General features: G+C 34.0%; 4 protein-coding genes and 1 long non-coding RNA gene across 8 annotated transcripts; 3 read left to right on the plus strand and 2 right to left on the minus strand.

Annotated features, from left to right (window-relative positions):
• Nucleotides 1-281: 281 nt before the first annotated feature.
• LOC112697322 (eukaryotic translation initiation factor 4G) lies at nucleotides 282-9,728 on the minus strand. Of its 3 annotated transcripts, none has more exons than XM_025750450.3 (10): nucleotides 9,482-9,728; nucleotides 9,060-9,323; nucleotides 8,353-8,483; nucleotides 8,018-8,167; nucleotides 7,809-7,876; nucleotides 7,638-7,694; nucleotides 6,019-7,368; nucleotides 3,044-5,931; nucleotides 1,015-1,209; nucleotides 282-928 (listed from the first exon to the last, which is right to left on the minus strand). In XM_025750450.3, the coding sequence occupies exons 2-10, from the start codon at nucleotides 9,212-9,214 to the stop codon at nucleotides 598-600; spliced, it is 5,325 nt and encodes a 1,774-aa protein (XP_025606235.1). In that variant the 5' UTR covers nucleotides 9,215-9,323; nucleotides 9,482-9,728; the 3' UTR covers nucleotides 282-597. The 3 variants fall into 3 exon arrangements, with proteins under 3 accessions (XP_025606235.1, XP_072053620.1, XP_025606237.1); XM_072197519.1 differs by having other exon boundaries at nucleotides 6,049-7,368; nucleotides 9,482-9,701; XM_025750452.3 differs by having other exon boundaries at nucleotides 6,049-7,368; nucleotides 9,060-9,695.
• Nucleotides 9,729-13,707: 3,979 nt separating this feature from the next.
• LOC112698277 (uncharacterized) lies at nucleotides 13,708-16,654 on the plus strand. The gene is made up of 3 exons (XR_003151474.2): nucleotides 13,708-13,885; nucleotides 13,981-14,034; nucleotides 16,370-16,654. It is a non-coding gene; the product is annotated as an uncharacterized lncRNA (long non-coding RNA).
• Nucleotides 16,655-36,679: 20,025 nt separating this feature from the next.
• On the plus strand, nucleotides 36,680-46,035 carry LOC112697324 (eukaryotic translation initiation factor 4G). 2 transcript variants are annotated; one of them, XM_025750453.3, is made up of 10 exons: nucleotides 36,680-37,056; nucleotides 37,229-37,492; nucleotides 38,118-38,254; nucleotides 38,440-38,586; nucleotides 38,735-38,802; nucleotides 38,911-38,967; nucleotides 39,238-40,605; nucleotides 40,690-43,601; nucleotides 45,233-45,427; nucleotides 45,518-46,035. In XM_025750453.3, exons 2-10 carry the CDS (start codon nucleotides 37,329-37,331, stop codon nucleotides 45,846-45,848), a joined length of 5,379 nt encoding a protein of 1,792 aa, XP_025606238.1. In that variant the 5' UTR covers nucleotides 36,680-37,056; nucleotides 37,229-37,328; the 3' UTR covers nucleotides 45,849-46,035. The 2 variants fall into 2 exon arrangements, with proteins under 2 accessions (XP_025606238.1, XP_025606239.1); XM_025750454.3 differs by having other exon boundaries at nucleotides 36,853-37,056; nucleotides 38,458-38,586.
• Nucleotides 46,036-48,314: 2,279 nt separating this feature from the next.
• Nucleotides 48,315-51,038, plus strand: LOC112697326 (probable calcium-binding protein CML22). Its single transcript, XM_025750456.3, has 5 exons — nucleotides 48,315-48,583; nucleotides 49,877-50,089; nucleotides 50,184-50,383; nucleotides 50,458-50,632; nucleotides 50,748-51,038. The coding sequence occupies exons 1-5, from the start codon at nucleotides 48,406-48,408 to the stop codon at nucleotides 50,837-50,839; spliced, it is 858 nt and encodes a 285-aa protein (XP_025606241.1). The 5' UTR covers nucleotides 48,315-48,405; the 3' UTR covers nucleotides 50,840-51,038.
• On the minus strand, nucleotides 50,999-53,670 carry LOC112697325 (receptor like protein kinase S.2). Its single transcript, XM_025750455.3, has one exon. It carries the CDS (start codon nucleotides 53,668-53,670, stop codon nucleotides 51,211-51,213), a length of 2,460 nt encoding a protein of 819 aa, XP_025606240.1. The 3' UTR covers nucleotides 50,999-51,210.
• Nucleotides 53,671-72,089: the final 18,419 nt, after the last annotated feature.

Genomic DNA, 72,089 nt, shown 5'->3' on the forward strand with positions numbered 1-72,089 from the left:
AAGATGATACTTTACTCAAATGTTAATGGCCTTCGGGAGGTAACGACCCTTACGCATACATTCTTATAATAAACGTCATTTTGACGCAAATATTTTGTAACCAACCAACCAAGGCTCTCTTTATATTTTGTTAAACTAAATAATATAAATAAATAAATAAATAACATTATTTTTATCTATCTAAATGTATTTAAGTGTAGAAATATCTGGTGTACCAATATTGTTTTTGTTTTCCGAATTTCAATTATGCTTGACCACATGTCCCATTAGCATAAAGGTTCTTTCACAAACTAGAAAACCCTTCGTGTCTATTTATTGATACGATGCAGATCAATGTGTCAGTATATTTCAATAGACTGTTGAGAAAGCAAAACCCACATCGAAGATGACATAACAGCCCAAAATTTCTGCTGCTTCCATGAACCTGCTATATAATTCCAGTGATGTCACAAATAATGACAGAAACCACATTTGCAAAATTCTTCCCACCAACCGGTATGGAGAAAACGTTTTCAGCAAATTTGAGTATCCTATAAACACTAGGCATAAATAATTTTTCCCTCTATTTCAAAAGGATATTATGAGCATCTCTATCCTCTAAATAAAACTCTCTAACTTCCTTGATTTCAAAGGTTCAGGTGGCCTGAAAGTCTCCAACCGCAAGTTGGAGCTTGTCCGGATCTCACTTAAAACATCATCACCTTTCTCCATTTTTATGACCTCCAAGGTATTTCCAAGAACATCAGCTGCGAGTCCTGCTTCTAAGAGACTGCCAGGTTCGTCACCGCCATCATGTATTAACTGCCCAATCTCTTTCAAAGAGACTACATGCTCTGTTACAGCTTTGGCAAAAATGCGGCCAAGAAACTCTGGTGCTTTGGGGGCATCGTTAACTGAATCTTCCAAAGTACTGAGAACAGATTCAAACCTAGCCAAGATAAAAAGGATTCATGAGTAAAATTCTCATCACAATAACAAATCTTCTCTTACCATTCATTATCATATAAAACTAACCCTTTGATGAGCTGGGCTTGACTCAAGATACCATCCTGAGACTTCACAAGGTTGACTAGTAGCTGAGCCAGAAGATCTCTCTCTGTGTTCTTTCTCTCGAAAGAGTCTGTGACCCAAATAGACACCATGGAAGGATGGAAGCTTGGAGAGTTCAAATCTTTCACACACAAAACAACTTCCTTCTCATCCCTAGCACTGAATTGAGCAATTTGCTGTCAGATATTTATGTGATAAAATGACTGAAAATAATTCTACAACCGTAAACAAACTTTAGACAAACTGCTCTCTGACATGGTACAGGAAGTTTCACCACCCATAAAAATTATTAAAAGAATAAAATTAAATCTGCACCATAATAATCTTTCCAGAATCTATAGGAATTAGCACCACAAAACAAATAAATAAAAAATAAAGAAATAGACACTCTTCTAGTGGATTAAAATATGGTTTTCAACATTGTTTTTATACATTTATAATGATTGGCCCGAGGAATTTCTGTTCAATTCTTCCCTAAATATCAGATTTAGAGGTTTAATAATTCAACTGATAACTGGAATTCAACCAGAAGTTAACTGAGATACAACAAAACTAGGGCAAAATACACTCAACTTTGTTGAAATTTGATTAAATTCAACCCAACTCCCCTATATTCTAAAACCATACATTGATCTCCCCTAAAGATTTAGGTAACATTATATCTAATACCCTTGTATTGTATAACACTAACCTCTCAGAAGAATCCCAAATACTACCCAATCTCCCATTAAATAAACTACTGGACTGAACTCAAGTATGAAGTTTAGAAAGTGTAGCATTGGTTATCTAAGGGGGAATTTAATATCTTCAACTGCTCCCCCCCCCCCCCCCCCAAAAAAAAAAAAAAAAAAATATACTAAGAGAAAGTGGACACAAATTACACAGTAAGTCAGTAATAGAAACTTGACGGATTCAGGGTAAAACATATAATATATTCAAATGACACAACATTGTAAAACATATCAGTTGGACAAAGATTTCACAGGTATTATACTAATGTGGACAATTAATTCTCTTCAAAGTATCAAATACCCATAACTGGCTAGAAATGTCGTAAAATATATGGTTGTTAAATCAGTAATAAGACAAATATTATATCAGACACATCACACTGGTAGGGATACCGCAACAAGACATTGTGGATCATGAGACAAAAATTGCATAACATGTTCTAATAACTGTAACATGGTTGTTAAATCAGTAATAAGTAACCCATTCACACAACCATTATATCCCACTGAGCCAGCAAATATTTTAAAGGAAATAGCATTTCAAAAGCTATGAATCTCAGGTCTAGCATGTATGACCTACCCGCCATATTTCTTTGGTTTAACACATCCAGAAGGAACTTAACCTCCTTTTCTCCCTTTTTTTTTTCCCTTTTCAACAAACCGGCTTCCCCCCATCCATGCCAGCCTATCTCTCTCAACTAGAATAAGTTACTCGCAACTTACAATGTTCAGTTCAAAAACTACCTTATGCACTACCATATGCACAGTTCATGCACAAAATCTTATCCAATATCAACTTACCATCCTGTACATTTATACAGGTATAGATGTAATATTGACAATACTAATTAAATACTCTATCCACAACTCCACATTTATAAATATCAGAAACTACACTTCAATTTCTGCACTAGCTTTATCCAGCAGTCAATATTTTTTTTAAAAAAAGTTCACCATTCTAACACTTGAGAAGTATCATCATACGCCCATATACATGACACCCAAAAGAAATGGCACAAACCATTAATTTGTTTTTAATAATCTTAAGGCAGATAGTTTATATAACTATTATAAATAACATGTTTAAGTGAGAACTGAAAAGATTTCACATAAAGACTCTAGACATGTTCAGCTTACTGACGTTTATACTTCTCCGAAGTATTGAAACTTCTAAAAAAATAATCATGCTATTCAGAAAAATCACAATTCTCCCCGAACTGAAGTGAAAACAAAGTGGAATGAAACAACACAGAAAGCAGTACCTATAATATTCTCTTATTGCTGCCATTGACATGTCTAGCAACCGTTCCCCCGGATAAACCCTTTCTGAAGAAGGAATCTGGGAGACTGCTGTCCCTTGAAGTTGAGAAGGCGAAGTTACAACAGGCATGTCGAAATTCCCATCTGCATTTCTCGGGTCCCTGTTACCGTAATTGATATTTCGCTCTTGGGCACTTGATTGATCAGAAGCTGTTCGCGCAGCAAATCTATCTGGAATATATCTTGATGCTAGGCCCTCCCTAGAACTGTATGGTGAGCCCTCTGCTAAATTAGTATAACCATTAAAACTGGTTGAACTTGAAACTGCAGTTGAACCTCTTAAGGACATTCCTCTAGCAAGACCTCCTTGGGGTCCCAAGGTTATTGAATCATCACCCAATCTTTGACTCATTGGAACTGAGAGAATCCTAGCCTCATGCCTGTCTTCCATTCGAGCATCCTGTGGACCATATCCGCGAATTTGAGAAGGCAGCCCACGTAATCCACCCATCTGAGCAACAGGTGAAGGTAACATAGATGCCCCTCTCAGACCAAAATCTACAGGATTTTTTCTTGCTGGATTATTGCCCAGACCACGACCCAACCTACCTGTTTGGGCCTGCCTCTCTTGGGTAGCATCTCTGTGCACCTCCTCAATCTTCTTTGGACCTTCAACTTTCCTCCTTTGTTGCCATTTGTTCTTTCTTAAATCGATGGCATCTTTCAACATGAACCTCACCCTCGAAGATAAATTCATGTTGTTTGATAATGATTTCATCCTTTCAAAATATACATCTATATGAACCTTGGCTTTGGGATGGTCAATCATCTCCCCAATCGTACTCATGAGCTTGCACAAAGCCTCAATATCTTCTTCATCCGGATCCTGATGCTGACCTAATAACTTCTTGATGCACTCATGCATAATCCTCTCTGTTAACATTTTCTTCTTATACAGTTCTCCTATCAATCTGATATTACCCAGCATGCGTCTTCTTGCCTTTGTCCTTTTCTCTTCCCTTTGTTCATTAGATTGCTTGACCTCACCTTCATCCGCCTTGTTTGCTTCTTCCTGCTCTCTTTCACCCCTCTCAAATTCTTCCTGACACTTGTTCAGTAATAATCTCTTAAAAGTTATCTTCTCATTGTCTTCACTAAAATCAGGCAACTCAGCAGCCAAATGTGAACAGAAATTGGCATACATTTCACAGAAGGTAGGTTCCATCAAAGCCTTCTCAAATATTTGTGAGATGACACCAGTGAGAGTTACTGCATTGTCAATGTTAACTGCTTTTACCTGCTCAAAAAGCTTCTCAAAATTCTGAGGAGTCAATTTATTTAATATAGCTTTCAATTGCCTCTGCTTGGCCTCTTCCACATCTGTCACTTTACCGATTTCATACTTCTTTTCAGCTTTGTGCATCATCTGCAAAGGACTTTGAGGAGGAGAAGGAACCAAAACCCTTTGCTGGAAGCTTGAAGCACGCTGCCACCTTTCACTGTCACAGCTGTTTCTTGGCATTCCTCCCAGATTTCCCATGGATTGCATTGGCCCAGAAAGAATCCCTCCAGCTCCAGCATATGGCAGAGGCGAGCGAGGATTCCTTAATACACCAAAATTGCCTCCTTGAACTGGACGAAATCCTGCATTACCTCCAATACTATCCAAACGCATACCAGAATGAAAAGAATTGGAAACTTTACTCCACTTGTCTTCCTCAGTAATAGCACCTCCACGCCGATCTATCCTAGACATCCCACCAGTCCTATCTATATTCCTTCCAGGAGAAGGATGCGGATCACATGAACTACTAATGTTGGCACTGATCAAAGCCTCCGCAATATCTGCTGTGATTTCAAATCCTTCAGGAAGATCGGTGCACTGCTCTGCAAACTTCAAAAGGAAATCTCGAGAGTACCTCTTCACAATGACTACACATCCATCAATAACCTGTTCAGTTTGATCTGAAACTTCAAGTTTTGGTGAAGACGTGTCAGCAGCATCCTCCCAATCATCAAGTTCAGCCTTATTCTCCCTACATTGCTCACCTGCTATAGCATCTGGCTGAGCAGCATTAGTAGACAACTGCTCCAAACTTCCAGAAGTAGAAACTCTTGCCACTTCTTCTGAGCTAACAACAGCATCTTTCTTCTCTTCAGGTCCCTTGTATGCATTATAAAGATCAGAGGTTGACCCAGCAGCATCTGCTTTCTGAAGAATCTCTTTTCTTTTTTTTTTCGCCTTAGATGTAGTTTTTACCTTATTTTGATCTAAAATTGATCTATCATTAGTATCTGGTGCTGGAAGAAAAACTACACTGCCAGCATTCTCTATACCATCATCGAAATGTTCTGATGTTGTTTCTGGAATATCAGATGAATTCTGGTCTAATGTCGGAGAACTTACAACAGCTTCACTACTAACTGCAATATCATCTCTACTCAAACAAACATCTGTAGAAGAACCCAATGCAGTAGGGTTTTTGTTTACACATTCTGGAATACTTGTAGTTTCATCCAGCTCCCGTTTACATCCTTGAATAGATGATATTTCAGTATTTTCACCCATTTCTGAATCTTTATTCTTTGGAAGTTTATCCAGTTGTGAAAATTCATCTAGCTCATCATTCTTTTTCAAACTATCCGCAGCTTGAGCAACAGGTCCTTCAGCTGAAACATGAGTAGAAGGTTCTACAGCACCATTTCTTTTTGCTTCAGCATGAGGCATACTCAAAAGGGGAGTTGGTAATGTATCTTCAGTCGTTGTTGTGATATCTTCACTGATAACAGCTGCAGAATGGTTTGTTTTAGTTACTACAGTTTCAGAATCCCCAGTAGATCTCTCAACAGCTTGGGAAGACACATATGAAACAGTAGGAGACTGTACAACCTGTGAGGGGTAAAAAGTCAATACCAGAAAGAAAACTAATAAATAAAGAGCCATAAGATGTCTCAAGAACAAAATTCTCTAACATACTGGATGCTGTAATTGGCCTTCCTTCTGTACCTTCTTATTATCTTTCAAAGAATTTGACCTACTCAGAGATTCCTTCCCCTTTTCTTCATTATTAGACACAACTAAAACAGCCTCCTCATTCACAGCAGATGAAGGCTTCATGGGAGCAGCTGTAACCTTAGTATATGCAGCAGATTGTTTTGGCAATGAGCTCAAAACTGAAGAATCACCGGATAACTTAGACTGTTCCAACGAAGCCTCAGAGGAGGTTTCAGAACCTTTTTGTGGCAAAGAGGAGCTAGCATTACCAGACACTACTGAAGCTCTGGCAGGGTCACTCTTTTGGGCAGCAGAAATATTGGAATTGGCAACTGATGAGTCCACAACACCAGACCCACTACTAAGTTTAACAGACACAGAAGTTGCTCCTGTTGAAGATTGTGAGATAGCATTATGCACATCCCGGGAAAATTTTGGATTTGATGATTCAACAATGCCAGGGATATGATTGACAACTTTATTAACAGGTAGTGAACTATGAGAAGATGAATTCATGAAACTAACATTTTGGGGACCCTGGCTCACTGCATAATTAAATCTCAGTGGCTGAGAATTTGGTGTTATCTGACTACTACTAGAGGGTTGATAGAAGGGAGCATGGGATGGATAGTAATTAATAGGATGAGAAACTGGCATTGCAGGTTGAGATTGAGAAGACACACTAGAGTAAGATTTAGCACCGGATGACCCACCATCTGAATACGTGTCTGCCCTTTTATCAAGCCTAAGTTCCTCATGGGTCTCAGGATGAGTTATCTTGACAGGAGTAGTTTTACGAGGAGCAAATTTTCCTCCTTGCTGTGGGGAATATTGTGGGCCAATGCTAATGCCCATGCTACCTAACTGATGGGGCAATTGAGGGACCATTTGAGGAGTAAAACTCATGTTTTGGCTCTGATGAATGAGTCCTTGATGCATCTGATGAGGTTGAAGGCCTGGAACAAAGACCTGCTGCTGCACTTGTGGAGCATTTCCAACTGGCAAAGGCATAGGTAAAGGCATCTGATGAGATGCTGTTGGCATACCCTGAGATTGAATCTGCGGATTCGGACCACCAAACTGTACAGATGCCTGGGGCTGATGATACGTCATTGGCATTGAAATTCCACTTAAAGGAACAACAGAAGGCTTTTGCATCTGGCTTCCAGGAGGCAATGCTGACACCTGCATATCTTTCTTCGCCCTAGTCCCAGCATGAGATTGATCAGTAATACCTGTATCCTTCTTCACAGGGTGCTGCTTTGGAACAGGAGGTGCTGGTGTTGGTGCTGGTGCTGGTGCTGGAGCAGGTTTAAAAGAATCATAGCGGGCCTGAAAGTTACACAACTAGATTTCATGAAAGATAATAATACTTGAATTACCATGAGAACAAGTAAAGCCCATTATCTCAACTTCAAATAGACTGCGTATAAAATCACAGATACACTTCTTTTACTGATTTCATTTCCGAAAATAATAATTTCTAGCCAGAGAAGTCAACAATTAGAATTTCTTACTTTATGGATTAGATGCTGTTAGCAAATTTATATTGTTCTACAAATAACAGGGAAATAAAGGGCAGAAAATAATAAGATGCATACCTGATCACGCTTCTGCTCATCTAAATTGGGTGGAGCTGAGCTTGTGCGAGCAGGAATCTGAATATTATTATAATAGAACATCATCAACTCCTCATGAAATTCCAGGCTTTAAATAATACATAAATAAAGTTTAGAGATACATTAAGTGATACAAAGATAAGAGAAACTTACCGCCATTCCATTCATAAAACCTGGACTAATAGATCCAAATTGGACAGGAAATGCCTTGGATGCATCTCCTAGGGCACAAAACAGTATTCAAAAACACTCTCAGAAGTCACATATAACAAAATTCCCTTCATGTTAAAATGTTATATTTATGAGCATTCAGAAATATTGACTTATTCTATATATATGAACCAACATGGATAACAACATACCCTTAGCAGCGGTTGTCAAAGCAGCTGAATCAGAACTCAAGGTGGGAGGTTGAGAAGTAGGAGCTTTTGGAACAGCTCTGGTTGTCCTCTGAGCATTTGAGGATTCTGATGACTTGACAGTGATATTGGTAACGGGTGCATCAGATCCTCCTATTATTCATCGTGGATGAATAATGTCCATAAAAGACAATCACATTTACCAAACACTCAGTCATGTAACATAACTTTCAGGCCAGATAACATAAGTACATAACTAGTAAATGTACACTTCATTCAAAATAATATCTACCAAAAAAGTATTTTGCAAAATCTGGGGAAATATTGCTAAAACTTACCATGAAATTGAGGCTGTACATGGCTACCATTTGGTGCAGTCCGGGTTGCATAAGTACTATTAGACTCGGTTAGTGCAGAAGGGTTTACCCTAGATTGCCCACCTTGTGCATTATTAGACTTCTTGTTAAAACTAACACAAGTAACAGCCATAAAAAATTATCAGAACATCATTATTCAAAAGAAAAGCAAGAAATGAAAACTAACACCTCTTACATTTTTTGTATCAAATAAGAATTTTATTATAACACAAAATAAGACAAAATGCTAATGAAAACAACCAAAAAAAAAAAAAAAAAAAACAGGGGAAAAGAAAAATCAACAAACACAACTTTATACTCGTTTATCACATCTCAAATAAATGTCCCTCAGGAATGATCATTTGCTTTGCACAAAGTAGAAGTCAAATTGCTAACTTTATCCAAAAAATATGCACGACACTCCCACCAAAACCCCACAAATGGCACATACTACAGCCTGCAACTAATGGTCCGTATTCTGGAAATTGATTCAAGGTTCTAAGGCACTCCCAAATATACTTGTACCAAACTAAGCTTTGTATTGAAAATTCAGCCATAGAACAGTGCAAAAGTGGATGTTACTAAAGAATAAAAATGACGAAAATAAATCATTCCAAATACCCACTATCATCATAAACCAAATCCCCCACCCAAAAAAAAAAGGAACACATTTGCAAACCCTAACTCACCTGCGGTTAGAGGATAGTGACGGAGAAGGTGCGGCACCGCCGCCCCTACCGTATGCACCACCGGAGGAGCCTCGCTGCTGATTGAAGCTGGCAGATCGCCCGGATTTTCGGTACACAGCGTCACTCTTGTCGGATTTTGATTGATTGAAGGACATATATCCCAACCCTTAATTCCTCCAAAAAATTAGCGTTTTCCAAAAAAAAAAAAGAAAAGAAAAGAAAATAGAGAAAAAGAAAGGGGGGATTTTCCTTCCTCAATTTTCCCTGCAACCAAGCAAGCAGATCGACATCATCATCATCGCACACAATCCCACATGAAACAAAACCTAGTTAATCAACATCAACCCATATGCCCAATTCCCAATAAACACAATGCGGTGGAAGAGAAAAAGGAATTAGTTGGAATAGGAGAGTGAGAGAACCTGAAGAGTGTGTTAGGTGTGTGAAAAAACTAGGGTTTTTTATTTTTATGAGTCAGGTGGTTATTGAGATTAGAAATGTGGACTCGGGGAGTCCATACACGACACACAATTACACTGTGCAAAGAGAGAGGTGTATTTGACTCAAACAAGAGTGGACCCCACACACGTAGGTAGAGATGTGTATTGTACGGAAGAGAAAACTCTCTAGTCTTTACTACCACTTCTGCCCGGGAATCCCACAAACTATATTCTATACTTCCGCTTCAGTATACTACTTAGTAATTACAATTTGAAATTAACATTTTAATTTGAAGAGATAAAATTTTATTCTTTTAAGTATTTTTAGATAATAAAAATAAAAGAGATTGAAATTTTTAGAATTTGAAACTAAAATTTAATTATATTTTTTAAAAAATATTATATTTAATTAAGATAAGATAAATATTTTTTTTAAATTTATCTTTCAATCTTCATATTTATCTTATCTTAACTAAATATGATATTTAGATGGGGTAAAGTACTAAATTGGTCTTCTACGTTTGGGCGTAATCCTATTTTGGTCCTTAAAGTTTAAAATGTTCTATTTAAATTTAAAAAAGTTTCATTTAGTTTTAATGTAGTCCCACCGTAAGGTCAAAGTTAAATAATTAACGAAATGTCCTACATGACAGCAGTACAAGAACAAGATCAATAATTTAGAGAATAAATACAAGCTCCAAAAGCACAAAATCAACCGTGTATTTATCAATACATTTTTTAATTATTGTTCTTATAATTTAAATGAAATATTTTCTATAGAACTAAAGAAAATGATAAATAAATGTATTGATACATCCAATATTGATTTTGTACCTCTGAAACGTATACTTATTCTCCATATTATCGACTTTGTTCTTGTATTGTTGTCCTAGAGTATATTTTGTTAATTATTTAATTTTGACCTCACAATGAGACTATATTGAAGCTAAATAAAAATTTTTTGAATTCAAATAGGACACTTTAAATCTTAAGGACCAAAATAGGATTATGCCCAAACGTAGAGGACCAATTTAGTACTTTACCCTATTTAGATATAACTCAATCCAATATATTTTATACTAAATATAATATAAAGACTTAATTTAGTCTCAATTTTTTAAATAGCATTTGAAAAAGAGACCGAGATTGAAAGATAAAAACTGAGAGATTAACACTGAAATAAATCTTAATATTGTGTTTGGTATAAAGTGTACAAGATTAAATTATTATGTCTCACTATTCTATTTAGTTTATGATAAAAGTAGAGACTAAAATATGTGAAATTACTAAAATATCCCTAATTATAATTAAACGTAAAATAAAACCCTAACCCCTCTTATTTCAATTTTCAGCCAGAAACCTCCTTTCTCCTCCACTCGGTGCTCGAGAAGAAAGCAGGAACTCTTCTGTCGATCCCGCTATCGGTAGCACCGCCAATATTAACATAAAAGACGATTTAATTGAGCAAAAATTTGGACGTGATTCGATGGTTTTGGAGACAGAATTGACCTGGGTTGATGGAGCATAACGGAGAACAATTGGGTGCAGTAGTTGCAAAGATTTTTGAAGAGGAAAAAAAGCTAATTCGTGAAGAATTTAGAAGTAATTTGAACCTTAAAATATTGGTAATTGAGAAGAAAAAGGTCTTTAGATGCGTGAGATTTATGAGGTTATTGTTGTTGTTTGTTGTCCATGACAGAGACTTAGTGAGTTGACTAAGACAGTGGAATCAAAATCGAGAAAAAAAAAGAAAGAAGAAGAGTTCAGAGCAAAACGAAATAAGATGCTATTTTAGAATTGGATTTGGATCCTTTAAAGTTTGAATTTTACTTTAGAGAGTAAAGTGTGATCTTTTACCCTTGAATAGTTTCTCTTTCATATTTATTTTTTGTCACACCTATGAAATCAATAGTAAGAGATCACACTTTACTCTCTAGAGTGAAAATCAAACTTTAAAAGATCCAAATCCTTTAGAATTAATTAATTAGGATGAAGATATTTTGGGCAAGAATTGTTATTTATATTTTAGTCTCCTAAATCTCCACTTTTTTGAGATACTAAAAAGACTCAAATTTTATGTCGCAAAACTGAAATTTTAGTTCCAATCTCAAACTAACAAACACAATATCAAGTCCTAATTTTTTAATTTCGATCTCAGTACCTCAAAATAAACATTACCTTAATTTCTATCTCTCAGTCTCAGTCTCCTTTTCAAACACAGCTTAAGTGTTATAAAATGATCATTAATATGGATGTCATATTATGGAGTATGAAGCATTATCATACATAATGAAATATGGAATATCATCAATTAATGGGGTATGAATTTCTATAAGATGTTTCTACTAATTAATAAGTGAGTTAGATAAATAATATTCTAGTATTATTTTCTTTAAAACACCAAGTTTATAATTTTATATTATTCTAGCTCGTGTTAAATCTTGTATATCATTTTTGTAAAATAGAAATCTATTCTCATAAATTATCAAGTGCTATATTGTGAGAATATCATTAAAATACAATTCTTCTATATTCTCATATCTAAATCTCTAGCCCTATGTATCTACTTTCATCATATTTTTGCAAGACATTATCAGCACAAAGGCTCTTAAGATAAGAAAGTTTAATCATATCAAATCTTTTTTTATTTGGAATTTGTACCACTTTATATTTCTATAAAAAAGTTATTTATCATAAATTATAGATGTTAAAATTTATCTTTACTCAATGAATCTCAGTAATACTATTAAAGCAAACAATAATACAACATTAAAGGATTATGCTACTGCAATGATATTTTTTTATCGTCATCTTGACAATAGATTAAAAAATTAATACTTTACTATAAAATATTTAGCAAAATTACGAAAGAGCCTGGAAAAAATGTATTATCACAAAAAATCGGTGATTTTTCCAAATGTCCAATATAAATGATTACATTTGTAGTTATAGGATTTTAAATCCATCGCTGAATATAATTTCACAATGCTTAAAATAACCTCACAATTAAAATTGTGTGAAAAACATATTATTGATAAAGATATGTTAGAGAAAACATATTTGACATTTCATGTCTTGAATATACTCCTACAATAACAATATCGAGACAAGAGATTTATAAAATACTATAAATTAATTACATGCCTTCTTGTGGTATAACAAAAAAACGAATTGCTTATGAAAAATCATGAAATTTGTCCTTTGTGGTTCAGCTCCATTCTCCTAAATGAATATGACACATTGTAATCTTAAAAATGATAAAAATTACTATTTAGTAACAAATATATATGATAAAGATAAGAAGAAAATATTCTTCAATAATAAAAGATCATCCAAAAAGTAAGATAATAAAGAAAAGAAAAATAAGCACATTAAAAATATAGAAAGCAGATGTCATCATTATGATGGTAAAGATCATTGATAGTGTACTTGTCATACGCCAAAGCATTTAGTTGAACTTTACCAATCATTTTAAAAAAAGAATGAGAAAAAATAGAAACTAATTTTATCTCAAAAGATGTTACTACCATAACTTATTATGATATGTCTAATTTCTTTAAAGACACAGAAGTAAATATTGGTCATCTAATCATTAATGTAAATATTGAATAATTTATTTTCTTGTTATATATTTGATTTTCGATATATTTATATACGTTTTTACTTATTTCTATTTGAATATATTTACTTTTAAATTTATCTTTTTATGTAAGTTTTAAAACATTCATAAATAAATTTGTGTTATTATAATATGTGTATAATAAATAAAATAACTATATACGTAAGAATATGATTTAACTCATTATATATATATATATATTAACAAAATGATTGAGTTACGAATTTCAAAAGAAAATTAACTTTAAAGATAAATTCTATGTTAAATTATATTTTTTCACATGTTTACTTTTTCATTTGAAAATAATGATAAAGATACAAGAAGATTCTTATAGATAGTGCAAACATGTACATTATTTGTAAACTCCGCTGAAATCGGTAAATAATTAGTCAACGAATCAAATTTTAAATAGGAAAATTAGAAATGCAAAATTAATATCAAAATATGGTAGAGCTCGTCAAAACGAAAAATTTGACACCAATTTCAAAAAATTTGGCCCAAAATTGAGCCGAACGGGCCGAACCGATCGAACTGGTCCCGTGGGCCCAACCAACTCACTATATATAATGAGCTGAAGCTCATTTCATTCCATTCAATATACAGAACACGCTGGGCAGCAACCTAAATGGGGAAGAACATGTTGAAGATTCCAAAACCCTTGATTTCATTCAAATTCACATAACTTCTCGCTCCGAGCTCCGATCGTCGCACTGTTTGCGCCTATGCGTCCGCGGCGTCGAGCTCTACAAAGCCCATAGCATTGAAAGGTAAGAAAGCCATGTTTTCTTCCTTAATTTTCCTATTTTCAGTTCTGAATTTATTGAGCTTTGGTGTTGAAATTTTGTATAATTTGGTGTTTTAGGCTCAAGTTAGCTTCCGGGACTTATGGGCTCAAGCTATTGAGCATATAAGTATGGTAAGGATACCCTAACCCTAGCTCAATCTTGTATTTATAATAAAAAACTGAATTAGAAAAAATATATATATATATATTAGGTGTAGGTTAAGTGGGTGTTCATGCATTGGAATTGAATTGGGATTACTTGGAGGTTTGTTGGTGACCAAGGCTTGTTTTAGGGCTATTTGATTGAGCTTGGAGGGGCTGTAATTTTGAGTTGTGAGGCTGCCTTAGGTGAACTAAGTGATTAGACAAGGTATGGTTTAAGTTTCACACGTTTAATATTTATGGTGTTGTGAAAACTTAGGTTAGAGGAATCATAGGATAAGTTGAATTGTTTGTTGTATTTAATGATTAGCCTTGTAATGTTGTTGGAATAGATTTGTTGGTGGATATATATTGGAAGTATGAGGTGTGAAAGTTATTAATGGTGTGCTCTTATATTTATTTATGATGGTTTAGGATTGGTGTTTGTTAATAAGGATGTAAAGTTGTGTTGTGGTGGTATTGCATATGATGTAACTAATTATGTAATGATTGGAATTGCATGAGACCAAGTTTGGGCTAAACTTGGGAATATAAGGAACTAAACTAAAAAATTTGGGACCTTTTTGTTAAATATACAATTTATGGAAAATTTTAAAGTTAGGTTGTTAAATCTGTCCTGCAGCAGAAAAGGTCAAATAGGGCAGCAATTTGTTTGTCTTGCTGCGACTTCTACGAGTTGAGTTTTGGAGCGAAACCAATTTTGTTATAAAATTTAATTAACTTGCTTTATTTCTTTAACATTTCAGAATTTTAAGAGTTGAGGATTGGGAGTTGTGAATTTTTGAATGTTGGTGGTCAAAGCTGAAAAAAAACAGATTTCAGCAAGTTATGCATCAAATTTCAATGCTTGTAACTCTTAGAATTGAATAGCAATTGGGTTGCAACCAAGACACACTTGTTTCTGGATGAGCTAGGAGTTCCCAAACCAAAATTTAAATTGAAAGGTACTAAACTTGTTGGTTTCTAAAACAGATTTTGACTCATTTTTACTTAACTTTTAGGTAATGTAACTTCTTCATTAAAAATGGTATTAACTCAGAACCAATTGAGAAAGAAATCTGGATGAGTAAAATTTAACTACATTAATTTTTAAAGTCATTGGATTTAACTTAAATTTTATATTGAATTTTGAATATCACATACTGCTGCTGTTTTTCTGGTTTTATGCACTGCAGAGCAGTCACGATTTTTTCTTTATTCCTGAGGCTAGAGAAATCATAAAATTATGATCTTTAGTTTGTTAGAAAGCTTATTTCAAGATGAATGCCTGGACATAAAAGTTTTCGCAATTTCAAGTTCATTTGTTATATTAAAAATAGAAAAAAATAAAATATCGAGGATGTCTTAGTGATAGTCATGGGTCCGAGAAGTCAAAGATTAATCTTCGTGTTATGTGATTGATTTAATGTTAGAGTTGGATTGATTTTAAGATTATTTGATATTAAAGAGGTTAAGAAGAATTTGATAAATGGTTTGGTCGGGACCCGGAAAGGGTAAACGTGATGAATTATAAGAGAAAGATGTGAAAACTAAATGAATACATGTTGTTATGGCTATAAAGAACGAATGTAAGGAAATGATAATGATAAATGATGAGATTTGGGAATGACTGTGTGTGGCCGAAATAGTCGATATGGCAAGTTGAGGACGGAAGTTCTCTCTCTTGTCATGATGCAGATGTGGGGAAGGTGGAAAGGCACTCTCCTTCGTATTGTTTCCCCCACATTCTTCTCTAGTTGCAAGGTGGAAAGGCACACTCCTTCGATGTGGAAATGCACTCTCCTTCGTTTATGATCCTCCTGGAGATTCACAACCTAGAGACCAATGTCTGGGTTAGATACTAGATGTGTCGGTTTCTGGCAAAATAACCGACACGTGAACTCACGGCTAGTAGGATAGACATTCATCATATGCATATGTGTGCTTTGTTTGCAATGCCTTAATTGGGAATGCGTAATTGATATATATCACCGACTACTTGTATATTTGGTACTTGTATTATGTGTTCATAATTGTGCTTGAACTTGTTTGGTTGTTTGTTTCTGTTGCATTATGATTGATGGAGGAAAAGGAGGAAATGGAGAAATGGTTTGGTGTTACATTAGGATTAAAATTGGGTAAGTTAGATAGATTTAGAATACCTACCCCTGTTTATAACTTCTGTTTAGTATTAAGTTGGATAATTGTATAACGGATTTCTAGGATTGCCTATGGCATTTTTAGGACTTTATTTATTATGCGCGTGGCACTTTTACCATGCTGAGAACCTCCAGTTCTCATTCCATATTGTATTGTTATTTTTCAGATTCAGGTCGAGAGGCTCCTCGCTAGGCGTCTGGATTCTGGGAAGCGAAGTAGTCCTTGGGTGTATTTTGGTTTCTGGTTGTATATATGTATATATATGTCTAGCTTACTCTCCAAGTAACTTATGTATGCTGCTCCTCTTAGAGGTTGAGGGAGAGTTAAGAGTTTACTTTGATATTTTGATGTATTTTGGGGATATCTATATATGTTTATATGTATATATACATCCTCTGGCCAGTCTTAGCTTCGCAGGCTGAGTCAGGGGGCTAGTTAAGCTGTTTTCTTAGCTTCTCTTTTTTCTTTTGCCAATTCCTATCGTGTTCCTATTAGGTTTCTTAGCACGTGAGTAATCTTATTTCTTGAGCGTTGCGCTTTTCATTTTGCGACTTTTGTTTACCCGTTTGTTTCAAGGCTCCTAGTATGTTATTTCTTTCAGTATTATATGTATATTTTACTGTTTAGGGGTTTGTAATACCACACTACCTCTATTCTATGACTTAAGCATAAAACACTGTGTAGTATGGTGTTACATTATTCTTAAAAACAAAATTTATTTTGTCAACTTTATACATAAAAAGGCAATTATTATTGGTATTAGTAAAATAATTGATAATTCTAGAAGAGATATTATTTTATTTTTTAGAGGAACAAAACTCATTATAAATAATGTGTTATTATCTACAAATTCTCAAAATAACTTGTTGAGTTTTAAAGATATTCATAAGAATAGATATCATATTGAGACAGTATTTAAGAATCACAATGAGTTATTTTATATTATGTGTTGCGATTCAAATAAAAAAGTCATATTGAAAAAATTACCTATGCTTTCTTCTAATATATACTATATTCGTATTAATGCAATTGAATCACGTGTTATAATAAATCAAAAGTTTATTAGTTCAAATGAATTCACAATTTGGTATGACTGATTAGGTCTCTCTGGAACACTAATGATGCAAAAGATTATTGAAAACTAATAATGGTATTTATTGGAGAACCATAAGATTCTTCAATCTAGTATTCTAGTTAGTTATGTTGTACTGCATATTTTCAGCAAAGACTATATTTGAATCTTCTGAATTTCTTGAGTTAATTCAAAGTGATATATGTGAACTAATTAATCAATAATGTGGGTCTTATAGAAACTTTACGGTCCTAATAAATACATCTTTAAGATGTTCTCATATGGGCTAATGATTATCTCGCAATTTGGCGTTTGCGAGACTACTTGCACAAATTATAAAACTAAAAACACAATTTCTAGAAAATTCAATCAAAACAATTCACCCTAATAATGTTGGTAAATTTACTTGTCAAGCCTTTGATGGTTATTATATGGCTATTGGTATAAGTGTTGAACATTCGATAACTCATGTTCGTACACAAAATAGGCTAGTAGAATCATTTATTAAACGTCTCCAGTTGATTGTTAGACTCTTTCTTATTTAAATGAAGCTCCCAATTTTCATTTTTAGGTATGTAATTTTACATGTTGTAGCAGTTATTCGATTAAGGTCAACAAGTTACAATTGCCTTTTGGCCAACAACCAAACATATCCCATTTGAGAATATTTGGATGTGCGCTATATATCCCAATTGCTCTATCTAATCGCACCAAAATGGGACTCAAAAAATTAGAAATATATGTTGGATGTGATTCTCTTTTATTGTAAGGTATCTAGAGATGCAAATAGGAGATGTATTTAAAGCTCAATTTGTAGATTGTCACTTTAACGATATAATATTTTCAACATTAGGAAGAGAGAACAAATCGCTGTCCAAAGAGCTAAATTGAAATATATAATCGTTAATATGTTTGCATTCTCAATTAGGGATGAAAACACTACCGTATCCGCGAATACCCGCTCTATCCCTATTTGCTCGAGGATGGGTTTTAACAGCGCGGAGCGGGGCGGGTTTAGGTAATACCCACCTTGTATATATATAATATATGTAAAATCATTAGTAAAAAAATTAATAATATTATATCATTCTTGAGATTTTACTTTAATTGATATTAAGTATATAATAATGGTTATATAAATTTTGAAACTTAATTTTATTTATTGAATCTTAATAATTACAGGACCGCGGATAAGGAGTGAGGCAAGTTAGGGATTAATTTTAGTCTATCCGCGACTAGGAACGGGACGGGTTCAATGTGGGTTATTATAAGATTGAGTCTAGTAGCGCAAAAATTCGTCCATACTCGCTCCGTTGCTACCTTAGGCGTGATGCTGAAATGGCAGTGGTTATAGTAATCGACAATAGTTTTTGAAAAAGAACAAGAAAAAGGTTTTTGGAGGTTTGAAGAGAAAGAAGGAGGATGTTCTATCTAATGTCCACATTAGTCCACGTTTTAGAAGAAAAAATGAATGGAATGATGCATATGTCTCGCATTTTAAATGGTCAAAGATGATTTTATATTTTTAATCGGTGAGAGATTAATTTGTCTTCGTAATAAAAAATTAAGGACTTATTTATCTTTCTCTCTTAATTTAGACAACCAATATTTTTTCTTCGGTGCATACAAAGCGTCAATCCCATGTTTACAGAAGAAGCGAAAAGTGTTGTTGTCCCACGTTTAATAACTCGTAAGTTCTCATGATCATTTTATATAACCTTTGGGTTTTGTTTGTTTGGATCAAAGTACAAAAGAAATAGAAGAAAGAGAAGATACATAAAAGATTTTTTAATATAAATTAGACAGATTTAATTTTAATGCATTATCAGTATAAAAATGCTTTTAGATATGCATTTAATTACATAATGTCATGTCAATAAAAATAACTATTATTTTAACTATATAAATGGTTAATCAAAAAAATAAATACTAATGGACAACTATATAAAATGCTTTATACCATCAGAACATTAAAATTAGACTCTAAATTATATATCAAAATATGAAAATTGTTCACTCTTCCATTTTTCTTTTACCTAAGTCCAAACGAACAGAGCCTTAAAATAACCTCCATAATAAGTCCATAGTGCTCATAGTATATTTTTTGTGTGTCTATAATAAAAATTAAAACAAACAGGAACACAACACCAAAAAACTATACAACAGAATCCGTCAACAAAATCTGCTTGAGATCATCACTTGATTGAATTTACACCGATTGAGAATAACCATTCTTAGCCAAACAATCAGCAGCAATATTAGCTTCTTTTCTAACCCAAATGAATGACACCTCCCAGTTCTTATTTAACAATTCCATAATCTTTTCGATAATCTTTATCTTTATAGTAATATAAATGGGGAGCTCATATGCCGACATGGCTCTCATAAGTTGAGTTTGGAAATTTATTTGCTTAGGTATCGTCACTAGAAATTTTTAGAATTATATTTATAAATTATAAGTTATTATTTGCTTAGGTTGTTACTTTTTAATTTTAAGTTATTTGTTTAGATTTAAGTTATGTTGCTTAGGTAGTTATTTTTTAAATTTTAAGTTATTTACTTAGGTTGTTATTTTTTAAATTTTAAGTTATTTACAGATTATTCTTTTAAATCATAAATTATTATTGACTTAAGTTGTTACTTTTTAATTTTAAGTTATTTGCTCATAAATTAAATTTTTCGAAAAGATTAATTTAAATTTATTTTAATTCAAATTTATTCCAAAGCTAATAATTCACATAATTATTGTAATTTATAACTAAGTGTGGATTAGTTTTCACGTAATAACGATAATAATTAGGTTGTTATAATTTTAATTTTTTAAACTTTTTAAATAAAATCATTCCTAATCTAACAATATTAAATAAAATCATTCCTAATCTAACAATATTCTTACGTTAATTTAAAAAGTGATATTTTGCGTAAATTTATTTATACTTTTTAAATAAAATTAGTTTAATATTTGTCAATTATAAATTGTTATAGGATACTGAATAAATCAAATTCGTTGATTATGGCACATTTTTTAAAAATTTGTTGATTCTTTTTATTTAAACGCTATGTTTGAAACTTTGAATATTTGTGTTTGTTAGAATTTATATTTTAAATATATTTGTATATTTATTTTATCTGCAAATTTAATTCAAATTCAAATTAAAGTCAATCAAATTTAGAGAATTCTAACTATGAATCAACTATAAAAGTATAAGTTATGAGACATGTATAGCACAACAATTCAAAGTATATCAATCTTTTTCTTTACATATATCCAAAATCTAAAATTTCTCTATTTTTTTAATGACACTACCAAGCTATGGAAATTCTCCATTGTCATACTCAATTGAGATGGTTTGCCTCGATGAAGATATGAGTTTTCTACCAATTTTTTAAATAATATTAAATTTATATTATTCATATTTTAAATTTGTTTGTTTATCCCCATTTAATTGTTCTTTGATTTTTTTTATCAATTCTAGAGAAGAAAAATACACGTCTCAGTTAAGAAGCTCTTATGTCTCGATTTGTGAATTTGCTAAGAAAAAAATATCTTACCAAATAAGATATTTTGGTGTTGGACTCAATGTGGATAATTTCAAGACTAATATAAGGCTGTGGTTAATTTAACCAACATACCAATGTGCACATACTTCCAGAATCATCAAGGAGATATCACAAATATAAGGCTGTGGTTGCATCGAAAAAGATCAAAGGACGCGAGAGTCTATAATTTACCATATTCTAACGAGGTCGCAACTCTAATAGTAGAAGATTTTGATTATGGAGATGCAGGGCGTGATATTATAGTTTAATTAAAGTTTGGATATCTACAAAGGATTCATGAGACACACTGCATTTATTCCTCTTCAGTATCCTATGATGTTTTCTTACGGTGAAGATGGCTATCAAGAAGACATTCCTTTGCGAGAATTTCATAGGACTAATGAAAATAGAAAAAGACAGCGTGTGAGTTTAAGGGAGTTTATAACATTTAGAATACAAGAGAGAAGCTAAGGGTCGAGTATACAACTATTGTCAATGGTCGAAGACTATTTCAGCAGTTCTTGGTTGATTGCTTTTCCATGATTAAAGCACAAAGACTGACTTACTATCGAAACAACCAAAACAATGTGAGGAGTGATGTATATAAGGGATTCAAGATGCAATTGTTAGGGGTGAGACTCGTGCTTCCAAAGTAGGTACACGTATCATTCTACTTGCGTCCTTCATTGGTGGCATGTTATATATATTTAATAATTATCAAGATGATATGACAATTTTTAAGAAATATGATATTCATACCTTTTCATCACAATGATACGTAGCTCGAGTTGGCAAGAGATTGGCAAAGTTAACAATCCAATAAACTTAAAGGTTGAAGACCGGCCGAATATATTGTGTAGAGTGTTCAAAATTAAGCTTGACATGATAATCTCGAATCTTAAGTAAGAAATTTCATTTGGAGTGCTAGATGCAGGTATTACTCATCGTCCAACCTTATTTTTAGAGAAATATTCCATTAGATTGTTATAAAATAAATGGCAAATTTTTTTTTTATTTAACATATTGTTAATTTTTTATTATCACCCTTAATTTATCAAAGCACATATATAAAATAGATAGTTTATTTATAACATATTTTTTTTTGTCTTTTTGTAATGAGGGATGTATTCGGTGGAATTCCAAAAAAGAGGTCTACCACATGTTCACATTCTTTTATGATTGAGTGGAGACCATAAGACAACAACGACAACTCAAATTGACCGGTTAATATCTTTAGAGTTGTCAGATCCTGTTCGGCACCCAAAATTGTTTACAACTATGTCTACATATATAATTCATGGAACATGTGGTAGAACTTTCTCAAAATCTCCCTGCATGAAAGATGGGTACTGCACCAAATATTATCCCAAAATATTCAATAGCACCACAGTTTTTTATGATAGTAGATACCCATCATATAGAATACGAGACGCAGGAGACAGGAGTCGTTACTGAGAAGAAGGGAGTCCATATGAATAATAGGAATGTGGTTCCATAAAATGCATATTTGTTGATGTCTTATCAAGTGCAGGTTAATGTAGAGTACTGCAACAAATCAAATGCTATTAAATATTTGTTCAAGTACGTGAATAAAAGTCCAGACAGGGTAGCAATTGGAGTTTCAAAGGAAGCTTCCAGTGGAGAGGATGCTCAAGTTATTGATGAGGTTAAACAATTTTATGACTGTAGGTATTTGTCTGCATGTGAGGCTATCTGGAGAACTTTGACTTATGATATTCATCAGAGGTGGCCTTCAGTGATGAGATTAACCTTGCATTTGTCTGGAGATCAAAATATCATCTTTAAAGATGATGACGGTCTTGAGGAAATTGTGAAAGAAAAGATATGAAAATGTACGATGTTCTTAGCATGGATGGAGGCCAACAAAAAATTTGAAGCAAGTCAAACTTTGACGTATGCTGAGTTTCCAAATCAATTTGTTTATGATAGAGAAGCAAGGGAATGGCATCCATGCAAAAGAGGGTATTCTATCGGGAGGTTAAACTATGTTCCATCGGGTACAGGTAATATTTACTATATGAGAATTTTGTTAGCTATTCAGAGAAGTTTCACAATAATATGAGTCTATTAGGACAGTTAATGGAATTACATATTCTAGCTTCCAAGATGCTTGCTATTTCATGGGACTACTGTGTGATGATAGGGAATTCATTACAGTTATTAATGAGGTAACTGAACTTCCATCTGGTCATCAATTGAGAAAACTATTTGCGATGCTACTGATATCTAATAGCATTAGCAAACCAGAATGTTTTTGGAATGTAAAGTGGACATTATTAGCTGACGGAATACTATATGAGAGGAGAAAAGCATTGAAAAAGTAAGGTATTTTACTATGTCTTTTCTTTATATCAAAAATGTATTCTTTTATTACTTTTATTTTTATTAATAATATTAATGGTTTTATTTTCGAATTACTTATTAAATATTTCATAAAACCATGATGTGCTTTTGCTAGGACTAAATATGACTTATGACAAATTGGAAAACCTCTGCCTTATTAAGATTGAGAAGATACTCAACAGTAATGCGAGATATTTAGGAGACTATCAATCAATGTCATATTCTGAGATGTCTGATGTTCGCCTTTTTCAGAATAAGCTAATAAAGGAGGAGTTAGCATATGACACAAATGAGTTGACTCATACAAACTTATATATGGAACAAAAGATTACTCATGAGCAAAAGTCAATATTCGATGAGATACTCAATGCTGTTATTACAGACTCTGGTACTTTTTACTTCGTTTATGGGCATGGTGTGTGTGGTAAGATATTTATTTGTAATGGACTTTCTTCTGCTATTCGGTTTAAAGAAAAGATTGTTTTAAATGTCGCATCTAATGAAATTGCGTCTTTACTCCTACCTGGTGGCAGAATGGCTCATTCTAGGTTTTAAATACCCATTACAATTACTGATGAATCTAATTGCAACATCAAGCATGGTAGTTTGAAGGCTGAGCTTCTCATCCAAAGTAGCTTAATAATTTAGGATGAAGCTCAAATGCTCAATAAAATGTGCTTTGAAGCACTTGATTGGACACTCATGGATCTTATATCAGTTACTGATCAACATAAGATACATCAACTATTTGGTGGTAAAGTTGTTGTTCTATGAGGTGATTTCAGACAGATACTTCCGGTGATTCCGAAAGGGAGTAGACATGACATGATATATTGTCATTAGCTCTTAACTCATCCCATCTGTGGTCGTTTTGTAAGGTTATGAAGCTGCATACGAACATGAGGCTTTTAATGTCTTCTTCAGATCAACATGAAGTGCAATGAAGAGATTTGCTAATTGGATACTTGATTTTGGAAACAGAAATATTGGTTCTGTTGTTGGTGATGTTAGAAGTTAAAATTCTAGATGGTCTGTTGATTACAACTACTGATGACCTTCTCTCTCATTTGGTAGGCTTTATATAGCCAAATTTGTTGCAAAATATGTCAAATTACAGGTATTTTCAGAGTAGAGCAATTCTTGCACCTACGCTTGAGAATGTTGAGAAGGTAAACGATTTCGTCTTGACAATCTTTCCAGGGATGGAAAATGAGTATCTAAGTTCTGACACAACATGTCAATCTGATGAGAATGAAGATGTACAACAAGAGTGGTTCACACCAGAGTTCCTAAATGACATCAAATTTTCAGGACTACCCAACCACGAGTTGACTTTGAAGCCAGGAGTCGCTGTAATGCTACTACAAAACATAGACCAGACTTCAGGTTTATACAACGGGACAAGATTAATAGTTAACGAACTTGGCAGACGGTAGTGACCAGTAGAAATATTAGAGACAAAGTGTACATTCCAAGAATGAACTTGATCCCTTCAGATTCAGGATTGCCATTTAAGTTCCATCGAAGACAATTTCCATTAACAGAATGCTTTGAAATGACCATTAACAAGAGTTAAGGTCAATCATTATCACATGGAAGGCTTTACTTGCCAAAATCAGTGTTCACTCAGACTCCGTTTGGTTTGTGTATGTACTAAGACATAGACATTAAGACATAGACATTTGAGACATAGACATAAAATATTTGTGTCTATGTATGATGTTTGGATATAATAGACATGACAGTAGTGTAGTGTCTAATATTATGTTTGGTTAATAAGACACAAGAACACTACATAATTAAAATAACTATTTTACCCTTCTAATCTAAATTGAAAATTCAATAATTTAAAAATAAAAAAAAAGACTAGAGAGAGGCATAGACCCCAAATTGAATCAAGGGTTTCTCCCCCTCACCTCAAGCCCTCACAAATCTCCCTTTTCCCTAGTTGGCCTCCTCCTTCATTGTTATTCTGTGCAGTCCCCTTCTTCTTCTTCTTCTTAATTATTGGTTTTAATTGTTGCGAGTATATTTGCTAGGTTCAGTTTAACAGAGAGAAGGAGGAAGGCATGGCTCATCGATGAAAAGCACCGTGTGGAGAATTAGCATCAAAGAAAAAGTCAATACCAAAAAGCATCTCCTCCTCATTTGGCAGGTATCTACCATAGCCATTCCTAATATTTACAGCTTAAACTATATCTTTAAGAGTTATGATTTTGCATTTAGGGTTTAAGGTTTACCGCATTTTGGGAATACAGTGCTTGATATGTGTAGCTGTGCCAAACCAAGTTCAAAATTTTAACAGTTTGCATAGTGTAATTATGTCCCCAATTTCATAACTTTAACGATTTAACTAAGTATTGATGAATGAAATTGAAAACTGTACGTGTTATAAAAGTGTGGATTAAGAATTAAAAGAGTAGTAATTGGAAAGATGAAAATAAGCCATGCTCTTCCATCGATTTTGGGATTAAGAAGACCATATATATTCATATCAATGTTTCTTGGTTGCTTTGTACAGAGCATATGATGATTTCTTAGTGCCATGGAAGTGAATTAGTCACAAAGGTAATAATTTTACATTGGTTCTCATAATTGATTCATTATAATTGTATGTTCTTGGAACTTGTTCTATATTATTTTAGCCCTTTTACATGTATGCATTCAATGTGTTTGATGACTTGTTTGTATGTGGACAATGAATATGTTTACTTTGGATCTATTTGAACAACTTTTGTTACAATGTATGTTTCAATCTAGATCTTTTTTTTGTATTTTTTTCAATATTTTCAAGCAAATGGAACTTTTTTGAATATACAGTGACCAAACGTGATGATAAAAACTAGAAATCAAAGACTAATAAAACTTCAATAATCTTTTTAAAAGTGAATTCATAATCTTTGCAGTAAAGATTCAAGAGGAGAGGACGAAGTGGTATACTTTGCTAAAAGAAAATTTGTATTTTTTCAGAAGAGGAAGATTATAAGCTAAATTTCTTTGTGGACCAACCTACCTTTATGGATCTTCATTGGGTATGCTTCAATTTATTGTTGTACTTACATTGTTAGAAAATTTACTTATGAGTAGTACTAGTGTAAAGTGATGAAGTTATGAATTTCAAGGGAATACAGTGTGTGTTGTAAGATCAAAGCATATTGTGCTTCTACTAAAGTTTTGTTATTGAAATTCTTTTTGTAGGGAATGTTTGTGCCTACTATCAAAGGATCATGCAGTCATGTACAGTATCAGAAAATGGTTGCCTTTGACTTATAATAAGATGCAAATAATTGGTTGCTATACACAAATAGAAGTTGGTCATGGATCCAATGTTCAAGGGCTTGAGACAACTGCAATTTTTGACCAAATATTACTTTTGAAAGTTGTATTTTTTTTGTTATTTGACATTGTATTTGTACAGTGAATCATGACAAACAATAGCATAAGAGTTTCATTGGTATAGTTTTAGGAAATACCCAATTGTATGAATTGAAAATTGTAGGAATTGAAAATTAAATGGAAAGTGGTTTCTTTGAAATGTATTTTAGCTAGCTGTTTGTTTTCAACAATGAGTATTTGGAGTATATTTTGTTTCCTTTGCACAAATATATAAGTTCAGGAATTTGGAACTCAAGCTGCAAACATCATGTATGAAATCTACACAGGAAGTGCATTATTTTAGAAAGTGAATAATTTTGTTGTGATTTTAAAAAGTGCACGATTTTGTTGTGATTTAAAAAGTGCACAATTTTGTTGTGCAAAATTACGCTGCACAATTAAAATTCAACTCTACTTAAGTGCAAAAAATTAACATAGATTACACAGAATTCAATAGAATTTTGCAGAAATGCACAATTTTAAGTGTAAAATTGCACAATACAGTTGAAATTCACATGATGAATAACTTAGTGCATAATAGCAGGAAATTAACAGAGAAAAGAGTTTACCAAAATAACATTGAGAAGTCTAATAAGTTTGTTAAAATACCCTAGTAAGTTTACTAATATACCCTAATAAGTTAACAACTAAGACCAACTACACCAACAATAACTAAAAGTTGTCCATAATATCTCATACAAAATATTGCCTTTTCCTCGTCCAAACTCCAAAAGGTTGCCTTCAATTCTGGATTCTGCACAACTTTCTTTGCAATTTGCACGATCTCCATTGTGTTGAAACTAAGACTCTTCAATGTTCGACCAAGATTCACTTGCTCGTTAACCCCAGACATTGCATTGGCTAGTATTTGCACATGCTTTCCTTGATCCTGAACCGCAGCCTTAAAAGTTTCAGCCAAATTTGATAGGATTGCAGCATCGTTGCCCTTTTTAGTTTTAGTTTGACGTCCTTGATTTCTCTCACTTGATGAAGAAAAAGAGGTCGAAAAGGTATTGGGTAATTCGCTCTTAGCTGCTGCCAAATCCCCATGTCAACATCCTCTTCGTCTAAACCCAAGCCACCAGCTGTGGCTGTAGCAAATGTAGAGCCCGAAGTAACATCATCTTCAGCATCTTTTCCACCGCAGGCTTCAAGACCGATAGCTCTATCCTTGCCAAAAATGTTTTCAAGACGTTCAAACAACGGAAATGGCTTGCCTGGTGTAACAAAATAATAAAAAATATTAAATAATAATATTTAATTAAAAATAATATTTTAATAAAAATAATAAAATAATGCAAAAAATGCAATTTTCTGTAAAAGCTTAGAAAGATAACTTTAAGCGTAGAATTTCATAATTACCTTCATAAAACACTTAGGGAGTGGTAAGAATATATTAGTGAGGCAAATATAAAAGAAAGATAAAAAGCTAAAGAAAAGATAAAAACAAAGAAAAGTGTATAAAGTTTTAACAATAGAAAAACAGACAGAGACTAGCGAATGAATTAGGGAAACATAGTTAGTCCTTGAGTTGCAATTAGGGTTAGGTATAATATGAAAAGTTAAACTGTTTCAGTATAGACTTAATGAATCTATACTTGGGACCAGCTAACTATTCATAGCAAAATTTACATAAGCTTTAAATATTAACGTTAAACAGAGAAATTAGAGCAGAGTAAAGAGATACCCAGAAAAGAATAATCAGAGCAGAGTAGAGAGAATAAGAGGAGAGAATCTATTGAAAAGTTATTCATTTATTGCATTAAGGCAACCCCAGAGATATTTATATGTTCATCTGTTGCATTGAGGCAGTCAGATAGATGATGGTGCGACAACTGAGAACGCTTTCCTCCGGTACAGATTCATATTCTATTCTATAAGGCATAGGGGTTATTTCCTGCTACAGAAGTACCGTGACCACCTGTTCCATTCTGTAGTGGCAGAGGGGTTATTTCCTGTATACAGAAGATGTATCGGCATACATCCTTGCAGTGGCAGATGTGTTATTTCCTACGTGTAGTGGACCCTATGGTGGCAGAGGGGTTATTTCCTATACACAGGGGTATCGCCAATAGAAAAGTCATATCCGGCTGGTAATGCTGGGTTACGTCGGGAGCGGGTAGAAACCGACAAATGAGCTCATTACCTGCACTAGGACTAGACATGCATCATTCTTGTCTGCACATTATTCTCTGTTGCTTTTCTTCTTGTGTGTATAATCTATTGCTCTATGTTTGTCTACTTGTGTGCTATATCTGTGTTTTATTTTCTTGTATTCTTCTATTTGTGTTCTATTTTCTGTTTTCTCTACCTTATCTATCTATCTTTATCTTCTGTTTACTGCTTTGCTATATCTTATTATTCGCTTGCTAATCAACACCGGATAAATGAATGTAACTAATAACCCCGACCTTACTAAGAACACCCCAATTCTTACCCCCTTCTCTCCCTTCCTCCCCTTCAGATGGAGACGGGCATGACATTCTATGAGTTCGAGGACCCTTATATATACGAGGATCCGGTACATCACAGTTACTTCATTATGGGGATTGGAGCCTCGTATTAGACAATATGTGTTACCGAATCGAGCTTTTCAACATCCTCTGTCTATCCCGCATTTTGACCCCAATGCTCATTATGATTTTTCCTTATCCTGGTTACATCCTGACGCACCTGGACATCCTTTTCCCGATGGTCCCGGACACGCTATACCAGCTCAACCTTTGAATGTGGTGGAACCTGAGCCTATCATTCCTGATGAGCCCGAGTTAGCTGGTGACTACGTACTTGTGATACCACCAGAATGGAACTTTCCCCCTGAGCTGATCCCTGACTTTCCACAGCCTGGTTAGCCGGCACTATTGGACGATGGAGTAGCTCCTATATATGCGAAGGGACCTGTGCTCGCGAATGGTTTTGTACATAGTGACAGCAGTGTTTCTGGTGGATCTGAGGGTATAGTTATAGTTGTAGACGATGAGGAGGAGGAGGATCGTGAGATAGAGATAGAGTAGGATGAGGAGATGGGCGAGCCTCATGACGATCTTCCGAACGGCCACGTGTAGATATAGTTTGACAGCAGTAGGGGCATTCTTTTGATAACACTCTAGTCTGACATTATCTGTTAGTTAGTCTCTCACTTGTGTTAGTACACCTGAGAGCTAGGAGCTATATAGTGGTTAGGCTAGCCTGGGCGCCAGTTTAGTGGCTTTTTGTATGGGCCAAGCTCTGGGAGTGTCGTGTATATATTAGCTACGTAGGTTGACGAGGATGTAAACTTACTTGATCTTGTGTAAACGCTACATGTTTTGTTATAGTGTACATGATGTATATTATCAACTGTGTAGCTATGTTTCATTATGCTTCCTTTTTATTTCTCTCAATGTATGTTTGTTTATTTTACCTCTTCACCACAACGAATAAAAAAAATTACTCGTAAAATTGGCATCGCTCTAACAAGGACCAGGCTCATATATTAAATAATAGTTAATAATTAGGAGGGATAAGTTAGAAACACTTAGCTTCTTGGCATATTGGGAGTTAGGTCGTTACACCTGAAGTATAGAGCGTCACATTACGACCTTATACCATATAACAGAGTATACATTAACAAATGCATATGCATACACTTGCATGAAAATTAAAATGTACTTGTAAGAACAATGAATAAAAGTGCAAAAAAACACACCTTTCCCCAAGCTTCCAACACTTATTTACTATCTACTTCAACACACATCTTTCGAGAATTCCATCTAAAGCCACTACAACCCAACATCTCAGCCACATACATATATTTTTCTTTCAGGTGCTTGTGTTTATTTCTGATATGCTTCATAGTGAGACCACATCTAGGAAACTTTTCATTCATCTTGTTTGCCAGTTTGAAATGCCCCTGATTTGAATTGACCGACATCGGCCCTCTTGCCTTCAACAACCAATTCTTCCATGAGGACCACAAATTGTTCAATTTCTTGTTCAGTCCACTAGCGTGGTGTGGAAGCAATTTGCTGCTAGATAATATAAATGCACAATAATGAAAAAGAGCACCATATAGTAGAACTATTTTCAGGATTACACAAGAATCGTTATGCCAATGAGTACAAATTTACTAGCATGAATATAGCAGAATTTTCAACAAATTATAACAAATAATTATCAGCACAATAGCAACACACTTCAACATTTTCAATAACATTATAGACGTTTAACATCTTTTGAAACAATTAAAACAAACTCTTATCTAATTGTGTCTTTAATTAGAATACAAGTCATCAAACTGAATTGTACACATACATATGCCACAAGGGAAAAAACTCAAATGAATTCAAATATAATAATAGTCAACGACAATTGCATACATCATAAAACTAGCAAAATAAAAATTCTACGCTCTATGTTCTCCTCTCCATATTTCTCACATTTCAGTTGCTAGATCTTCACGCCATTGAGTCCACTCGTGGCTACTTTCCACAACATCAATTGTGTCGGCTTCATCAACAATAGTATCATCTCCTATGGGTATGTGTTTCGGTGAAAGAGTTGCATCTTCTTCGGGATCAACATCCATGTTCATACGAATAAAATTTTGTAACAAACAACAAGTGATAATAATGTGGCTTTGAATCCTAATAGGGTAGAATGACGGACTTCGTAGAATCGTCCATCTTTTCTTAAGCAATCCAAAGCACCGCTCAATCACATTCCTAGCTGAAGAGTGCTTCTTATTAAATAACTCTAGATGATTTTGTGGTGCACGGTGACCTTGAACCCATTCATTTAAATGATAGCAAACATTTCTATAAGGAGATAAAAATCCTCTACCATTGGTATAGCTAGCATCCATTAAATAATAAGACCGTAAAATGGAAGGATGAAAAATATAAGAAATACATCGTAATTCTTTAATAAATAGTTAAAACTCTTATCAAAAGATTAATTTAGACATACCAACAGGTATTTTCAAGCTATTACGTCGAGTAATTGCATCCCTAAGTACCCTTGAATCAGATGCGATCCTTCCCAACCGCTAAGGACATAGACGAAATTCATATTCTGATTGCAAACTCCTAAGACATTGGTGGATATTCTAGATTTCCTTGTCCGATATTTAGATTTATCATTCTTTGGGACAGTGACATTTATGTAAGTTCCATCTAATGCTCCTAGACAACCCTATCAAATGTTAAAAAAAAGTTATTACACACCAGATAAACTTGACCAGCAAGAATTTGAGCTATATACAAGACCTACCTCAAACCATTTCCATCTGGGATCCACACAATCTTCTGGTACAGGATCTGCCGTTGCAAATAATATACTTTGAACACGCAAAATCGAACACAATACCTTGTGAAAATACTTCCTTATAGTTTCACCAGACCTATAGAACCTTAACTTGTACGCTGCGATTTTTGGTATGGTGAGCTAATATGATTAAGAAAGTAGCTACTTGCTCACCTATGCCAACATGACCATCTTCGTCCAACCCACCCTGAACTTTTAGCAATTCACACAAATTGGCATATGCATTCAAACTCAGTCGTAACTCCCATATGTAATTTCTATCTCCACCCGCCCCAATGATATTATCTAATGCATCTTGCCTTAATGGCAATGTGTTCACTTTTCGACCAATCGAAGAATGACTCCACCTTCTATTCCTAACATACATATATAAAGTAACAAAAATAATAACATTAACGTGTCAAATTGCATTATCATAATCCAGTAGTATCCAACACATAACTTAATTTGCTTGGAACGATCCATCATCACTTCCTAACAAATAATAAAAAGTAAATGCGTAAAAATAAATAAATAATAAATATTCGGCACCAAAACATTCAAATAAGCTTTATATAATGACCATAACAAATCCAAAAGAAGCCGAGCTAGCAACACTAGAGCGGGCTGGGATCGAACTGCCGTCCAATAAATTTAATATCTACTACCCTATAGTTACCATCAAAGTCTTTTTCCACAAACCAATGCTCTAAATTATAAAAAACAAAATAAAAAACTTGAATTCAATACTTTAAACTTCCAACTCCACAAAATAAAAGATCTATGACCCACACCGAATTCATACTTATATAAAAGCCTTTCAATTTTCTCATTAATATCTCAAAACTTTCAAATTCAGTAAAGACTACAACTTGAATTTCAAATCTAATGTAGTTTTAAGTCTAAACTCATAAATTTTTCAGGTAAAGATGAAAGACACCTAAATTATGTGCTTTTAATAAAATAGTACATTAAAAAAATTGCTTGCTACTCATACAACATAAATAGTTTTCTTACTATTTGAAAATACAATAAAGGCAACCAAACCATGACAAATATTATTAAGTTATTGGTTGAATCTTTATAAGCATTTCTTATACTAACCCTTACAATAGTGAGATAATAGCTCCAAATATTAACTAAACAACAATAAAACCCAATATTTCTAATTTACTCATCATCCCACATTAATCCCCAAAACAAATTTCAACATTCACAATACTTCACAGCCTGCCAGTATTATTTGTTCTTTTATTCACACACCACTATTTTTTTCAAAATAAAATATATTAAAGTTCATGGTAAAAGAGCAAGGGAAGACAAAATTTGAAAACTTGAGATAATAAAAGAGAGGGATAGCATATCTCAAATCTTTAGTGGAGTTTTCAAGAACAGAGAAAGGTTAGAGAAGCTCCACAAAAGTAGTCGTCAATGAGGAAGCTCCACAGAAGATTTTGAGACTTGTTAGGGTTTGTCAAAGGTAGAAGAAGAAGAAGTCTGGTAAGTTAAAATTTTAATAAGGGTAAAATAGTAAAAGAAAAAATAACTCAGATCAGTGTCCATCACTCTTCGTCCGTGTCTCATCATTTCAATGAGACATGAAATACGTGTATTATGTGTGCCCCTGTGTATAAGCGTGTCTTTAATTTTTTGTGTCTCACAAACTAAACAAAAGACACGTTCTACTGTGTCTATGTCTTAACCTGACATAAACACAAACTAAATGGAGTGTCATGGACAACTTTATGTTGCTTTGTTAAGAATTAAGAGTCGCAGTAACCTCAAGGTTCTAATTTTGGACGAAGACGGCAATCCAAAGTCATCAACAACAAATATCATGTTCAAAGAAGTTTTTAATAATATTTAGGTAAGAAAAATATTATTTTCATTTTAATAACATATTATGATTTACACTTTTGTACAAATATTTAATGTAAATATAACTAATTTATCTATAACTCTACTTTCAGATTTGAGATGAAATATGTAACAGAGAGCACAACATCATATGACAATTGTTTTTCCAATGAGGTTAGTAAGATACTAGGTTATCGATAAATTTTTATTAGCCTTTTGATATAAAATTTAGTGTAAAATTGACATGCTACTATTACAGTTATATATGTTCTTATTTTTTTATGTCTCCTTTCTTATGGTTCAAGAATATTATAGACTTCAAACTGTTCCATTTGCATTTTACTTTGAATAAAGATAAAACAGCATATTCAGTACGCTTATTATATAATAAACGATGATAGTGTTATACTAAACTCGAGAAATTTATGATTATAAAATATTATTTTTGATTTACCATGTCAAATTTAAATGTAAGCCCGTGCATCTAGTATCCATATTATCACGTGCAACATAGTTGATAATATTGTTCAATACAAGATACACCTCCATAGAATAAATTTCACAAATAAGAGAATCACAACCAACTTTCCACGCAATCATAAGACCATTTCAGACTGCCAATAGCTTATTCCTGAAAACTGAATCAAATGGCAGACGCCTCGAACTACTAGCACCCATGTGCCATAATAATCACGGATAACGCACCCAAAGTCTACTACAAGAGAGTCCAAGAGAACACTAGCATCACAGTTGACCTTAAGAAGTTTTTTCGGAAGGTGGCTGCCACCAAAAATTCTGAACTGCATAATCCTAAAAAATTCTATCATTCTTCACCATTTTCAACTCATTCGTCAAGGCTTTCGCAAAGCAAGAAAATTTTCTCCTAGGTCATAGCTCATTTGGATTGAAGAAGTCATTACATCTATTCCGCCAAATTCACCAAATTCCAGTAGCCACTACTTCCTCTTTACCATTAATAACGCTAGTAACCCAGGAAAAAAAATCATAAGCATTAGCACGATCAACAATAGAAGGATTTAAAGAATAACATACATCACGAGTAGTGGAACAATCCCAAAGGCAATGTAACACAGATTCAGGATCATTACCACATTTATTACAAAGGTCACTCACCATTAAACCTCTTTTATGGCGGAAGACATTAATGAGAATGACATCATGAAGCACAAGCCAAAAAAGAAATTTGACCTTTTTCGGAATGAAAAGCTTCTAAAGCCACTTCTAATTCCCATCATCTCTCCATTGAAATTTTATATGCGCAAGCCAATTGTACTCGCTTTTGGTAGTATATCTCTTCGAAGCGGCCAGTTTCCAAATCCAATCCGATTTATTCACGCTCCTTTTAGGAGGAGGAATAGCCTGCAAAAACAATTTAATATCCTCAGAAATTAGGGTGGACAAATTTTCAAAATTTCAAGTTCCATCATAGTAAACATCATCCAACTTGAGCAATAAATCAGAAACATGAACAAACGGGAGATAATATGCAAGAATATCTAAAGGACTCCAGGGATCATACCACAAGGATTGAAGTGAATTTTCTATATACCAGCCAGGACCCTCTTTGATGGTCATATAAACTTTGGAGATGCTTTTTCACACAAAAGAACCATATTTAGCTGATCCCTAATCTTTGTTTTGCTTTAAATTTCTATAAGAAAGAAGTTGCACTCACAACCGCTCCTTATCCTTCAACATTTGCTAAGTTAATTTACCAATAAGCGCCACATTAGCATACTGCGAATCTCTAACTCCAAGCCCTCCTAGATTCTTGGGAGCCATAGCTTTCTCCCACTTTACTAAAGGAAGAGTTCTGCCATTCGCATTACTTTTTCACAAGAATTGATGCATCATAAACTCAATCTTGTCATGAGTATAAGAAGGGAAAAGGGAAGTTTGTATTTGATAGACCGGAATTGAAGATAGAACCGATTTTACCAAACACAATATCCTGACCTTATTTAGCATGCGCCATTTCCAACTAGCCAATCTAGTACGAATTTTTTCAATCACTTCTTGAACTGTCTTTCGCGCAGCTCTATCATAATCGATATTCACCCAAAATATGTTCTCAAGTGTTGAGTGAAGTGAAGGCTGGAAACACCAGATAGAATATCCTTCATTCTTTGAGAAATATTTTTAGAACATTGAGCTTTCGACTTGGATAAATTCACCTTAAGTCCAGACACTTTTGTAAAGATGTCCAAAGTTTCCATGACTATTTCAACTTAACCCTTGATGGTCTTACAAAAGAGAAGCAAATTGTTAACAACATATAAGATGACAGACTCTAGGTCCTCCTTTAGAACCAGCCGTCGAAATTCAAGAACTACTAGAAACAAGGTGAAAAATAATGCAAGCAAGTATTTCCATACAAATAACAAAAAAGTATGGCGACATTAAATCTCCTTATTTCAAATTTTTTAAAGACTTAAAATTTTGAATCCTTTTTCCATTTCATAAAATGGACAAAAAAAAAACACACAATATATAATAAATCTAACCGTTGTAGTTACAAATTCAAAATTCTTCAATAAATGTTCTAAAAAACACCAATCAACTCTATTATAAATTTTCTCAAAGATTAATTTTAAAAAAAATTGATTTTTTTTGAACTCTGTCTTTAGCATAAAATGAAACCATAGATTACGAGGCACAATCATGGCATATCAATTTTAGAACTTGTTTAATGTTTACACACTGCATGTGCTACTTATGTACCGTTTCTTTTTTTTTTTTTCATGCATTGGTAAAAAACTCACCAATAATATATTTATTTCTTAATCATACAACAGAATAAATATGATTGAATAATTATATAAAATATTTTATATTATTAATATTATATTAATATTTAATAATAATAAATTTTTTGTTTATAATAAAATTAATTATTTTATAATAAAAATTTTGACTCTAATAAAAAATGTTTAAAATTTGATTATTTGAACGATGGATTAATTTGTTTAAAAAATAAAACACTTATAAATATAGCCGATTACTTTGTGGTCTAAATTTCTGCTGTTTTATAGACTCTATTTTTTTTATAAAAATTTTAATATTTTAAAATGAATAAAAACTCAGTCTTAAGTTGAGCTTCCTTTAAAAGAGTTATTTACTTGCTTATTTATTTTTTTACCATGCTTCCTCTTCCTACACGTTTTCTCTCTCCTACCATCTCACGAGCTTCATTCCACATCCCATTGGGCTTCGATTTCTCTCTCTTTCCCCAGTGATTTCCCCTTCTTTCCACCCCTTGCGTTCATCTCACTATTTCAAATTGCACAATAACCACCCCATAAAAAAGCCCTAGTTTTACACGCACTGAACACACTCTTCAGGTTCTTCACTCTCTTATTCCAACTAATTCTTTGTTTTTGTTCTCTTCCAATCCATTATCGTTTCTTGGAATTCGGCATATGGGTTGATGATGATGATTAACTAGGTTGAGTTTCATGTGCGATTGTTTTCGGTGATGATGATGATGATGTGGATCTGCTTCTTTGGTTGCAGGAAAAGTTGAGGAAGGAAAATCCCCCCTTTCTTTTCCTCTTTTTTATTTTTTTTTATTTTTTTTTAAACTATTTTTTGGAGGAATTAAGGGTTGGGATATATGTCCTTCAATCAATCAAAATCCGACAAGAGTGACGCTGTGTACCGAAAATCCGGGCGATCCGCCAGCTTCAATCAGCAGCGAGGCTCCTCCGGCGGTGCATACGGCAGGGGCGGCAGCGGTGGCGGTGCCGCACCTTCTCCGTCACTATCCTCGAGCCGCAGGTGAGTTAGGGTTCGTAAATTTGTGTTTTTTGGGGTTTTGGGTTATGATGATAGTGAGCAGAGAGATTTTTTTTTATCAATTTTATTCTTTGCTATTTATTGACGAATTGATGTAGATTGGGAAACTAGGTTTGTTATGTGTGTGTGAGCATAAAATCAGTTAAACATGTCGGTTGGTGGATGATTTTTCAATAAGAAAAGCTTTGTTTGGTATCTTTGGGAGTGCCCTAGAATCTCGGATCAACTTCCAGATCATTACATTGTTGGTTTTTAAGAAATAGAAGGTAGAAAAATCTTAGTGGCAGGCTGTAGTACATGACATTGTTAATTGGTTGCTGTACTTAAATGGAGTGCCATGCAGATTTGTGGATAAAGTTAGGAGCTTGATTTCTACTTTTTGCAGAACAAATAATCATTCTAGAGGGAATTCTCCTTGTGATGTGAAAGTTTTGCTTTTCCATCTGTTTTTTGTTTTCGTTAGGATTATGTCTTCTTTCATCTTCAAAAAATTCTTCTTTTGATAAAAAAGAATTACAAGAGATGTTATTTTTCTTTTTCTTTCTTTTTAATTTTTTTCTTAAATAATGATATGCTGATAATTTTTTATGACTGCTACTTGTGTTAGTTTTAACAAGAAGTCTAATAATGCACAAGGTGGGCAATCTAGGGTAAACCCTACCGTAGCAAGTTCAACCGAGTCTAGTAGTACTAATGCAAACCGGACCATACCAAATGGTAGCCATGTTCAGCCTCAATTTCATGGTAAGTTTTAGCAATATTCTCCATATTTTACAAAATAAATTTTCTGTAGATATTATGCTCTTATGTTATACAGTAGAATTTGTTTGCATTACATTTTATAATAGCCTCCTAGTTATGTTACATGACTGAGTGTTTAGTAAATGTGATTGTCTTTATGGACATCATTCATCCATGTTGAATAAAAGGAGGATCTGATGCACCAGTTACCAATGCAACTATCAAGTCACCCGAGTCAAATGCCCAGAGAAGCACCAGAGCTATTCCAAAAGCTCCTACTTCTCAACCTCCCACCTTGAGTTCTGATTCAGCTCCTCCGACAACCCCTGCTAAGGGTATGCTATTATCCTTGTTGTTTCATACTTCATATATAGAATGTCTTAATATTTCAGAATTGTAGTTTGGGCCGATAGAAATATAACATGTTGTGAAATGTTATTTTTGACTTCTGAGAGCGATTTGGAATATTGTTTTCCGTCTCAGGAGATGCATCCAAGGCTTTCCCTTTCCAATTTGGATCTATTAGTCCTGGTTTTATTAACGGAATGGCAGTAAGTTTCTTATTTGCTAATTTCTTAATGTAATCGAAACTTTATTTGTGTATTTCGTAAAGCCTGGAATTTCAGGCTGAGTTGATGATATTCTATTTTAATATGCAGATTCCTGCTCGCACAAGCTCAGCTCCACCCAATTTAGATGAGCAGAAGCGTGATCAGGTATGCAACTTATTATTATATTCTCTTCATTTCCCTGTTATCTGTACTACAATATAATTTACGACAGCTGCTAATCCTTCATAAGGTAAGAGAACCTAATTGTTGACTTCCTTGGTTAGAAATTGTTATTTTCAGAAATGAAATCAGTAAAAGGTGTGCATCTGTAATTTTATACTCCATCTAGTTGAGGTTGAGATTATGGGCTTTACTTTTCTCATGATAATTCACGTATTAGTTTTACTGTGGTGGGTCTAATTCTGTAACTTACAGGCTCGCCATGATTCTTTTAAACCTCCAGCACCGGCACCGGCACCTCCTGTTCCAAAGCAGCACTCAGTGAGGAAGGATATAGGTAATAATGATCAATCTAATGCTGGGACTCGGGCAAAAAAAGATATGCAGTTGTCATCATTGCCTCCAGGAAGCCAGATGCAGAAACCTTCAGTTGTTCCTTTAAGTGGAATTTCAATGGCAATGCCATATCATCAGCCACAGGCATCTGTACAGTTTGGCAGTCCCAATCCGCAGATTCAGTCTCAGGGTATGCCAACAGCACCTCTACAGATGCCTTTACCAATGCCTTTGCCAATTGGAAATGCTCCACAAGTGCAGCAACAGGTCTTTGTTCCAGGCCTTCAACCACACCAGATGCATCAAGGACTCATGCATCAGAGCCAAAACATGAGTTTTACTCCTCAACTGAGCCCTCAATTGCCCCATCAGTTAGGTAGCATGGGTCTAAGCATTGGCCCACAATATTCCCCACAGCAAGGAGGAAAATTTGCTCCTCGTAAAACTACTCCTGTCAAGATAACTCATCCTGAGACCCATGAGGAGCTTAGGCTTGATAAAAGGGCAGACACATATTCAGATGGTGGGTCATCTGGTGCTAAATCTCATGCTACTGTGCCTTCTCAGTCTCAACCTGCCCAGCCATTTACAGTTTCTCATCCTATTACTTACTATCAACCCAATTCCTATAGTGCAAGTTCTGGCTTTTATCCACCTGCTAGTTCTCTTCCATTAACAAGTAGTCAGATAACTCCAAATTCTCAACCACCAAGGTTTAGTTATGCAGTGAGCCATGGTCAGCAAAATGTTGGTTTCATGAATTCATCATCTCATAATTCGATACCTGTTAATAAAGTTGGCACTCATATCCCTGCCATTACTGAACCACCTGCTCCAGAATTTTCCCACAATGTGCTTAATGCTATCTCACCATCATCAGGAGCAACATCTATGTCTATTAAAGATAGTAGTGGGACTGGTCTTGTGGACTCCTCAGTTGCCAATTCCAATATTTCTAGTGCCCGAAGGAGTCACTCTGCTAGATCTTCAGTAGCATCTGGTGATGCTAACTCCTCTTTGCCACAAAAAGGTTCTGAAATTTGCTCTGAAGTTTCTTTGGAACAGTCTAAGTTATCCAGTGATTCTTCAGTTTTGAACTCACTGCCAAAACAATCTTCTGCATCTACTGAGGTTACAGCTGCTCCTTTGAAGTCTTCCTCCGCTGTGAGTGCTGAGTCTGTTTCAGTTGTGTCTAATGATGAAGAAAAGGGGAAGGAATTTCTCAGTAGGTCAAATTCTTTGAAAGATAATCAGAAGGTACAGAAGAAAGGCGAATTACAACATCAGGTATGTGAAGGATTTTCTTCTCAAGTCATCATTAACTATTTCTGTATTAGTTTGCTTTCTAGTATTGATTTTTTTTCCCCCTAGGTTGCCGTACAATCTCCTACTGTAGCTGATGTCCCTTCCCAAGCTGTTGAGAGATCTTCAGTCATATCTGAAACTGTAGGAACTAAAACAAACCATTCTGCCGCAGTGACCAGTGAAGATGTAGCAGCAGCAACAGCTGCGGATGAAGACATGCTATTAACTCCCTCTGTTAGTATGTCTCATGCTGAAGTGAAAAGCAATGGCACTACAGAACTTTCTGTTTGTGTTTCAGCTGAAGGGCCTGTCGCTCAAACTGGCTATAGTTTGAATAACAATGATGAGCTAGATGAATTTTTGCAAGAGGATAAACTGTCAAAGGATAAAGTTTCAGAAATGGGTGAAAAAACTGAAATATCATCTATTCAAGGTTCCAAACAAGAACATGATGAATCTACAAGCTGTGTTCCAGAATGTGAAAGGACAAGTGATAGTTTAGTCATGTCTACCTGTAGTGCATTGGGTTCTCCTAGAGATGTCTCATTGAGTAGAGATGATATTGCAGTCAATAGTGGAGCTGTTTCCGCAAGTTCTGGCACATTAGACCAGCATTCTGCTGATGTTCCAGAAACAACTTCAAAACATTTGAAAGATAGTTTAGAGATTGCTGAAAGTGTGGTTTCTCTTCCAGCGCCAGGTACTAAGGATAGACCAATTTTGGAGCAAAATAAGGTTAAAACTACTAAGGGGAAAAAGAAAAGGAGAGAGATTCTTCAAAAGGCCGATGCTGCTGGATCAACCTCTGATCTTTATAATGCGTACAAGGGACCTGAGGAAAAGAAGGATGCTGTTGTAAGTGCAGAGAAAGAGGACAGCGTTTCTACTTCTGGAAGTTTAGAGCAGTTTTCTACTGGTGCTGCTCAGCGAGATTGTATAACGAGTGAGCATAAAGCCGAGCTTGATGATTGGGAGGATGCTGCTGACATGTCTGCACCAAAACTTGAAGTTTCAGATCAAACTGAACAGGTTACTGACAGTTGTATAGTTACAATGAAAAGGTACTCTCGAGATTTCCTTTTGAAGTTTGCAGAGCAGTGCACAAATCTTCCTGAAGGATTTGAAATCACAGCTGACATAGCTGAGTCTTTGATGGGTGCCAATGTTAGTAGTTCACGTGATCCACATCCTTCTCCTGGAAGGAATATAGATAGGACTGGTGGGATGTCTAGGATAGATCGGCGTGGAGGTGCTATTACTGAGGAAGACAAGTGGAGCAAAGTTTCCAATGCTTTTCATTCAGGTATGCGTTTGGATGGTATTGGAGGTAATGCAGGATTTCGTCCAGTTCAAGGAGGCAATTTCGGTGTCTTAAGGAATCCTCGCTCACCTCTGCCATATGCTGGAGCTGGAGGGATTCTTTCTGGGCCAATGCAATCCATGGGCAATCTGGGAGGAATGCCAAGAAACAGCTCTGACAGTGACAGGTGGCAGCGTGCTTCTAGCTTCCAGCAAAGGGGTTTGATTCCTTCTCCTCAAAGTCCTTTGCAGATGATGCACAAAGCTGATAAGAAGTATGAGGTCGGTAAAGTGACAGATGCGGAAGAGGCCAAGCAGAGGCAATTGAAAGCTATATTGAATAAGTTAACTCCTCAGAATTTTGAGAAGCTTTTTGAGCAGGTAAAAGCAGTTAACATTGACAATGCAGTAACTCTCACTGGTGTCATCTCACAAATATTTGAGAAGGCTTTGATGGAACCTACCTTCTGTGAAATGTATGCCAATTTCTGTTCACATCTGGCAGCTGATTTGCCTGATTTTAGTGAAGACAATGAGAAGATAACTTTTAAGAGGTTATTATTAAACAAGTGCCAGGAAGAATTTGAGAGGGGTGAAAGAGAACAGGAAGAGGCTGACAAGGCTGATGAAGGTGAGATCAAGCTGTCTAATGAAGAAAGGGAGGAGAAAAGAACCAAAGCAAGAAGACGCATGCTGGGTAATATCAGATTGATAGGAGAACTGTATAAGAAGAGAATGTTGACAGAGAGGATTATGCATGAGTGCATCAGGAAGTTATTGGGTCAGCATCAGGATCCGGATGAAGAAGATATTGAAGCTTTGTGCAAGCTCATGAGTACAATTGGGGAGATGATTGACCATCCCAAAGCCAAGGAGCATATAGATGTGTATTTTGAACGGATGAAATCATTATCAAACAACATGAATTTATCTTCAAGGGTGAGGTTCATGTTGAAAGATGCCATTGATTTAAGAAAGAACAAATGGCAACAAAGGAGGAAAGTTGAAGGTCCAAAGAAGATTGAGGAGGTACATAGAGATGCTACCCAAGAGCGGCAGGCCCAAGCTGGTAGGCTGGGTCGTGGTCTGGGCAATAATCCAGTAAGAAGAAACCCCATGGATTTTGGTCCAAGAGGGGCATCTATGTTACCTTCACCTGTTGCCCAAATGGGTGGAGTACGAGGGTTGCCTACTCAAATTCGCGGATATGGTCCACAGGATGTTCGTATGGATGATAGGCATGAGACAAGAATCCTATCAGTTCCACTGAGTCAAAGACTTGGTGATGATTCAATTACCTTGGGACCCCAAGGGGGTCTTGCTAGAGGAATGTCCATAAGAGGCTCAACCGCAGTTTCAAGTTCAGGAAGTCTTAATGGTTATAGTAATTTGCCAGAGGGCTCAGCATACAGTTCTAGGGAGGACCATGCTCCAAGATATATTCCAGATAGATTTGGTGCTCCGACCGCGTATGATCAACCCAGTGCTAAAGAGAGAAATATGACTTATGGTAACAGTGACATGAGAAATGCAGATAGGAATTTTGACAGACCTGTTCTAACTTCACCTTCCTCTCAACTGCAAGGGACAGTGGTCTCCCAGAATCCTTCTTCAGAAAGGATTTGGCCAGAAGAACGATTACGAGACATGTCAATGGCTGCAATAAGAGAATATTATAGGTACTGCTTTCTCTTTCTGGTTTTTCATTCCACTTCCTTTTCAATTTTCAGCTTGCAGGCAATTGTATTTGTATTTTTTATTTTTACTCTGAATAGCATGCTTAATATTTTACAAGTTACAATACTTCTAAGAAATATGAACATCAGTATGCTGACATGTCTAGTTTCTTTGTGGGATTTTTTTTGGTTCTCACGTAAAGATTCTACTTCATACTAGTTAGACAAAGTATATATCCCATTTCCCATTTAATGATTTAGATTATTAAAAGAAAATTGATGATTTGTATCAAATTGTTTGTGTCATTTCATCGTGATCTCATTCTGAATGTGTTACAACCTGATTTTTTAGATTTATTTTTGTGGTTTTTTTGGTTTTTTATTTTTTTTATTTTTTTTGGGGGGGGGGGGGTGGTTAAAGAACATGATATTATTTGCACAGAATGAAAATTGTTGATTCTTGAATAAAGCTAGTGCAGAAATTGAACTTTAGGTTCTAATGTTAGTAAATGTGGACAAAGTATGTCATTTGTATTTTTAACATTTTTATTTATACTTAATAAATGTACAAGTTGGTGTAGTAGTATTGGATAAGATTCCTCCTCAGCATGCATTAAGGAATGTTTTGGCTGTCAATTGTTACCATTCTTTTAGTAGTTTATATCATGTTAATTAGCTAGGCTTTCTGGGTTCCTGTTTCTTCTTTTATATTTGGGTCATTGGATTCCTCTCACTTTTTTTAAGTGATTATGCTAATGTTATAAGATTTCATGTCCAAAAAATGTTGTTGCTTATATAATCAATTCAAAATTTTTAATGACTTTTAAATTCTTCAATAATTTTAATTTATCCTATAGTATAAAATGAATCTTTGTATGAGTGTATACAGATGCATAAATATATAGTTTAGGATAAATTATACCGATTCATGAAATCCATTGTGAATATGTCTTGGTGATATTGTCATCTTCTAAGCCTTCCTTTTGATGAGGTTAGTGTTATGCTGACAAGAGTGTTAAGTGTTATATTTATAAAATACAAGAGTATTGGGTGTATCATTACCTAAATCTTAGGGAGGATCAATGCATGGTTTTAGAGATAGGAGAGCTGGGTTAAATTTGATCAAATCATAAAGCGAGTAAGTGTGTGAATAGAGATTGAATCCCAATTAAACTGGTTGAATCATTAAACCTCTAAACCAATACCTTAACCGGCTTGAAGTCTAGTCTGGTTTGCTTAATCTTGATATTTAGTGAAAAATTGAACCGAAAGCCTCAGGCTAATCATTGCTATGTATATATAAAACAAAGGGTTGAAAACCTATTTTTAAAACACAGGCCTCTGTGTGAATGAGCACAACCATATTTTTTCTGCTATGAAGAGGCTGCTGCTAGAATAATTTTTAATTTTCTTGCTTTATTATAACATATATAGATATAGTGATGCTAGTTCCTATAACTGATGGATAGATGTTTGTGGTGTAGATTCATTTTATGCATGTAATAATTATTACGGGTGGCAAAACTACCTGCACTATATGTCACAGAAACTTTTTTGGCTAAAGTTGTGTTTCCTGTGAGAATTGTCCAGTCATTTTGTCACACAAATATCTAACAGTAATTTGTTCAATTCAGTGCTAGGGATGAGAAGGAAGTTGTTTTGTGTGTTAAAGATTTGAACAATCCAAGCTTCCATCCTTCCATGGTCTCGATTTGGGTCACAGACTCTTTCGAGAGAAAGAACACAGAGAGAGATCTTCTGGCTCAGCTACTAGTCAACCTTGTGAAGTCTCAGGATGGTACCTTGAGTCCAGCCCAGCTCATCAAAGGGTTAGTTTTATTTGATGTGTGACTAATGGTAGAGAAAATCCGTTGGTTTGGAAAGAATTTTACTTATTAATCCTTTTTAATGTTGTCTAGGTTTGAATCTGTTCTTAGTACTTTGGAAGATGCGGTTAACGATGCTCCGAAAGCACCGGAGTTTCTTGGCCGCGTATTTGCCAAAGCTATAACAGAGCATGTAGTCTCTTTGAATGAGATTGGACAGTTAATACATGAGGGTGGAGAGGAACCTGGCAGTCTCTTAGAAGCGGGACTCGCAGCTGATGTTCTTGGAAGCACCTTGGAGGCCATACAAATGGAGAAAGGCGATACAGTTTTAAGTGAGATCCGGACAAGCTCAAATTTGCGGTTGGAGACTTTCCGGCCGCCGGAACCTTTGAAATCAAGGAAGTTAGAGAACTTTATTTAGAGGATAGAGATGCTCATAATATCCTGTTGGAATAGAGGGAAAAATTATTTATGCCTAGTGTTTATAGGATGCTCAAATTTGCTGAAAACGTTTTCTCCATCAGGGTTGGTGAAGAGAATTTTGCATATGGTATTTCTGTCAAATATTATTTGTGACATTAATGCAATTATATAACGGGTTCAATCAAGCAGCAGAAATTTTAGGCTGTTAGTTATAGTGTCTGCCAAGTGGGTTTACTTTCTCAATACACGTATCATTCGAGTGTCCATGAAAATATAACGACACATTCATCTGCATCATATTACATGAAGCTCCTTAAACATACCAAATAGGCAGAGACTACCTATATTTTATTATTATATTCATGCCTTGTCTTAGGTGGGACAGCTTGGACATGGTGTCTTAGGCTCTGATTTCGGGATGAAATACCAAGACCGAAGTACAAAGATAGAAAATTAGAGAGACACAAGAAATTGTCTTCATCTTGTTTGGTAAAAGTTAAGATACAAAAACAGGGAAACTTTAAAAGTCAGTTTGTCTTTACTTTCTCTAACAGTACCAAGCTACATAACGTTTTTCTTCTACTATCATTCTTCCAAAATCATAAATTCATAAATCTTGTATCTAACATTTACGTAATCATTAGAAAAAAAAAAGAACAGAAAGTAATTATTAGAAAAAAAAAAAAGAACAGAAAGCAAAAAGGGGAGAGAGATAGAGAAAGAAGCTAAGAGTGCTAGAAGCGGAGTCGACAGTCGATATGGATTGATGATGGCAGAGTGGTAGCAACGAAGTGCAAAGGCAAAAGAAGGTGATCGAGAGAATTAGAGAGTCCCTGTGACTGTGAGTAGAGACAAGGATGGGAGTAGAGGTACCCATGAAATTTCTGCGAGGAAAGAATTTACTAAAATGCCTTTACCTATATATAAAGTTTATAAATTATCGTGTTAGATATTTAATATTTATATTAAATTATTTTAAATTGTGTTTGAAATTTTAAATTATGCTACCTTATGTTCAACAATGGTAGTGGTGCGGTGTGGTTTTGGTCGAAAAAATGTAAATGGTATAATTAGATTATTGAAAGTTTAAGAGTAAATATTCATTATGATTCTTTACTATTTGTCTGAGAATCAGCGTCCCAATCATTCTAAAATACTACATTAGTCTTCATTCATCAAAGTTATTGGTCAAATTATCTCTTCTAACCGGTTACGAGATAGAAACCGAATAACGTGTCAAGTACTCAAGTCACAAGTGTGAGGATCATGAAGAAATGATTTTTAAAAATAGAAACTATTAAACCCCTAATAATTAAAAAAAAATTTGGTAACAAAAAATTTTTAGTCATAATTAATCAAAATTTTCTATAATTTACTTCATTTATATAACTTAATAACAATTTTATTTTTTATCTTACTCTTCTATTAATCCACTCATCATATTCTTATCAGCCTCATTTATTAAAGACATTAATTATAATATCATATTCTTTATTATTAGACATTCTTGTAATCAATACTTAATATTTTCTTTTATGATTTAATTTTTATAAGAATACAATAAAGACTAATAATAATTATTATAAAGAACGGTAATGATAATTTGTATTAAATGAATTAATTATAACTGATTTTTTATTTTTGTTAAATCATTTATCATCATTCAATGGAGATACAAAACCTGAAACCTATCCTAATATGATTTTGTTTTCGTTAATTCAATTATTTTTATTCAAAATTCACAATTCTAATACAATTGCAAGCACAATTAGAAATTAAGAATAGGCCAACAAGGAGTCATCTTTATCATTGCAAATAGTATGTCAATTGAATTCAACCATAATACAGTATTTATGGTAGAAGGTGCTGATGAAGAATTTGAACAGACTCACCCGACGAGTTTATTTATTGTCAGTCAATTTTTTAGAATATGGAAAATCACACTAGTTTTGATGAGGTATGGTAATAAACCGATTTTTTTTTTTGTTTTTATGTGTATTTATAATTATATTGCACTACTATGTTCATACACATAATATTCATACGTTTATATACATAACATCCATAATTACATATAACTAACATTTAAAAATTAAATTCATGTTTATTAGATATTACAACTATACACGTATCATTTTTTAGTTATTACATAAATAACTATTAAGTTAACACAAATATTTTTAAATTTTATTATAATTCAAGAAAATAAAAATTTTTACATGACATTTTTATATTGTAATTATTCTTTGACTACCTAACATTATCCTTTTAAAAATAGGACTAATGAATCCGTCTAGAACAATAAAATTTGTCGTTACACAATGTAGTTAGTTGGCTAGATAGAAACTAACAAAAGAATCAATTAATATACTTATGGTTAATATATATTTTATTAAAGGAAACAATCCGCTACTAGTAACCACACTGGTGTTCTAATAATTCTTTAAAAGGAACATGAATACAAAATTTGAGTTTAAACTTTAAAGGACATATTCGTTAATTACGCCTCTAGAAACTTGAAGGGAGAGGGATTCAAAGAACTCACACTCAAAGTAATGATGGCATCTCTCTTTTGGAATCCACTAAGCTTTCCCTTTTCTTTATATAATTCTTCAGCTCCTTACTTTTCCCACAAAATGCATACACTACGCAACACACAGAATACCATAGCCTACTTAGGACTCCTTTGCCTCTTCCAAAACTTGTTCTTTTCAGGAAACCACCACCAAATCTGTAAGAAGTTTATTTTTTATTTTTTATTTTATATTTTGTGTTGCTTGTTAAATTCCTTCTCTTCATTGTTATTTACATCCCATGTTGGATTTGGAATTCAGTGACAACTCACAAAAAGTAAATGTATTTTATGTGACTTCTGCATGTTAACTTACAGTTTACTTGATTCTTTTTCTTATTAGTATTTTTTTTCAGCTTTCCTAGCGTTGGTCAATTATAAGAGAAAATCATTGATAGGGTGCTTATTAGTTCTTTCAGGGTTAGATAAATTTTTTATATTTGTAAAATTAGGTTCATGATTTTGGTCCGTGGAAAATGTTTCTTGTGGTTTTGGTGCAAAAAGAATTTTAAGAAGTAACTTAGTAAATTGATCCCTACTGTCATACCATTTTTAAATTTGGAGATAACTACTGATGCTTTGAATCATATGTGTGAAGTTGTTTTCTACTTGGGAATTGGGATGATAGTGGGGACTACTTTCACTTAGTTTGGCTTTGGGGAATCTTTGGATCAAAATCACACAAAAAAAGAAACTTACAAGAATGAAAAACATGAATCACTGATTATACAGAAATATGTATATAGAGTTGTTTACATATTTGTACTGAAATACCATTTCAATTGATTAATGAATACACTACTCGAAATCCAATTTTTGAATCCTTATATCACAAATGAAAAGATGTGTATCACAAATGAAAGATGTGAATCAAATCAATTTCAAGTTAAAGAAATAATTGAATATTTATATTCGCTGATCAATTTATTCACTCCATCCTAGTCTTATAGATCCTCTGAAGAACTGATTAATCGGACGAGAATAAAGATAGAGTCCCATTTTATATGTCAATCTCGACAACAATAAAATTTATTTATAGATCTTTTTTCATGTATTTGTTCTATCATAGAAACTTCTTAAGTAAAAGAAGGAAAACAAATGATGATGATATCTTTTACTAAGGGAATTTGATTGCACAAGAATGTCATTGAAGAAGGGAGCATAACTAGCTCTTTCCTCATGACTCAAAGAGTTTAATGTTTCATCACTAACTTATCACTCATTCATTCCAACTTTCCAATAGTTGAAATTACTTAGTTTGATCCTTTGCTAAATTTTTTGTTAAATCTTAAAAGTGGAACAATTTATTGTGTGTATTAGTGATGTTGATGATTAATCTTGATTCAGAAACATGATCCAGCCTATAATCTTTTTCTGAATTCACTTAAACTTCTTTGTTCCTTACTCCAAAAAGTGTCAGTCTAATGTGTTTTTTCCCCATCCTTTTTCTTAAGTTTTCACCCAAAGAAAAATGGGAGCCATATGCTGTTGTGGAAGAAAGCCAAGCAAGGGGAACAGCCTGGATAGAAAGCTTGAAAGGAAAATAATTGAAATGAGGAAAAACAAATTTGGAAAATCCAAATTGAAATCTATTGATAGCGTAGTTATGCTGTTCCCTATGTTTAGGGAGAAACTGAAAACATTAAGAGGAATGTTTGAACAGTATGGTAAATTCCAACAACTTTCTAACTCTCTTTTCTTTATAAGTCGCACCTGTCAGCAACGCAATACAAAACTAACATAGTTTATGTTGGTTCACAGACGAGGACTCGAATGGATATATAGACCCCAATGAACTCAAAAGGTTCTTAGAACATCAGCAATTTCATCTTCAAGAGGAGGAGTTTGAGACCCTTTTCCGTTATTGTGATATTGATGGAAGCAAAGGCATACAATTTAACGAATTTATTGTTCTTGTTTGCCTCATCCATCTCCTACAAGAACAACCATCCTTTGATAGTGTAATTGTCAGAAACTTACTATGTTTTCTTGATCTTGAAACTGATGTATGACGATTTCATTGTTTCTGTCTCAGTCATCAAAGGCAGAGTTAGCAAACCTTGGAGAAGTATTTGATAATATGATTGAAGTCTTTCTGTTTTTCGATAAGAATGCCGATGGGAAGATTAACAAGAAGGATATGGTGAAGACACTAAATGACACTTACCCTTTGGAGAAATCTCCATCACACATCACTGAAAAACGATTCAGTAATGTTTCCTTCTATGCTCCTTCTTCGTTGTTTCGTGTTCTTTTTGCCATTGTTATTGTTATTGTTATTACCTGCTTTGACATCCCTTTTTGGTTGTCTTCTCATCCTTGCAGAAGAAATGGACTGGGACAATAATGGACAAGTCACTATCAGGGAGTTCCTCTTCGGTTTCATCAAATGGGTTGGAATTGATGCAGATGAATAGATGCATGATGCATTGTGTAAGAACAGATATACTTCTAAGAGGATTGCTTTAATTTCTATCATGCTGAATGTTTGAGTGTAAAGTTTTTCATTTTCTTAAAAGTGTGCTGGATAGATACAGAATTTGATTGTGGCAATGAATCAAGAAAAAAAAGAAAAAGAAAAAGAAAAAGGATATGTATAGATAGATATATATAGTCTGAGTCCTGCTTCATCACAAAGTAACACTGATACATCAAACTTTCTGTTATATACAACCTTCATAGACAATAAACTTACAGAATAGATAAAACATGGAGAGACAAAGAAGAAAATGTATGTTTTACAAAATTTACTTTCCATTTTGGTTGCTCCATTGTGTTCTGTAACTTCTTATTGTATTCCTAGAGCTTGGATTCTCCTAATGAGTGACAAAGAAATTGCATTTCTTTCTCTCCATTCTTCCCTGCTCTCTTTGTTCGGTTCGACGAGTAAGCTGTCCTTGCCATCAAGGATGCTTACAATTTGCCTCATGCTTGGCCTTAATTGTGGGTCACAGCGGGTGCATGCGATTCCCAGTCTTATCAATCTCAGCAGTTCTTTCTCATTGTACTCTCCATTGAGTCTTTTGTCTGCTAATTCCTTCAATGGCCTTTTTCGCATCTCGAATTCATGAACTTTCTTCACCAACAGAACCTCCGGCTGCCTAAAGTCTACTGCCATCTGTCCACTTACAACTTCAAGAACCACAACTCCGAAACTGTAAACATCAGCTGCGGGCGTTGCTTCGCCGGATTCCACGTATTCTGGTGACATGTAGCCAAAAATGCCGCGAGCCGATTTGCTGGTGTCTGTGATTACATGGTGGCCGTGTTCATTCCTTGACAAAAACTCAGCAAGAGCAAAACAACCAAGTCTGGGATTCATATCTTGCTCAAGAATGATAGCTGAAGAGGTAATGTTTCTATGAATGACTTGCTCATCCCATTCCTCATGTAGATACAGAACTGCACAAGCAAGCGTTTTCGATATGTAATACCTGTGATGCCACTGAAGGACACAAGAATCTCCGGATCTATGATTGTTATGACGGAGAAGCATTTGACTCAGAATTCTTCTAGCTGAGTAGTCATACACAACAAGCATCTCGCCTTGCTCGGTGCACCATCCTCGAAGCTGCACCAAATTCCTATGGCGAAGCCTTGCTAGATTCCGGAGTTCGTTGGAGAATCTGTCACGCAAGGCAGGGCAAGTTTTCATCCCGAGGCGTTTCACCAAAACATGGCTATTGTCATGTAGGATTCCATGATAAGCAGTTCCAAAGTCTAGCTCTGCCACCCTCCTTGAATCTGAAAAATTGTTTGTAGCTGAAACGATTTCCTTGAATGATATTTCCCTTGGCGTCTCCAGCACAGGAAATCGCCGCTGCTGATTGGTGCTCCTTGAAGACATGATCTCACTGTTTCTATTTTCAGCGGTTATGTATACGGTTTCCCCTGCCGCTGTGTGATAGTTATTCTCGGTAGCAAAGCTGTTGCCGCTTGCGCTGCTATGACTAGTCTCCGATGCGGATGACAAAGAGATGTATAGAGGGTGAGATTGAAATGAAGGGAGGGCTGGCAACTTGCATGACACGTCGGAAAGTGCTTCCACAGTCCATTTCATGCTGGGACGCAGCTGCGGTTCTTGGAGAGTGCAGAGAAGAGCAATGTGAATGAGATGCTGCATCTCTGAAAGCTTGTAGGAACCATCTGGAAGCCTTGTATCCCCTGCTTCCAGAAGCTTCCCTACATCGGAGAGTCTTCTGATCCAATCAAGCAAAATAATTTCATCATCTGGATAAGCCAGGTCTATGGCTCTCCTTCCAGAAGCCACTTCTAGAAGAACTATTCCGAAGCTGAACACATCGGATTTCGAAGTAGCATTGCCTGCTTTCTGCAAGCTTTCAGGGGGGAGATACCCAATCGTTCCTCCGATTCTCGACGTGTCTCCCAAACGGAAATTGTCAATTCTTGTTGATATTTTTCTCGGCTTGAACTCAAGCTCATGTTCTAGCCACCTTGCCATGCCAAAGTCACCTAGTTTGGCATTGAAATGCGAATCAAGCATCACATTGCTGGTCTTCACATCCCTATGAATGATTTGAGTTTCCAATTGTTCATGGAGATAATGCAATGCCGCCGCCAAACCTTTCACAATTTTCACTCTGTGTTCCCAATCAAGAAGCTCAATCTTCGAATTCTCCAGCTTCCGGAAGAGTATACGGTCAAGGCTGCTGTTAGGCATGTAGTCATATACAAGATGCAACTGATCTTCATGAACACACCATCCTCTAAGCCTCACAAGATTCTTGTGGCGAAGATCCGCAACCGCCGTTAACTCTGCTTCAAAACTCTTCTCAAATTGCTTCCCTTTCCCCGCCAAGCAGCATTTAACGGCTACAATAGTTCCGTCACTCGGCAAAACCGCCTTGTAAACTTTTCCGAACCCTCCACTTCCAAGAACTTGCTCTTCGCTGAAACCTTTGGACCCTATGAAGAGCTCTGCATAGCTGAAAATCCTGGGGTTGTCCCTCCCTATCTTGGCTGAAACTTGCACCCCGTCCATGTCGTGAAACGCGCCGCCGCCGGAACACTTCTCTTTCTTCACTCCATGCTTGCAAATTGTCCACCCTTTTAAGCCGTATAACTTCCTCAAAGAATCTTGGAGCAAAGAAACTACTTGCCTCCCACAACCTCTATGATGATGCGGAGCCTTGACTTGTTTCTTTGGTAGTTGGAAAGGCTTCTGATCAGGTTGATCCATTTCACCGGAATTTGGTGGAAGAACAATGCAGAGGTGATTGAGCTGCATGGCTATGGTTTTTTGGAGGGAGCTATGGATATGGAAATGGAGTTGAAAGATATATAAGAAAATAGGCCCTTTTTGGTATATTGATTATGACGGCGTTGTTGTTTTCTCATCGTGGTGGTTGGGAATATTTTTCAACGCGTTTAGCTTATCCCCGTTGAAATGAATGCAGCTATCTCAGAAGTTGGAAGTTGGAGCCTACCTACTAGAAATATGTTTTAAATATACAAATATATTATGTTTGTGTGAATTTTTTTAATATTAAATTATGGAATGTTATTTTGATTTAATAAAATTATAAATATTATTTTAAATTAAATCGTTATTAACAATTTCGGTGTATTTGTATACATTCATATATGTTATTTCATATATTTTTAATAAAATAATTTTTTATTAAAATATGTTTCGTGGAAAATAATAAATTTATTAGTAGAATAATCAATTTTTTTATTGTCAAAATATTTTTTTATTTAGTCTAATTAAATATTTTTAATAACTCTTTCTTGCTATTATTATTCAATTTCATAATCTCCAAAATAAATTTTTCAAAATATTTTAAAATATATACTCAAAATCTGTTTATTAGGTATATATTTCAATATATCATAATTAATAAAATTTATTTATAATTTTATACTATCATATATATTTTGTTTGTATTATACATTTCAATATATTTTTTATACTATAGAACACTATCTATTTAAAAATATCAGCAAACAAATAATTTCTCTCTCAAAATCCATATAATCTGTTTATAAGAAACATCCGCACCAATAAGATGAGAAACCCATTAACTTACTACCTTAAGATTTTAAGTTAGATGTGACTTCTTCTCATCTTATGTTCTTTCACTTGATTCCTCCCCGAAATTTCTCTAGTGGTCGAGAGCTGCCGATGATTAATCGGTCTGATGGTTTTAAGGAGTATTCAAGGTGAAGCATCGAAAGTCTTCCTGGCAAAAGTGGTCTGGGTGGCGTGTCCCGACGGTATTTTGCGGCGGTGTGATGGACGAATACTCATATGTGGTGGAAGAGCTAGATGAAAGTTGATGCTTGATGTGGAAGCTCACACTTGAGGAGAAGATTGTTAGTGTTGCAAGTGTGAGGAGTGTATGAAGTTAATCCCACATCAAAGAATGAGAGACCTATTAACTCACTACTTTAAGATTTTGAGTTGGATGTGGTGTCTTCTTATCTTATATTCTCTCACTTAATTCCTCCCTGAAATCTCTCCGGTGGTCAAGAACTCTTCACTGTTAATGATATTAAATTACATACAAATTACAAATATTTTTACACACGAGTCTTTAAATTTAACATTAATTTAGCTCTTTGCACAATGTATGAGTTTTAGTCTAGTCGAAAATAGTTTATAAAAGTTTATAAGACAGAGAAATGTTAGACATTAATTAAAACTTATCAAATTTATCATGTCACTTTTTTTTTATTAAAATATAAAAGGTGTTTTTCATAAGCATGTGATTGACGAATGGTATTAATATTATAATAGTTAAGGAGGTCTATTACACGTATAAATTTTTTTATATATAAATTTATATAAGTTGGCACAAATTCAACAAAAAGAACTTTTAATTTAGATTAGATATAAATACACATTTTTTCAATATTTGAATAATGTAAAAATTATTATAACAAAAGATTTTTCTCCATCAATCAAAACTGCAACACTCAAAATTCAAATAAAGATTAAAATCTCTCAAAAATCTCTTAAAATTGTTGCGAATAGTGATAGAAATTTTGAAGTTGAATTCGAAAAGAATTATGAGAAAATGAAATAAGAAAATGAAGAAGAAGAAGTAGAGACTGATGAGAAGGAGGAAGAGGAAGAGTTTTGAATTATGTATAACTTATCAGTACAAAAATACCAAAAATTCTTAAACAATACAGATAAATATCTTCGTTTTACACCGAAATTTGCTGTAAATACACAAAAAAATTTCTTTAATGCTGTATTTTTTCTTTTTTTTCCTTCTTTTTTTTAGTTGAATGAATGTAAGTTCATTTTCTTTCAAGTACTTTTGCAGTATTATGCGTTTCTTCTTTTTCTTTGTTTATTTGTTTTTTTTTTTTTTTGTTAAGAGAGTAAAATAAGAAGAAATTTGAGAAAGTAAAATAAGAAGGAAAAGATGAATAAGAAAAAAAGAAGAAGATGGTGATGACGGTGAAAAAAAAAGAAGAAACAACAGAAGATGAGGAGGAGGAAGATGAAGAGTTTTGAATTATGTCAGTACAAAAACACCGAAATTCTTAAATAATACACATAAATATCTTCATTTTACACCGAAATTTACTGCAAATGCACAAAAATATTTCCTTTAATACTGCATTTTTTCTTCTTCTTTTTTTTCTTATTTCTTTCTTTCTTTTAGTTGAATGAATGTAAGTTCATCCTCTTCTAAGTAATTTTGTAGCATTATGTGTTTCTTCTTCTTTGTTTAATTTTTTTGTTTTTATTCTTGTTAAGAGAGTAAAACAAAAAAAACTTGAGAAGGTAAAACAAAAAGAAAAAGATGAATAAGAAAAAAAGAAGAATAAAATAGTGATGATGATAAAAAAAAGAAGAAGCAGCAGAAGATGAGGAAGATGAAGAGGAAGAGTTTTGAATTATTCAGAACTTATCAATACAAAAACACCGAAAATTCTTAAACAATACACATAAATATCTTAGTTTTACACCAAAATTTATTGCATATACACAAAAATATATTTTTTAATGCTGCATTTTTTTCTTATTTCTTTTTTTCTTTTAGTTTAATGAATGTAGGTTCATCTCTTTCAAGTAATTTTGTAGTATTATGTGTTTCTTATTCTTCTTTATTTGATTTTTTTTCGTTTTTATTCTTGTTAAAAAGAGTAAAATAAGAAGAAACTTGAAAAGTAAAACAAAAGAAAAAAATGAATAAGACAAAAAAGATGAAGATGATGATGAAAAAGAGGAAGTAGCAGAAGATGAAGAGGAAGGAGAAGAAGAATTTTGAATTATGCAGAACTTATCAGTATACATACACCGAAAATTCCTAAACAATACTTATAAATATCTTAGTTTTACACCAAAATTTGCTGCAAATATATAAAATTATTTTCTTGAATGCAGAACTCCTACATTACATTCAATTCAAACTATTAACGATGAACATCAATTTTCACAAACAGAAACAATATTATTCACCTACAAAATCATAAACTACTAACAAAAACATTAACTAGAATCGAACCACACCTCAGCCACTTGATTGGATTCAAAACAATAATCCACTTCGTTTTGGTTCAATTGACAATCTGAACTTGAATAATTCATTATCTTCAATAACGGAATAACTGTTTAAAACTGATTTCAGAGCTTGATTTTAAAAACGTAGAGAACGAAAAAATTGCAAAAAATGAAAAAAGAGAACGCTAACGAACGAAGAAAAACACAGAGATCACAGAAATGGAAGAGAATATAGATAAAAAATGTTGATAAAATTCAAAAATAAAAATAAAATCCTTTCGAAAAAAATAGTTATATATTTGCGTCGATTGAAAAGTTAGTTACATAGTGGCGCGTGAGGTGAATTAGGTTAAAGAAATTTATATGAACTTATATCAAAAAATAACTTATATGCGAAGAATATTTGAATTGTGAAATCGGTAAAGATGATTATTAAACTCATTGGTTACAAATTCAAAACAAAGAATAATTAATATCGAATTATAATTATTTATGAAAAATAAAAATCGAGTTATAATCATCTTGAGTAATGGATAACTGCAACATATTCAAACTTTTGTATGAATACTAAATATAAATCTCTATATAATATATATAATTACTGATTAGTGACAAAAACTTTTGTGTGATCAATCATGATTTATTTTAGTATATATTTTAAAAATAATTAATCACATTACTTTATGTATACAAAAAATTAATTATTTGTACAAATTACATATTAAAATACAAAATACATATTAAAAATTAATTAAACAATACATATATTTATATATAAATATATAATAATTGATTTTTAGTATCCATATAATATTTTTAAAAAATAATTATAATTATCTATTTTTAATATTGTATCTAATTTAATATATAAATAGTTATAATTATTCTTATATACACATTAAATATATTTTAGAGGTACATATTTTTTATTTTTGGATAAACTATCGTTTTAAATTTTTTAGATAAGAAAATAATAGTATACTTACTTCTTTTCTTTTCTTTTATTTACCTACCTAGCTATGTCATATATGTCTCACATTTTCAATATCCACATAGATACCTTCAATGTGAATCGAGGATACTTTACTTAACACACTTCCTCCTTTTCTTTTCTTTCCTTTTCCTTTTTTTCCTCTTCACTTGAGAAATTCAAATTGTCTTTTTTTTTCTTCTCTTGAGAAATTCAACTTGTTGCTAGAACTTTAACGTTAATGTGAACCAACAAAGAAGCAGGTGCTCCGTGAAGAACGTAAAACAACATTAATAAGACCAGCAGAGGAAAATTCGCAAAATTGAAAAAGAATCATCTACTTTTTGGATTTATCACATGTATTTGTGTATATATGGTTGTCCCTTTCTGTCCTTAATGTGCGTGTCACTATCTTTAATTTATTCAAATTGATGTAGAAGCTATATTTGAAATTACACGACTCAGTTTCTTCCTAATTCAACCAATTTGATGCATTAGGTTTTCTTTCCCCGCCAACTAAACCACTCTATCTCCACTCCACTGTTAGGCCCATTAATTCGAACTTAGTTATTTAATTTATTCATCTTAATTTAAAGATTTTTTGTTTTTCAAATATTGTTTAAGTTTTTAGACTGTGTTTGTTTACAGAGAGACAGGACACTGAGATACAAAATAGCATTTGACAGAAGAGACATCTCTAGAGACATTGTGTCTAGAAACACTGAATTAGTATATTTTGTATTCATCTTGATAGGAAGAATACGGAGACACTAACAAAAAACACGACTTATTTTTCATTTTTTCTTTTATTATTCTTATTATTTTTTTATAATTATATTTTTCAAAAATATAAAACACAAAATTTTGTGTCTCTGTCTTTTATGTATCATTTTCGCTGTCTTATCTTATTCTATTTTCCGAAATAAACACAGCCTTATAATCTATATAAATCTTTTTTATTTATAATTATTAAAAAGTTGAACGACTAGAATTATCTTTAGAATTGAATTATATATATAAGAAAGATATGATATGTCATGCATTATAATAAAGTTTTATAGATGGATAAATAACTAATTTGGCTAGTTGAGTGGTCATCATTTTATTCGTTTAAGTAAGTATCGCAAATTTAAATCCTATTTTATGTATATAATAATCTATTGATCAGTGACAATCTCTTAAATAGAGAATAATAATAATTTAAATAACAAAATTTGAAGATATATATATTTCTAACAGATATAGTACAAATAATTTGATATTCTAGTTTTTTCTATATCTTTTAATGTTTTATTTGCCAAATCTCCATTTATATATGGAAAGATTAGACAAAGAGTTTATACAACTAACTCATTTGTTCAGGTTTTGCAGGAGGCGATATTCCTGAAAAAGGTGACAAGTTACAGCTTTACAAAGAACATCTGAAAAGGGCTAGTTCCACCTAGAGTAGAACTATTTGCTTGGTTTGTCAGGGTGAATACAAAAGAACGGTTATGCCGTTTGGGAATCATTAACCAGGACGATAACATCTGTGTTCTATGTAATAAGTATGCGGAGCACGTGCATCACTTGTTTTTATGTTGTAAATTTACTTGGCAGGTGTAGAGTGCTTGGCTGGCGATGATTGGACAACAATAGTCTATTTCAGGATCAATAAGAGAGCATTTTCTGAGTTGGACAGAGGAGCCTAGGAAGAGGGAGGATAGAGAGCAACAACTAAGGTGCTTCTGTACGATCGTTTAGAACATCTGACTGGAGAGAAATAGAAGGATATTTCAGAACAGAAATAAAAGTGTTGAAGATATCACTCACATGACTGTGTTGAGCCACAATAAATGAAATGGTATAAATCCCTTTAATTATTGATGGTAATACCAGAAATGACAAGAAGACTTCTTTTTTGTTATTATATTTTAATTTAGTTGTTAATTCTGTTTGACTGTTCTATTATATTGTGTTGAGTTCTTTCTTTTCAAAAAAAATATATGGAAAGATTATTGAAGAATATTAGGCAGTAGTTAGTTGGGGATTATTGGATCCGATAATCAGCATATAGCATTTATATTAGAGAGAGAAAGCATGCATGCATTCAAAAAAACGCCGTATTAATAATATACATTACAACTCAACAGAAATTATTGGAGATAAGTGTTTCGATGAATCGATGCTTGACAAGTTTCCTAATTCATCAACAACCACCATCATGGAATATAGGAATAAGTATGGTAAATGTATATAGTTGAATAAAATTAAGGTGTATGTTATGAATATTGAAAATACTTGATGTTGATGAAAATAAAAATCAGTCGTCGGTATATTTGTATTGGTCACTATAACAAAAAAATATTTTTAATGACAAATTTTCAGTGGTACTAATCTAATAATCATTATATATCTTATTTAATTTATATTTTTACGATAATTATATATTTGTTATTATTATTAGAGTTTATTTGTCATATGCTTTAAAGATATATGTTAAGATTACAAAATAATTTTTTTTTATTAAAAATATAAAAAATTTAAATTTTAATATATTTGTTTTATATTTATTAAATAAAAATATTTAAAATTTTTTACTAGTGAAAAATTTATTATGTGCCCTTAAGACACATGTTAGCTAAATATTATTACCATATGTTATAATAATAATTATATATTTTTTGCAGTAAGTAAAAATGTTTTTATCGCAATTGTATAATTGTTACTAGATATTTTTAAAAACAAAGTATAAAATAATTAATGTCTAATTGTTAGTAAATATATTACTGATTATTTTTTTCGTTAAAAAATAAATAAATAAATAACTGCTAAAAATAATTTGTTTAATAGTGTGTTTATATATGTTAAGAATAAATAACATCCAATTAAATCAATTACTATCATTTGTATTTATATAACGTATTTGTATATTAATTATAGGATTCTATACTTTTATTACTTTGATTCTACTAGCAGTTATATATACATTGTACTTTATCTCATATTGAATAATACACAAAACACTTTCTTTAGTTTGGTCTCTTGTTTCTAATATGGTATCAAGAGCTTAGGTTCTCTTTTTTTTTTTTTCAATGAAACTTCGTTCATAGTCCTTTGTTTTTTTCCTCTTCCGGTAGTATTTTTTGGTCTCTCTTTCGCTTCTTTTCTGATGCTTTGGTTCATCACCACCTTTACCACCGCCTTCGTCTCGTCGTTGCGAGTTCAACGAGTCCAGCCTCGTTGCCGGAAACCACTGCACGCACCGCCACGTCCCATCTGAAGGTCGCTGTCTGTTTGTTTCTGAGCAATACTTTGTGCTAAGTTTTCGACTCCTTCCTGATGCTTTGGTTCGTCACCGCCGTAACCCTCGCCTTCTCCTCGTTGCAACATTTCCAACGCCACCAGAATCACCGCCGGACTCCGCCGGATGCGCCGCCACGCGCCACTCAAAGTTGCCTGTCTGGTTGCAGGCGTTCTCCTTCCAGAAGCCTCCATTGCCGTTGGATCAGCGCCCCAGATCAACGGCTCAGCAACGTGCCATGTGTCAGTCAGACGAGAGATGGACTGCAATCGACCTGCGCGACCAACCCGATCCGATTCGCCAACCCGCGTGCCACCTCACGCCCAGTCAACCACTGACATGTCTTGCGTCTCCAATCACTCCTGCCACGTGTCATTGTCTGTTGACGTGGCTGCTGACGTGGGATCTGACGTGGTTGCTGATGTGGCAGACAGTGGGACCCTTCCCAAGATTTTTTGGTGAGCTCTTTCTGATTTCGTCCTCGTATTTCTCATTTTCTTATCCGAAATTGCAGTTTTCTCTCCTCTCCTTAATTTCTGTGTCTACTATTATGGAAACATCAGCTGTTTTTGCTGCCACAGACAGGCAGGGTACTTTCTGTCGAAATTGTAATCGCTCCGAACACTTCTTCTTCGACTGTCCTTCTGTTGAATGTCGCACATGCCACCAAAAGGGTCATATTAGCTACCATTGTTCACAGTTGTTCTGCCACTATTGCAAGTTCTCGTGACATTTGATTACTGCCTATCCTACTCGCCCACCACGTCCTGCTAGACTCAAGTATCATTCGCGTCCCAACTTCTCTACGAATGTGCCTGCTTCTGCTGTTGCTGCTACTACTGAATCTACCTCTAATCTTCTCAACCTGTCTCCTATCTCTCTATCTGATATTGCATCTCTTCTTCATCGTCTTCTCTCCCTCTCTAGTAATACCTCTGCTGCTTTTTTGACTCCTCCAGGTAATTCTAAATAGTATTTTGACTCGGATTGTTTTAATCACATGTCTTTGCTGTGTAATCTCTTCTCGTCTCTGTCTACCACTACAAATGCACCTTCTATCAATACTGCTAATGGTTCCCTCTTGCATGCGACACACAAGGGTTCTATCTCCCAATCAACTCTTAATCTTCTGGATGCTTATTATATTCCCGAATTGAACTTTAATCTTATTTCTGTTGGTCAACTTGTTGATCTGGGTTTGATGTCACCTTTTCTATTTCTGGTTGTCGTGTACAAGATCGTCAGATGGGACAAATCATCGGGACAGGACGTAAGGTCGGAAGGTTGTTGAACTGGAGAATCTTCATATTCCTCCTGTGCCAAATCTCTGTGCTGCTTTTTCTCCATCTACCCTTCACTTATGGCATCAACGTCTTGCCCACAGCTCCTTAGGAAAATTGCGTCCACTTCTGTCTTATGGTGTTTTGGGTTAGGTTCCAAATGAATCTTTTGACTATATTTCTTGTCAAACTGCCAAACAACCTGCTTTATCTTTTCATAATAATTTCTCTCTTGCTTGCTCTCCTTTTGATCTCATTCACTCTGATGTTTGGGGTCCAGCTCCCACTGCTTCTATGGGCGGAGCTAGATACTTTGTCATTTTCATTGATGATTATTCACGTTTTACTTGGGTTTATTTGATGACTAATCGCCATGAGTTACCTCAGATCTATATTAACTTTGCCACTATGATTAAAACTCAGTTTTCCAAGGTCATTAAGGTTTTTCGACGTGATAATGCTATGAAATACCATGATTCCAAACTTTTAACCTTCCTTGCAGAACAGGGTACTTTGTCTGAGTTTTCTTGTCCTGGTACGTCTCAACAAAATGGACGAGCTGAACGCAAACACCGTCACATTCTTAACTCTGTTCGTGCAATGCTTCTCTATTCTTTGTGTCCTGAGCATACTTGGGGTGAAGCTTTTCTTACTGTTGTTCATGTTATCAATAGACTCCCTTCTTTTGTTCTTGGTAATGTTACTCCCTTTGAGCGTCTTTATCATACCTTCCCAGATTACAGTTCTCTTCGAGTTTTTGGTTGTGTCTGTTTTGTTCTTCTTCAGCCTCATGAACATAGTAAACTTGAACCTTGGGCTCGTATGTGTTGTTTTCTTGGTTATGGGACTGAGCACAAAGGTTATCGTTGTTGGGATCTCCTCTCTAAACGTATTCGTATATCTCGTCATGTTGTTTTCTGGGAGCATTACATGTTTTCTCGGTTCTCCTCCTTTGAGTCCATTCCTCCTACTCAGTCACCTTTTTTCACTAACCCCAATGTTGATATTTTTCCTAGTGATGATTCTACAGGTTCTATCTCGAGTCACCCTCCACAGCCTTCTGTTCTTCCGCCTTCTCCATCTCCCGATGATTTTCGACCGGACGCCGATCCTGCTCCTATCGTCATGCCTCCTCCTCCCACTCGTTCTTCTAGGGTAAGTAATCCCCCTCCTCATCTTCTTGATTATCATTATTTTTCCACTATTCTACATCAACATGAACCTAAGTCATTCAGAGAAGCCTCCACAAATCCACATTGGCAACAAGCAATACAGGAAGAAATACAGGCTCTTGAAAAAGCACACACTTAGGATTTGGTTGATCGTCCTTCTAATCAGGAAGTTATAGGAAGCATATGGGTATACAAGATCAAGACTCGCTTTGATGGTTCTATTAACCGTTATAAGGCACGATTAGTTGCTCAGGGTTGTACACAAGAATATGGTGTTGACTACGAAGAGACTTTTGCTCCTGTTGCGCGGCTCACATCTGTTCGAGCTCTTCTAGCTATTGATGCGGTAAAAAAATAGTCTCTCAGTCAAATGGATGTAAAGAATGCCTTTCTTAATGGAGATTTGAAAAAGACGGTTTATATGAAACCCCCTCCGAGTTATCCTTGTCCTTCTAGCAAAGTTTGTCTCCTTCGCAAGGCACTCTATGGACTTAAGCAAGCTTCTCGTGAATGGTTTGACATGTTCAGCACTAGCATATGTAATCTTGGTTTCACTTACAGCCCTCATGAGAATGCTCTCTTCATTCGTAAAAGCGAATGTGAAGTTGTTCTTCTACTTCTGTATGTTGATGACATGATCATTACTGGAGATGATGTTAATGGTATCTCTGATCTCAAGGCATCCCTTCAGCGTACTTTTGATATGAAAGATCTTGGTTCTCTCAGCTACTTTCTTGGTCTAGAAGTTATATCCACCAATGATGACATCTATCTCTCTATGCTAAATATGCTTCAGATCTCTTTGCTCGAGCCGGAATTACAGATAGTCGCACTGAGTCTATTCCTCTTGAGCCTAATGTTTGATTTACTCCTATGGATGACACTATTTTGGATAATCCTACACTTTATTGACAACTAGTTGGAGGACGCGTCTACTTAACTGTCATCTGACCAGACATCGCCTATCTGGTTCATGTCCTTAGCCAGTTCTTGTCAGCTCCTCGTACTACTCACTATACGGCAGTTCTTTGCATTCTTCGCTACATCAAAGGTACCCTATTCCATGGCCTTTATTTTTCTGCTCATTCATCTTTATCCCTTCAAGCGTACTCAGATGCTGATTGGGCTGGTGATCCCACTGATCGTCGTTCCACTACTAGTTATTGTTTGTTTCTTGGCGACTCTCTCATTTTCTGGCGAGCGAAGAAGCAAACATTCACTGCTCGATCAAGCACAAAAATTGAAAATCGTGCTCTCACTGACACCACTGCTAAAGTTATCTTGATTCGTTGGCTTTTCGAAGACTTGGGTGCTCATCAGTCATCCCCAACTGATGTTTTTTGTGACAACCGTAGTGCTATTCAATTTGCCCATAATGATATGTTTCATGAACGCACCAAACACATTGAGATTGATTGTCATTTTGTTCGGCAACGTATCCTTATTGATGCTGTTCGTCTCATCGTTGTTGGCACACTGGATCAGACAGCTGATATCTTCACGAAGGCTCATCATCCGACTCGTTTTCGGACTCTGTTATCCAAACTCAAGATGGTATCCTTAGCTTCCACTTGAGTTTGATAGGGGATGTTAAGAATAAATAGCATCCAATTAGATCAATTAGTATCATTTGTATTTATATAACGTATTTGTATATTAATTGTAAAATTTTATACTTTTATTACTTTAATTCTACTAGCAGTTATATATATCCCTTGTACATTGTACTTTTTCTCATATTAAATAATACACAAAACACTTTCTTTAGTTTGGTCTCTTGTTTCGAACGATATATATTATTTCACACGTTCATTCTTCATAATTAAATTTGAGTTTAGTCGTTTTTAATAATTTAAAAATTAATGGTTCTTTTTCTTGATTTATATCTCTTAGGTCTTTGGTATTAATTAATTTTCCCTAAAGCTTAATGGATATAGATGGCTCGAATTCAAGATAACATGATTAACATCAATAAACAAACTTTATAATTTATATTCTTAAACGATAATTTTTTGGGTGACTTAACAGTTTTTGGTGACATTCTTAAACGATAATTTGGATGAACACATTAGTTTTTCATTTATCAAACTTCACGGTTGTAATTTTTGCTTAGCTTTTTGTGCGGCTAATCAAAATACTAGCTATCTCAGACTAAATACTTAAAAAATCTAATTAAATGTCAAATAGACCGTGTCATGTTTATGTTAAAATTAGACATTAAAATATAAAATATACCTTAAAAATAAATTAAATTATACATATATTTATATATAATTATATAATAACTGCTTGCTGGATGATTATTTTTAATATGCATATAGCATTCTTAATTTCGAAAATACATTTCTCCCTTGAAATTTTGCTTAATTAGTAAGGTTTAATACAATATACCATAACAAAAATACACATACTAAATAAATATTTAATAACAATAAGATCCTTTTCGTTTATAATTACTTATTGTGTGTTCTAAGTAGCGTGCAAAAGCATTTTTCATACCATAGAAGACGTTTATTTCAGCGCAAATTTTTGGCTTAAGGACAAAAGTTGTAAATCACTAGGTGAACGAAAAAGAAGAAAGAAATGAAAATCAGTTTCTTCAAAATAGACAAACAAACAAAAAATCATGCAATTGTTAGTTCGATTTTAGGTGAACACCGCAAATCAGTGGAAAACATTCCCAAGAGAATGAGCCAAATCGCAGTAGAGGGCCACACCAACCGGCATTTGAAAATTGGAAACATTATAGATAATTGGACATTATTATATTGAGCTTCACTTAATTAATGAAACCTAATTTCATAATTAACAACCACTGCCAGTACCAGCTACGTGTATTTATATCACCTCAACACAACCATCCACTAAGATATCGAAAGCTACGCCAATCGCGTGAACAGGTTTCAGACTAATCAGGCGGTAGAATATATAGTTATTCACTAGAGCTAGCTAATTAAAAGTACGTTTGAACTTTTTAAATATTTTATTTTTTTGTTTGGCTATTTTTATCTTTTTAAATACAGAATTGATTCTGCTTCTAAACCTACATTTAAGAGAAACTAAAATTTGTAACTTTTATGTTTTATGTTTATGGTTGTTTGTTGTCTTTGAAAAATTAAGTGAAATTTCATTTCTTTTTTACTAATCATACCCTTCATTTTCTTCTATAAAAAATATTAGTAACTATTACTTTCATAATATTTTTTTGTAATTTTTCTTATTTCTTCATAGTTTTTTGTTCTAAATTTTTTTTTATTAAATTAGTTCAAATTTATTTTAATCACTAGCAAATTAAATATTTTAATTTTTTTTATTTTAATACTCATTTTTATATTTTAATTTTTATGTTTTTTATTGTATTTTTTAATTATATTTTTTATTATATTTTTTATTTATATGATAAATATTTTTATATTATTTATATAATGTTCTGATTTCTCATCTTATGTTTTATGAGTTTTTTTATCAGTTATTATACTATTTTTTATATGTATATTTTTTATGAAATCTTTTTTTATTTTTGTTTGGATTATTTATTTATTTTATTGTATTTTTTTATTCATATGACAAATGTTGTTGATTTTTTTTAAGGATATTTTTATTATTTTTTTATATAAATTCTTTTTTTTTCTATCTTTTACTGTATTATATTTATGTTGTGTATGAAATTTTTTATTTTTTTATTTAATTTTATTCATATGAATTTTATTTACTTTTTATTATATTTTTTGTTTATATGATATATGTTGTTGATTTTATAAAATTTTTATTATTTCTTATGTGTATGATTTTTTTTATTCTTTGAAGTACTCTATTTTTGTTTTGTATTAATTTTTTTTATTTTTTATTTTGACTTTGTAATTGTAATTATTATATACTATGTTTATTATCAAAATTTTGTATAATATAAATTATGATCCTATAAAAAAGGACAAAATAAATAAAAAATTAATTATAAGTAACAACAAAATCATAAATAATGAAAATTTATAGTAAAAAATAATACTAAATTAAAGAGTACTAACAGTACTAGAAAAATTATAGAATATTTTCTTTTTGTTTGACATTATAAAATTTATAGTACTCTCTTTTATATTTTTATTTTTTATTATATTTATTTTATTTATATGATAACTATTTTTTATATTATTTTTGTTAGTAGTCTGATTTTGCATATATAAAAAATTATTTAAATTGATGTCTTTTTTAGTAATTTTTCATCTAAAAGTGATTTTGAGTAGTATAATCCAAACAACATTTATTTTATTACAATCAATTTTGATATAAAGATTGCCAAACAAAAATCACATTAACCCAAACTTACTTTTCATCAAAATTAATTTTACAAAATCAATTTTATGCAAACTCCCGTTTGCAAACTGTAATCCAAACACACACTAGGTAGTGTTTGTTTTGAGGTACTGAGATAGAGATTGAGAGACTGAGATTTAGTATAATGTTTGTTGGTTCAGAGACTAATACTAAAATTTTTATTTTTTTTCTAAAATTTCAATATTTTAGTACCTCCAGAAAATAGGAACACAGATGACTAAAATTTTTAGAAATTAAGACTGAAACTTTAATAACATTTTATACCTAAAATATCCACACTTCAATTAATTAATTCTAATTTTATCTTTTGTACAAATTAAATTAAAATTTTATTCTTATTTCAATTTCCGTCTTCCACTTTACATCAAACAGAATATTGAGATTTATTTTAATTTCTGTCTCTTAGTCTCTGTCTCTCAATCTTTGTTTTTCTGTCTCTCCACCAAATACTACCTTAAAGATACACCTAATATTTTAATATTATGAAATTAATTAAATCGATAGCCTAACTCATATATATCTGCTTAACCAAAAACTTAGCTAGGTATATATAGTTAGGTATAAATATAATGAAGGGAGCTACTTCCCTGTTTCCCTTTATCTAGTAAGAGCGAGCTATATAGAGGAAAAGAAAAAAAAACATGGATAACAAAAACGGAACTAATTGAAACATATACGCCATGGCATATCTGCTTAATCATGAGTCCATGACAGAACTAGGAATAGCGATATATATATATATATATCACAATATTTTCTATACACAACAGAAGATGATATATATATTGATCCGTTACTAAAATCTTGGCCCACAACAACAATTTCAGAACCGAGTATAGCTAGCAAGAGATAACCACCTCACTCAAGACTATCACTATCCCAATAAATCCAGAACAACGGCTAACACAAATCCCGTTAAACCTGCAACTAAGATACGAATAACAAATATAATTCACGATAACAAACAGATCGAACAACTCACTATAAGAACTAACGAGTTGCTAATTTAAAGGTACGCAATACATTCAGTTTGACTCTGAATCATTTTACACTCTTTCTACTTGAGCGTTGGAGTTTCTTTGCAGGTGTCCAACGCCGCCTCTCCAGAAGAAGACAACGTTCCACTGATTACTCCAAGGGAAGACCATTCAAGCATTACCCGAACAAGCTATACCTCGGAGTCCTCTTACCACACAAGAACATTTGGCGTCCACCGTGGGCCTGAATTTATCTAACCCCACATTTCCTATATTTTGTACATCTTTTCACTTCCTTTTGCTGTATACAACAGATGACGGACGAGAACAGTCATGCTCCCTCCATCAACCAGGTGAAAATTTTGGCAATCAATGAAGCTCTTAGGGCCGAAAATCAGAAAATGGCCGATCTCCTAAGACAGATGGGACATGATCGAAGCAAGGGAGAACACAAAAATACTGAGAACAGAGACAATGATGACGAGCATACCTCAAAAACCAAACAAGCCATTCCCAAAACCACCAAAGCAACCACCAAAAAGAGAACCAACCCATTTGCCAAAGAAGTCGTGAGCTTCGAAATCCCAAAAAACTTCACCCTGCCGTCGACCTTAAACCCTTACAATAGAATAGGGGATCCAAACGTCCATGTCATGAAATTCCAGGCCATGATGTTCATGAATAAGGATTCCGATCAGATCTTATGCCGCACTTTCCCAACCTTCCTAGACGGAGCCGCCCTGATTTGGTTCTCCAACCTCCTTGAAGGCTCCATCTCTAATTTCGATGAGCTGGCAGATCAGTTCGTCAATCACTTCGTCGCATCCAAAATATACGTCCATGACACTGATTACCTAAGCACCATTAAGCAGGGACCGAACGAGAGCCTAAAGGACTATATGACCAGGTTCGCCGAAGCAACCAATGAAATACCTAACTTAAACCCTGAGGTCCACCTCCACGCCCTCAAAAGCGGACTCCGGCCGGGAAAATTCAAAGAATCCATAGTTATTGCAAAACCAAAAACCCTAGCCGAGTTCTGTGAGAAAGCAACTACCCAGATCGAAGTGGAAGAATTCCGAACATTACGTAGAGCAGATAAACCTATCCCATACAAAGATGAAGAAATGCGAAGCAGACAATCAAACAACAGATCAGACACAAAAACATTTCAGTTAACACCCAAGTTCGACAACTACACCCCTTTCAACACAAAAAGGGAAGACATAATAAAAGACATATTACACTCAAAACTTATCAAACCCCCTAACAGGGCAGGTACATATCAGGACCAGTGACATGTGGATAGGTCAAAATACTACGCTTTCCACCAGAAGTACTGGCCGACTTCATTGCAGAACTCACTATAGAAGAACAAGACTCTGAAAATAATATATGGACACTATATGTCGACGGTGCCTCAAACAGCAAAGGTTCCGGAGCAGGAATACTCCTCGAGGACAAACACGGAACATAGTTCGAGCAATCCCTACAATTTCCCCTTTCATGCAAGCAACAACCAAGAAGAGTACGAAACCCTAATCGCAGGACTTCAACTGGCTCACACAATGGGAATAACACATTTAAATGTTAAATGCGACTCCCTTCTCGTGGTACAACAGGTAACATGTATTTCCCAGGTAAAAGACCCGTTATTAGAAAAATACAATACCATAGTCAATAACCTCGTAAAAAATTTTCAAAATTTCAACATATACCATATACTCCGCGAACAAAATGACAGAGCAGATATTCTATCAAAACTAGCGACAACAATAACTCAAACTACACCACCCATCTTATCTCAACTAACACTAGAATAACCTAGTGTCATACTAACATCAATCTCGAGTATTTCACAGGAGGATGATTGGAGATCACCATTCATCACTTACCTACAAACAGGAAACATTCCCAGCAACATCCACAACCAAAGAAGGTTTAAACGAAGAGCAAGCTTCTACACAATGATTGGTACCGAATGATACAAAAGAGGATTCACAAGATCCCTACTAAGATGTCTAAACACAACAGAATCCAAATTGGCAATAGACGAGGTTCATGAAGGAGTATGTGGCACACACATCGGCGGGCAAAGCCTAGCTGCCAAAATCCTCCGAGCTGGCTACTACTGGCCGACGTTATAACAAGACTGCATGAGTAAAGTCAAACACTGCGACCACTGCCAACGTCATGCGCCCATCATCCACAACCCAGCGGAGCAATTACATACGTCTGAAATATGCTGGCCATTCAACAAATGGGGGCTAGATATCCTCGGCCCATTCCCACCCGCTCCAGGCCAGGTTAAGTTTTTAAGTGTCGCCATAGATTATTTCACAAGATGGATAGAGGCTACACCATTGGCAAAAATCACTTCTGAAAAAATGATTTCTTTTGTATGGAAAAACATACTATGCCGCTTTGGTATACCTCAATCCATTATCACCGACAATGGTAGACAGTTTATAGATCAAAAGTTCACAAATTTTTTACAAAACTTCAAAATAGTCCAACAGTTCTCTTCTGTCGAACATCCACAAACTAACGGTTTAGCCGAAGCCGCCAATAAGATCATTTTACAGGGACTCAAAAAGAAGCTTGACGACTCAAAAGGAGAATGGGCCGAGCTCATCCCTGAGGTACTATGGAGCTATAACACAATTGAACAATCAGCAACAAAAGAAACACCATTCAGGCTAGTCTACGGAAGCGAGGCAATGATACCAATTGAGGTATCCCTACAAAACACAAGAACCACAAACACAAACGAAAGCGACAATGACCAATGTAGAAGAGCCAAACTTGACCTTATAGAGGAAATTCGGGACACATCCGCGCTACAACAAGCAGCAACAAAACGAGCTATAGCTTGAAAATATAACAAGAAACTCAGACAAAGAACATTCTCGGAAGAAGACCTCGTACTAAGAAAAATCGAGGATATACGGAAACCACAAGGACATGGCAAATTAAGCGCAAACTGAGAAGGACCATTCAAAGTACAGAAAGTCGTCAGCAAAGGTGCATACAAATTACAAAGACTCGACGGAGCTATGTTGCCAAACACTTGGAATATAGCGTCCCTCAAAATGTACTACAGCTAGTCTATAAGTCGGACATGGTGATGTACTCTTTTTCCTACTACCAGATTTTATCCCTAAGAAGGGT

The sequence above is a fragment of the Arachis hypogaea genome, chromosome 6, assembly GCF_003086295.3.
Source record: "Arachis hypogaea cultivar Tifrunner chromosome 6, arahy.Tifrunner.gnm2.J5K5, whole genome shotgun sequence".
NCBI classification, from domain to species: Eukaryota; Viridiplantae; Streptophyta; class Magnoliopsida; order Fabales; family Fabaceae; genus Arachis; species Arachis hypogaea.

What these genes read in the sequence shown, in the direction of transcription:
- LOC112697322 (XM_025750450.3), bottom strand. Translation starts at nt 9,214, where the DNA reads ATGTCCTTCAATCAATCAAAATCCGACAAGAGTGACGCTGTGTACCGA. An exon ending in TTTGACAACCGCTGCTAAGG is followed by an intron (nt 7,877 to 8,017) that starts GTATGTTGTTAT and finishes TTTGTGCCCTAG; the next exon opens with GAGATGCATCCAAGGCATTT. An exon ending in ATGAGCAGAAGCGTGATCAG is followed by an intron (nt 7,369 to 7,637) that starts GTATGCATCTTA and finishes TGTAACTTTCAG; the next exon opens with GCCCGCTATGATTCTTTTAA.
- LOC112697324 (XM_025750453.3), top strand. Translation starts at nt 37,329, where the DNA reads ATGTCCTTCAATCAATCAAAATCCGACAAGAGTGACGCTGTGTACCGA. An exon ending in TCACTATCCTCGAGCCGCAG is followed by an intron (nt 37,493 to 38,117) that starts GTGAGTTAGGGT and finishes TACTTGTGTTAG; the next exon opens with TTTTAACAAGAAGTCTAATA. An exon ending in GCAATAAGAGAATATTATAG is followed by an intron (nt 43,602 to 45,232) that starts GTACTGCTTTCT and finishes TGTTCAATTCAG; the next exon opens with TGCTAGGGATGAGAAGGAAG.
- LOC112697326 (XM_025750456.3), top strand. Translation starts at nt 48,406, where the DNA reads ATGATGGCATCTCTCTTTTGGAATCCACTAAGCTTTCCCTTTTCTTTA. An exon ending in AGGAAACCACCACCAAATCT is followed by an intron (nt 48,584 to 49,876) that starts GTAAGAAGTTTA and finishes CTTTTTCTTAAG; the next exon opens with TTTTCACCCAAAGAAAAATG. An exon ending in CATCACTGAAAAACGATTCA is followed by an intron (nt 50,633 to 50,747) that starts GTAATGTTTCCT and finishes TCATCCTTGCAG; the next exon opens with AAGAAATGGACTGGGACAAT.
- LOC112697325 (XM_025750455.3), bottom strand. Translation starts at nt 53,670, where the DNA reads ATGCAGCTCAATCACCTCTGCATTGTTCTTCCACCAAATTCCGGTGAA.